Source organism: Urocitellus parryii, chromosome 4 (assembly GCF_045843805.1).
Source record: "Urocitellus parryii isolate mUroPar1 chromosome 4, mUroPar1.hap1, whole genome shotgun sequence".
In the NCBI taxonomy this organism is placed as follows: Eukaryota; Metazoa; Chordata; class Mammalia; order Rodentia; family Sciuridae; genus Urocitellus; species Urocitellus parryii.
In genome coordinates this window covers 10,641,407-10,711,835 of record NC_135534.1, presented here as the reverse complement: position 1 = coordinate 10,711,835, position 70,429 = coordinate 10,641,407, and the positions used below count along the sequence as shown (strand labels likewise).

The 70,429-nt window shown below is 47.3% G+C and overlaps 2 protein-coding genes across 6 annotated transcripts; both read right to left on the bottom strand.

The window, feature by feature from the left end:
- Positions 1-18,276: 18,276 nt before the first annotated feature.
- Slc22a6 (solute carrier family 22 member 6) lies at positions 18,277-25,251 on the bottom strand. 5 transcript variants are annotated; one of them, XM_026407597.2, is made up of 10 exons: positions 24,883-25,251; positions 24,185-24,288; positions 23,814-23,968; positions 22,433-22,601; positions 21,879-22,002; positions 21,613-21,728; positions 20,396-20,610; positions 20,150-20,258; positions 18,564-18,818; positions 18,277-18,361 (listed from the first exon to the last, which is right to left on the bottom strand). In XM_026407597.2, exons 1-10 carry the CDS (start codon positions 25,249-25,251, stop codon positions 18,277-18,279), a joined length of 1,701 nt encoding a protein of 566 aa, XP_026263382.1. The 5 variants fall into 5 exon arrangements, with proteins under 5 accessions (XP_026263382.1, XP_026263383.1, XP_026263384.1 ...); XM_026407598.2 differs by having other exon boundaries at positions 18,277-18,364; positions 18,615-18,818; XM_026407599.2 differs by having other exon boundaries at positions 18,615-18,818.
- Positions 25,252-33,886: 8,635 nt separating this feature from the next.
- On the bottom strand, positions 33,887-52,807 carry Slc22a8 (solute carrier family 22 member 8). Its single transcript, XM_026407588.2, has 10 exons — positions 52,475-52,807; positions 40,368-40,471; positions 39,663-39,817; positions 38,833-39,001; positions 36,650-36,773; positions 36,317-36,432; positions 35,174-35,388; positions 34,428-34,536; positions 34,076-34,279; positions 33,887-33,986 (listed from the first exon to the last, which is right to left on the bottom strand). Exons 1-10 carry the CDS (start codon positions 52,805-52,807, stop codon positions 33,887-33,889), a joined length of 1,629 nt encoding a protein of 542 aa, XP_026263373.1.
- Between the last annotated feature and the right edge of the window lie 17,622 nt (positions 52,808-70,429).

Below are 70,429 nucleotides of genomic sequence, written 5' to 3'. Positions count from 1 at the left end.
ATTGCAGATCATGGCCATCCTCCGTCCCTCTCACTCCATCTCTCTGATGCCACCAGTACCAGTTCCTACCAGCCCAGGATGGGGCAGGGCCTGAGGGATGGACGATGGAGAGGTCAGATCTCAGAGACTGTTTTCTGGAGCTTCACCACTGCCAGCCCAGAGGCACATTACTGGAGGCAGATTACAGAAGAACCTAGAAATGAAGCAGGAAAGCTTAGGTTATCTGGGGAGGTGGAACTTTCTGGACCATAGCCAAGATGTGAGGGGGCAAAGTGCTCTGGAGGGAGGGACTTCTGCCCTCTGTATTCTCTCCTTTCTTCTTTCTCCTCGTTTTCCAGATGTCTGCACCTGCCTCAGGGAGGGGGCAGAGGCTGAAAGCCTCCTGGCAGCTGACTTCATCTTAATTCCTTTTCCGCTTCCAGGAAAGACTGAACAGGGGAGGGAGAGGAGGATGGTGCATAAAGTTTTTCAGTGTGTTTGAGAAAAGCCTTGAAGGAGAACAGAAAATTGGTGAGGAAGGTGAGCATGAGCTCATGGGCATCCCTGAATCCTGTCAAGCCCACGACTGGGGTTCAGGTGTAACTCCACTATTTCTTATCTGTGTCTCTCATCTTTCTCACCTTGAGGATAATACTAGTACTTAAACTTACAGGGTATTGAGGGTATCAAATAATGACCGGCGTCTACCATAACAGTATCATGCAAAATAGTTTCACTGTCCTGAAACCAATTTGTCTATCCATCTTCCTCCTCCAAACCCATGACAATCACTGATCTTTTTTTTTTTTAATCTTTATTTTACATTTATGTGGTGCTGAGGATCGAACTGAATGCCTCGTGCATGCTAGGCGAGCACTCTACCACTGAGCCACAACAACCCCAGCCCCAATCACTGATCTTTTTACTGTCTCCATATATTTTGTATTTTATTTTATTTTATTTATTTTTTTTAAAGAGAGAGTGAGAGAGGAGAGAGAGGAGAGAGAGAGAGAATTTTAATATTTATGTTTTAGTTATTGGCGGACACAACATCTTTGTTGGTATGTGGTGCTGGGGATCGAACCCGGGCCGCACGCATGCCAGGCGAGCGCGCTACCGCTTGAGCCACATCCCCAGCCCTATTTTGTATTTTAGATGCTACTGTAATTGTCCTTTTAATTCCAATTTCTAGTTGCTTATTACTAGTATTTAGAGCTTCAGTTCTATTTTTTTTCCATTGATCTTATAACTGCAGCCTTGCTAAACTCATGTTTTAGTTGTAGTACCATTTTTTTTTTTGTTTTTGTTGATTCTATTGGATTTTTCTCCCCTGACGATCACGGCATGAGTTTTTGAACCAAGGGTTGATTAATGTGGTGTGACTACTGTGCATGGCCAGAGAGAACAGTGGGAGAAGTTGTGCATAGCTGCTTTTAATGAAGTGGTCTTGGTGAGTCTGGCCAGGAGTGAGGGGCCAGGGGAAGTGCTGCTGTGAGACCATAGGCTCACAGTCTCTCCTGCCCTCCCCTGGCTGCCATTTCTCCATTCCTCCTTTGGCATGGCTCTCTAGGAGATGCAGGGGATCCTTCCTTCCACCCTCTTCCCTTTCTGCATCCTCAAGACTTAGGCAGAACCATCTGCTTCTCCCACTGCTTCTGTTCCAGGTTCTCTTTTCACCTGTAGGAGAAGCAGGGTTTGGGAGTAGAGTTGGGGGATCCTTTTGAGGCGTCTGTGCTTAGTTTTCCTACTTTATATCCTAAATCACCCACTGTTTCCAAGAGCCGAGCATCCTAGGGAGGATTCCAGGAAACTCAGTCTATCTGTGAAACAGGACCCAGGAGACCCAGGAGGCAGGAAGCCTGGATGTCTGCCGTGATTCCACCAGGACCGCATTAAATGACCCTAGGTAAGTCTTTGCTCTTCCCTGGGTCTGGCATTTTTTGACAAAAGGGTTTGTTTCAAGGAACTGAGACTCTTATGGCCCTGAAGATTGGGTGTAGGGGAGGTACAATCCACCTTTTCTCTGGGTCCTGCACTGTGTTGGGCTGTGGATAGCCCAGGGTCTCTGGCAGGAGGACAGTGATGGGCTGTCAGCCACGGTGCTAGGGATAGAATCCAGAGCCTTGAAAATGCTAGGCCAGCACTCTACCGCTGAGCCTCATCCCTAGCACAGGTTAGCCACCCTGCCCACCCCATTTTTCTTAAGTCTTAAGAAACCTTCAAACCAGAAATGGTAGAGTATATCTGTAGTCTCAGTTACTCAGGAAGCTGAGATGGGAGATCACTTGAGCCAAGGGGTTCCCAAGCCTATCACAAAAAACAAACAAACAAACAACAAAAAAAACAACTTCCCTCTTTGGCATGAATTTATTTATTTATTTTTGTTCCAGGTTGAAAGATGGATTGCAGGCTGTTTACTTCCAATGTGGGCGAGCAGATGTCCCGGTGAGTACTGAGTCGTCTTTGTGAGCTGCGGCGCTTCCAAGGAAACCTTGTTTTCCAAGGTTTGTCCCTGTATAGGTCTGCTCTGGGCTTGGTATCCTTCTCCACTGGCCTGTTTTGTTTTTCCTGCCCCATTATCTGCTGCCTTAATTACTATAGTTTTATGAAAAGAATTTGTTTACTGTTTTACTGATTTATTTTTGTGGTTCTAGGGATTAAACCCAGGACATTGGGCATGCTAGGCAGGCACTCTACCACTAAGCTACATCCCCAGTCTTATATCAAGAGTTTATAAAATGTATTGATTTTTAAAAATGTTTACTTTTTTAGTTGTAGTTGGACACAATACCTTTATTTATTTATTTTTACATGGTGCTGAAGATCAAACCCAGCGCCTCGCACATGCTAGGTGAGTGCTCTACTGCTGAGCCACAACCCCAACCCCACATGTATTGATTTTTGATAGGGCAATCCTTTCACCTTGCTCTCTTCTTAAAACCATATCTTAATTATACTTGGCCCTTAGCACTTTAATATAAGTTTTAGAATTTGCTTAGTCAGTTCTTAAAAATATGTATTGGAATTTTTGTTCAGAATTGCATTGAATCTATAAGTCAGTATAGAATAATCAACATTTTAATACCATATTATGTCAATTATGAATTGGCATATTATGATATTTCCTATTCATGTATGTGGTATATTAAATATTTCCTGAACACCTTTCCATATACTTTTAAAATTTTCTTGATATAGAAATTTAAAAATTATACTTTTAAATTTTTAGTAAAGAGTATAATTAGGGGCTGGGGATGTGGCTCAAGCCATAGCGTGCTCTCCTAGCATGCGCAGGGCGCTGGGTTTGATCCTCAGCACCACATAAAAATAAAAAATAAAAGATGTTGTGTCCACCAAAAACTAAAAAATAAATATTAAAAAAGAGTATAATTAATATTGCATTTATTTGTTTATTTATTTATTTATTTATTTTTGGTCCTAGGGGTTGAATCCAGAGGCACTTAAGCCTGAACTACGTCCCTTTTTTATTTTATTTTTAAATTTTGAGACAGGGATTTGCCAAGTAAGTTGCTGAGGCTGGCTTTGTACTTGTTACTGGGAAAAGTGGTGTGCACCACCACTACCATCCTGACTTTGTAGATGGACATAATACCTTTATTTGGTTAATTAATTTATTTTTATATGGTGATTGAACCCAGTGCCACACACATGCCAGATGTGCAAGCTACCACTGATCCACAACCCCAGCCCTGAGACCTGTTTTTGATAGGTGCCTGCTGTTATTAACTGAATGCATGGGGAGGTAGTGTGTGGGCACACACATGTGTTTTCTCCCTAGGGTAAAAACTGATGAATGGTAAGAAGAAAACATTAATTTAGGGCAGGTGATGGGTACAGCACTTGCCTAGGAAGCAAGAGGCCCTGAGTTTAATCCCCAGTACCAAAAAAAAAAAAAATTAATTTATAGCAGGAGTTTTGTTTTTCTGAGTGATGTATGCAGTTTGTAGCTAGAGATGAATTCTTAGGACTTGGAAGAGGCTCGAGAGGTTATGTGAGGGAAGAGTCAGGAGATGGAGGGGAAGAATCAATGGCTGTTAGCCAAGGACAGATTTGAAGGAAACAGAAATGCCTGCTAAGCATTTTTTTGCTGTGCTATAAGCATCTCTTTTGTCTCCCCATGAAGTCTTGTAAAGTCAACAATGTTTGGTGACACGTGTGGGCAGTTTTGCACTTTTGCAATGTGATGAAGGGCTGTATCTTGCTTCAGAGTTGCAGTGGGGGGGCACAGTGAGAAGCTGTCTGCAAGTGCACAGTCTTGAATGAGCTACACTACTCTCCAGGAAAATAAGATTAGGCCAGAGTAAAAGACTAATCTTGTGTAAGAGACCCTGAACAACATCCAGTAGTCTTGCCTATTTAAATGAATAATTAAACAGAATGCTATTGGCCCTGGAATAGACAGAATAATTCACAGGACTGAATGTTTCAGAAACAATATGTAATAGGGTGGCATTTCATGCCAGCCAGGAAAGGTGGGCCTGTTCATTAAATAGGTTTGGGGCAATTAACTAATCTAGACCCTCAAAAAGAATCCTACTTCCTACCTTATGCTAAATTAAATTTCAGGCAGATCATGACAAAATATAAAAGGTCGAACAAGTATGAATGCATTTGAAAGAAGTCTAGGAGAATAATTTTATACTCAGAGGGAGGGGAAACCTTTCTAAATGTAACCTGAACATGGAAGCTGAATTAAAAAAAAAAAAAATGCGTTTGGGCTAAGGGAAGTAGCTCAATTGTGGAACACTTGCCTAGCATTTGTGAGGCCCTGGTTCCAACCCCAGCAATGCAAGAAAGAAAAAAAGAAAGAAAGAAAGAAAGAAGCAAAGATAGGATTAGCATTATTTTCCTTTCTTCCTTCCTTTCTTTTAGGTGGTGTCTGACTATGTTGTCCCGGCTGGTCTGGGACTCCTGGGCTCAACTGATCCTCCCACCTCAACCTCCTGAGTGCCACCACGTATGGCTCTTAGGTGTGATTATATAAAGCAATAAAAGGTCTCTATTTAAAAATATATATATATATTTAAAAGATGAGTTTTAAAACGCAGAAACCCTTTATTAAACAGGGTAATAGGTTAACGTCTTCAATGTAAAAGAGGATTCTTACAAGTGAGTGCAAAAGAAAAGTGGGTAAGGAAATTTTCAAAAAAAAATTTTAAATATTTTTTTTAGTTGTAGATTGACACAATACCCTTATTTTATTTGTTTATTTTTATGTGGTGCCAGGGATCAAACCCAGTGCCTCACACATGCTAGGCAAGCGCTCTACCACTGAGCCACAACCCCTGCCCCCCTCAATTTTTTTTTATCAAAATCATATGAAAATTGTTTAGCTCTTTCTAGAATCATATAAATGTAAATCAGAACAACAAGATATTATTTTTTGCTTCTCCAAGGAAGAGTACTTAGTGCTGATGAATGTATCTTATACATTTTTATAAAATTTTACATTTTTGGTAGTATCTGTGAAATGCCTGCATTTTCTTCTTAACCCAGTATTCACACTTTTAAGGTTTATCCTAAGAGTATAATTGGACAGATGCATGTTTATGGATATTTATGACAGCTTTGCTTATGATTGGGAAGAGCTGGAACGAGCCTATGTGTCCACTACTCGTGTTGGTAAAATAAACTGTAAAATTACATAATACAGTGTAGTCTTTAAAGATGGGATTCTGATCGGAGGTAGGAGAAAATTTATTGTAATAACACAGGGATAAATTATTAGAAAAAGTCATATGTATAGTAAATATTTGTAAGAGAATCTGTATGTGACCCTACACGTTTGGCAGTGTTTCACCTGTCGTGTGTCTTTGGTAGAAAGGGGATACCTTCAGTCAGTACTTGGTGGGAATTTTTGTTAAATCTTGCTTTTCTGGAGAGTAATTTGATTATATCTGGGAAAAGCTTCATCAACAATAGCGGTAAAAGTCTGGAGAACAAGGTGATTGGAGACAAAGAAGAATACACAATGCATACGTGTGTGCGTGTGTGTGTGTGTGTGTGTGTGTGTGTGTGTGTCTTGAAGAGAAAGGGAGAGAAGGGAAAGAGGTGGAATTTGAGAGTAATACAATAATATGGAGGAAGGCTTATGAGGTGGGTCAAGGAATATGCTCAACCTGTGTGCCCCAGAACTTCTACCATCTGCTTGTTATTTCTGCTGCTGGCAACGGGGGCAACCTGCACAAATAAACCACATGTCTGTGCATCACCCCCTGCACCCCACCTCTTCTGTCTGTCAGGACCACTGCATGGAGATGACCTGGATTGGAAGTAGATGGAGCTCAATTTCCTGATGGCTGTCAAGAGGTACCCTTTCCCAGCAGGGCTGAGGGTCTCTTTCTCATCATCTACCTCTGGAGAGAATTATTCGTGTTATTTTAAAATTTATAAAAGATGCTTTTCATGGTGCCTGCTCAGCCTTTTCTGAGCAGTTACCCCTCATTCTCCTTAGGGCTGTTCCGTGTGTCCCTCCAGCCTGTCCCTCCAGCCTGTCGCTTCTCTAATCCTGACTCTCGGACTTACTCAGTGAATTAGGTCCTTTTTATTATGAATTTGTAAAGACATCTAAAGTTCAGGTGGGAGGGCCAAGTTTGGGCCAATGTAAAAGAAAAGTTGAGAAAACTTGAGGTGGGGGGAGGGAGGGAGGGAGGGAGAGAGAGAGAGAGAGAGAGAGAGAGAGAGAGACAACCTGGCAGCAGCAGAGGAGGTAGAAGAGGAGGAGAGAGGAGAGAAGAATGAAGTACCTTGGGCTGGGGATGTGGCTCAAGCGGTAGCGCGCTCGCCTGGCATGCGTGGGGCCCAGGTTCGATCCTCAGCACCACATACAAACAAAGATGTTGTGTCCACCGAGAACTAAAAAATAAATATTAAAAATTCTCTCTCGGGGCTGGAGATGTGGCTCAGCGGTAGCGCGCTCGCCTCGCATGCGTGCGGCCCGGGTTCGATCCTCAGCACCACATACAAAGATGTTGTGTCCGCCGAGAACTAAAAAATAAATATTAAAAATCCTCTCTCTCTCTCTCTCTCTCTCTCCTTTCTCACTCTCTCTTTAAAAAAAAAAAAAATTCTCTCTCTCACTCTCTCACTCTCACTTTAAAAAAAAAAAAAAAAGAATGAAGTACCTTGATCCAGCCAGAGAGAAGCCAGGAAAATAGCTTAGTTAGCACCATAGAAGTAGAGAAGAGTCCAGCTACCTGACCTTGGGCCCTCCCAGGGCTGGACTCAAGTTCCCAGCCTTGGGCTCTGTAGAATACTCTTGTGTCCTTCTATTAACTTTCCATTTTAGCATACCCAGTTTGTGGTCATTTGCAACCTTGAAGTAAACAGCAATTAGTGTACCACCACTGATAATTTAAATGATGTTGTTCTTTTTTGTTTTAAAAATATGTATTTTATTATTTAGAACAGTTTCAGGTTTTCAGAAAAATTGAGCAGAAGGTATAGAGGTTTCCCAAGTATCTCCTGCACCGAAATACACACAGCTTCCTCCACCAAAATTCCACGATAGGCCGGTCCAGTGGACCATGGGTTATAACTAATGAATCAGCACTGACACATTGTTACCGCCCCAAGTCCATGATACCGCAAGTACACTAATTATCACCCCAAGTACATGAGTGCTCACTCCTGGTGTTTTACATTCTGTAGGTTTTGACAAATGTATAATGACATGTTCCCACCATCGTAGTATCATAAAGAAGTTTCACTGCCTAAAAGTCCTCTGTGCTCTGCCATTTGACCCTGCCTCCTCCCCAACCCCTGGTGACCTCTGGTACTTTTACTGTCTGCATAGTTTGGTCTTATTCAGAATATCATAAAGCTGGAATGGCACAGCATATATCCTTTTTAGATTGGTTTCTGTCATTTGGTAATACGCATTTGAGTTTCCTTCATGTCTTTTCACAGCTTGATAGCTCATTCCTTTTCATCACTGAATAATTTTGTTGTTTTTTTAAATTAAGATAAGAAAAGAATTCTCATTTTGAAAGTGCTTCCTGTCTAGGTGGAATAAAACAGCTTCACAGCCTACAGAAAATCATACTGTTGAAGGATGCACCATTAAAGTTCAGTTGAAATAATAAAGAGATGTGGCATTTCCATTAAAATTAAGAAACTTTAAGAAACTTTTTTTTTGTATATTTTTGAGTGGGTTGTAAATCTGTCATTTCTTTTATTATCAGAAAAAAAGGAAAAAGGGCTGGCATGACCAGAATGATTAGCGAATGCCCCTAAGATGTGTTAATGCATGTCCAAATGAGTTAGCCCTTCAAACATAGTTGCTTGATAATCTGGATTTGGTTGGAGGAACATCCTTCATTGTGAATTTTATTATTACTGTGGGATTTTTTTTTTTAGTAACTCTTGTATGCAAACACCATATGATGTAAAATTCAAGATATTGGCATTTGAACATTTTTTTCCAAGAGCAATGGAATTTCTCTTTTATTCAAATATCTGCTATAATTCTACACATTGTCTGATGTAGCTTCTATTTGAAATATATTGTGGGGCCATGCCAAAGAAGACTGGAAATTAATTTGAACAGCACTTTAATGGAAATAAATGAATGAAATATGACTGTGGAGCTACACATGGGACACCTGTGGTAACTGGGTTAAAGATATTTTGGACAGAAACCAAAGAACAGAAGGACAGGAAGCAAGAGGATGTAGAACAGAGGCGATGAGTCGGAGAAATGAAAAGAACAAAATCTATATGTAGTCTAGCGATGAAATCCACATATAGCCTAGATTAGAAATTGCTCAATGCTTATGAAATACTCCAACTCTCTGGGGTTTTGGTCTGCTCTCAGGTACCTGTTATCTGCAAGAGCAACAGTTGCAGGGGCCACCTTAGGGTTATTCTTGGCTTTTACCATTTGTATTCTCTATGTGTGCACCTGAAGCTCCCAGGGATCAAAATATTTATGTGTGCTTCTGTGCCTTCAGTATGGAGAATTACTTTATCACTAACAGGAACCAACACTTAGGAATAGACAGTGGCAGATTTGAGAAAGACTTAGAGATATTACTGCCTAATTGAACCTTGAACTAGTGACTTGATAAAGGCTGTGATAAATGACAGATGTGAGACTGGCCTTAGGGTATAGAGGAGAAAATGAGAAAACAAATGGCACTTGCTCCAGGAAGTCGAGAGTGAGGCGGTGGCTGGTATTCATCTGCAGGTCAGGTGTAAACAGTAGACTTGGTCCAGGTCATCTGTAATAACTCATTCCCCTGCCCTAAAGTCATTGGCTCTGTGGGTAGGGGTATGACTCAAGCCAGGAACTTAGTCCTTCATAAAAATTTTCAAAGCTGGAGCTTGAGGACAAAAATTCCTCTTCTTCCTGGTCATGGAATTAGTATGAAGGAGCCCAGAATGACAAGTGACCACCATGCAAAGCATCATGTGCACAGTAGCCACATCCAGGGTGCAAGACAAGCAGAGATGAGAACCAGCAAACGTTCTGGTGACATCCATAGTCCTGCTTTCCACCATCTCTAGAGTCAGGCCCACCTCTGCCCATCTTTTGCTTTGACATTTTATGATCACATTAGCTAGAGTTGAATTATAGCCACTTGCAAAGAAGAGTCCCAACTAACATAGGTTCAGACAGAAGCTACTATTTGTTGCCCAGTATACATATATATATTTTTAATATTTTTTCAAGTTGTAGATGGATACAAAACCTTTCTTTCTGTCTTTTTATGTGGTGCTGAGGATCGAGCCCAGTGCCTCCCATGTGCTAGGTGAGTGCTCTACCACTGAGCCACAACCTCAGCCCTGCTACCCAGAATATTTAATTCAGAAGAAAATAACAAGAGGAGTTGGGATAGGTTTTTGTCATAAATCATGATGGTCATTTTCTCTCGTGATGTTCATTATTTTTGCTTTGCACTCAAACTGGTGAAGTATCCCTTTGAGATATTGGGTCATTTGGGAGTTCTTCCCAATGGGTAGCTTGAACTTGTCTTTCTCTGATGACTTACCTGTGTCGTTGTGCTTACTAGATGCAGCCATGTGGGCTTGGGGTGGAGTGTCTTCATTATGATTAAACGTCTCTCTTAAGTAGTCCCTGTTGGCCTGTGAGCCATTTCATTTGCTTAATATCCCAGAAGGTCCAGATTCACAGTGGGTTATGCATGTAAGCTGCCTATTATCTTAATGAGATGTTCTCCTGAGGCAGCCACAGGATTTAACATTATTGGCCCAAGGAAGAAGTATCTTGGCTGTGCTTACAAAATAGGCCGTTTAGTGGCCTGTATCTATATATGGTGGTGGATGATAGTCCCATCTCCAGTGCCCATTGGAGATTATGTAATTTGTGGCATCTTCACACAGACATATTTGGAGTTGTCTCAGAAAATGGGGATAACTGTGTACATCTGACCTTGCCAGTCAGCAAAACAACAACAACAACAACAACAAAAATGGTTAGATTACTATTGAGTCTCCATTTAGAAGGAACTCCAAGATGCTCACCCTCTCATTCGGAGTCTTTGCTGTGGACAGCAAGAAATGTGAGCTTTTGGATCAAACTGTCTGCTATTTTGAACAGAAGAGCAATAGGTAGGTTGATAGTTCCTTTGGACAGTGGAGAAGGGAAAGTGGGGAGTAGAATGGGAGGATTGATGACATAAAAGTTAAGGTGAGTGGACAACGATTTCTTGGAACTTGGGTGAGGCTGGCATGTAATGAAGAGAGCTCCCCCAAACATCAGGGAGAGGCTGGCATATACCGCCTGTGAGTACCAGAGGGAGGACTGGTCGTACTTAGTTACCATCTGCTTCTGGGTCTTGGTTCTTCCTGCTGGGGATATGGCTCACCTTTTTACCACTTTCAGAAGGATACTGCATTAGGAAAGTTTGGGGGCTTTGCCTGACCACAACTCTTTCTCAGGGCATCTTCTCCTTGCCCAGCCCTGATTAACTGGCAGTGGGCCTTATAATTCCACTACACTCACCTTGGTACATTTATTAGATGGATTGTGGACACCTGAGCCAAGTGGGGAGGAGACCTAGTAATGTGTTGCATGAAGCCAATCAGCCTTTTCTAAGAATTCGAATCATGTTCTAACTGGTGATGGGCCTTTGGTCTGAGAGGTGAGGAACCTGAGCTGGGACTGGTGGTCATCTTGCACAGATAAAATGGGTCGAGAAGGGACAATGGAGTAAGTATACAGAAATGCTTCTGGCGCTCCATTTCCTGGTTCCAGTTTCCACGAGGCCTGAATGTGCTGTTTCCGGCTCGGGATTCCCCGAAATCTTTGTGTCCTCGTAGTCATGCTCCCTTCCCCCAAAGACCACTGGTGAGAGCAGATGTTAAGAACATGATCAATGTGACAGCTACAAAGCACAGAATTCAGCCTGATAAACCACTCAGCAGGCCAGGTTGACCACAGTTTGGTGTGTGTGTGTTTGGGGAGAGAGGTATTAATTTGCTAGAGATGAAAGGACCTTTCCCAACTCTGTTATCTCTCCCATTGTAGTTCATTGAGTGCTCTCCGTCTCCTAGCCCCAGCTACTGAGAGCTGTTTCCATTTCGGAGCCTAGAATGTTCTCAGGAATGTCCCTTTGTCCCCACCCCTTCTTTCTCCCTTCTTCTGTACCACCCAACCACCTTATGGGGTTGTCTAGTTCCCCAGGTCCTTGAGATTCTGAGAAACTGAAGTTGAACATTAAACTCCTGTGGCAGAGCCTCTCTGGTGGGGGCTGGGAGGGGGAGCGTAGCTTCCTTGCAGGGTTTTGACATCTCCTCCTCCATCAAGCCCCCTAACTCTAACAATTCTCTTCCCTGCATTTTGGTCAAGCTCTTTGTAATTCCAGAGTCTTCTCACATTCAGAAAACTCAAGTCAGGGTCACACAGTGTGTGTCCGTGTGTGGTGGGACATGAGGTTAGAAGGCAGCAGAGGACTGGATTTCCTCACGTTGGCTAAAATCCAGGAAATGTCCACCGCAATCCACTTCATTACTAATTAAACATTCTCACAATACTTCACAAAAGCAAACTTTATTGGGATTTACTATGTGCAGTAAACTGCATCAGTTAAGGGGGCACAATTTGACAAATTTTCGCAAATTTTTACACCTATCTAAGCACTGTATAGAACATTTCCATCACCCCTCCCCCACAGACTCACAGTCAATCTTCATCATCTGCCCACAGTGATAGATTAGTCTTTTCTAGAGTTTCAGATGAACAATATCATACATTACATATTCTTTTGTGTCTGGCTTCTTTTGCTCAGTAAAAATGTTTTTGAGGTTCATGGACATCAAGGTGTGTCAATAGTTCATTTTTATTACTGAGTAGCGTTCCATTGCATGTGTGACTGTGGTTGGTTTATTCATTCACTCGTCAGTAAAAATGGGTGTTGTTTCCAGTATTTTTTAAAAAATGCCTTTATTAGTGCATTCTAGTTACAATAATAGCTGGGTTCATTTTGCCGTAATCCTACAAGTATGGATTTAATTTGCTCCATGTCAGTCCCCAGTCCCCGTCTTTCCCTCCTCTTTTCCCTTCTCTTAGCCCTCTTCCTCTATTCTATTGGTGTTTCTAGTTTTTAACTATTATAATAAATCTTCCCTGAACATTTGTGGACAATGAGTGCACACAGTTTTACTTCTCTACAAGTGGAAATGTTGGGTCATATATGGTCCCTTCGTATCCATAGGGGATTGATACCAGGGTTCCCTTTAGACACCCAAATCTGTGGATACTCAAGTCCCTTACGTAAAATGGCACTGTGTTTGCATATGACCTATGAACAGTCTCCCATATACTTTTTATTGAGAAATATGCTATTTATTATGTATTTTTTCATTTATTTTATTCTCTTACATACTTTTAAGTCATCTCCAGATTACTTATAATGCCCAATACAAAGTAAATGCTATATAAATAATTGTCATACCATATTATTTAGGGACTAATGGCACAGAAAAAAGTCTATACTTGTTCAGTGTAGACACAATTGTTTTTCACAATTTTATTTGAATACTTTTGATTGGTGGCCGGTTGAATCTATGTGGCAGAACCCATGGATACAGAGGGCAGACTGTACTTAAGTTTATCAGAGACTGTCAAACTGCTTTCCAAAGTGTTTCCAAATTTTACGCTTCAATCAGCAAATATGAGTGTTCCCCTCACTCCACATTCTTGCCAATGCCTGTTCAGTCTTTTATTTTACTTTTTAGTTGGGGAATGAATTTATGACAGCCCATTGGGTAGTTGGGAGAATTATAGGGATGACTGGCAAACTTGGCTTTGAGTGGTGTGACCCACCAACTAGTCTGGTGAAGACCCTTGTCCACAGCTGGACTGTGGACCCACTGCCACAGGGATTTTCTGCTGTGCCTCATCTGTGAATCCCTGACTCCTGGGCGAAGTCCAGGATGGGTCTCTCACACTAGGTGAGCCTTGATCATGTGGCTGCATCTTGGTCACATGGAATTCTAGAGACTGGAAGTCAAAAGTCAAGGGTTACATCTGGTGAGATGTCTTTTTGCTGTTGGGGACTCTGCAGAGTCCCAAGGTGGCCCGGGGCATCTCATTGTGAGACAGAACTTGGTTTTTAAATTTTAGCCATTTGCCATTTGCATGGATGCGAGGTGGTATTTCATTGTGGTTAATTTGCATTTTTCTGATGACTAATGACTGAACATCTTTTCATATGCTTATTGGCTATTCATGTATCTTCTGCAGCGAAGCATGTGTTCATGCTCTTTGCCTAGCTTTGAATTGAGGTGTTTGACTTCTTCTTCTTCTTTTTTTTTTTTTTTTTTTGGTGCTGGGGATTGAACCCAGGGCCTTGTGCATGTGAGGCGAGCACTCTACCAACTGAGCTACATCCCCAGCCCACAGTTGACTTCTTTTTATTGAGTAATAGGGGTTCTTTTTACATTCTACAGACTCACTCGTGGACCCCTGTGCTTGCATTGATCTCTCCTTTTTAGAAAATTTTCAGAGCTCATTTTTGTTCTGTAAATTCTATTTGCCTTTGCCACCCTGAACTTCTGTTTTGTTCTCCTCAACTCCCGCTTTTCCACTGTGGGTTCCAAACAGAGCCAAGCTGCTCTCAGGAAGAGAGTCTGCGCAATGGTGGTTCACCTCATTTGTTTCTTTTTCCTCAGAAATTAGTCCTGTATTGTCAGTTGTCTGAAAGTTGTTCCCCACATTTCCTTCAGTTTTCTAGTTGTTTACAGGGGTGGGGGTGGGGGGTGGGGGTGGGGGGTGGGGGTGGGGGTGGGGTGGGTGTTTTGGACTCTGTTATTCCCTGACTGGAACTTTTTCTTTTCCATTCTTAATGCCTTTAAACAACCCGGCTCCTTCTGTAATGGAAAGTAGACAAATTGAATAGAAGGAGGTAGCTGTGAGATTGGTTAGATTAGTGGCTCAATGACCTCATCAAACCCAGGGGAAGCTCTCCCGTCTTCTCTTTTCTGTGTGTATTTGTAGCACTGGGGATGGAACCTAGGAGCATTCTACCGCTGAGCTACCTCCCAAGTCCTTTTAAATTAAAAAAAAAAAAAAATTGAAACATGACTACACTTAAACATGGTTTAAGTTGCCCAGACTGGCCTTGAATTTGTGATCCTCCTGCCTCAGGCTCTTGAGATGCTGGGATTACAGGTGTGCACTACCACGCCTAGCCACTCAGTCCACCCCACCTTTTTATTTAACAATATCAAACGTATTCATTTGGTTGCAAATGATCAGAAGTTATTTTAATTTGTGAACAATTAATTGAGGCTTATGGTATCCATCCCTACTTGAACTTATTAAAAATTATTTTGATTCCTTATGGCATTATTCCAACCTCTTGCTTCTGTTGCCACATCTCCAACTGCCTACTCTGATCTGTCTCTTTCTTAAAAGTACTTAGGGGGGCTGGGGTTGTGGCTCAGTGGCAGAGCGCTTGCCTCGAACATGTGAGGCACTGAGTTCGATCCTCAGCACCACATAAAAATGAATAAACGAAATAAAGATATTGCATCCATCTATAACTAAAAAATATTTTTAAAAAAGTACTTAGGGGTCTGGGGCTGTGGCTCAGTGGTAGAGCACTTGCCTGGCATTTGTGAGGCACTGGGTTCAATCCTAAACACCACATAAAATATAAATAAACAAAATCAAGTTTTTTTTTAAAGTCCTTAGAATCATGATCACATTGGCCTAACCCAGATAATCCAGAATAGTTTCCTCATCTCAAATTCTTTAATGTAACCATATTTGCAAAATCCCTTTTACCATGGAAGGTATCCTATTCACAGGTTCCAGGGGTTAGGCTGTGGACATCTTAAAGGGCTGTTGTTCAGTCTGCCACAGGATGTGGAAACCTACCTGGTAGGGCATCTGCTCTCTCAAGGGTCATGCCGATTCCTGAGAAGGGGGATAAAAGAACCAAGGGTGGGCTTTGGAATAGATTGAAGCCTGGGTTGTAGAGGTGGGACCTTGGGTGACAGGGTGGATTCTGGTGAGCACTCTACCAGGGCCAGGCACTTGAGGGTCCTCTCAAGCGCTTCCTTCTCGTTAAGAAACTGAGAGTGGCCACAAAGTCCCTGCCACCGTGGCCGAGGGTAAGACCCTGTGGTCTAGATTGGGGATAATATCTGAGGCCCTGGGGTTGGGGCAGGACAATGTCAGAACTCAGGTTCAAGGCTGAGGCTGGAGAACGGGATTTGAACCAGTATTTGGGGTGTGTGTGTGGGGACTTCTTAGGGAGGCAGGGTCAGAAGTCACTTCTTGGTAATCTAGAACTAGGAGGAAGATCAGGTCCTACTGTGCTTTGTATATAGCTTGAAGGTATTCCCCAAAAGTTCATAAGTTGAGATTTAATTCTCACTGTGCAGTCGTAGGAGGGTAGAAACTTAATTTGATGATACTGTTTAGAGGTGGAGCCTTGGGGAGGCAATTAGGACCAGGTAAGCTCATCAGGATTATCAATCAGACGGTCACTATGATTGAATACTGTCAGCTTTATAGGAAGAGAGAGGCCAGAGGAGACATGTATGCTCCCTTCTCTTGCCATGTGATGCCCAATCTTGTCAGTAAGAGGACCATCACCAGATATGGACCTTCAACCTTGGAATGAACTTGAGCCAAAATAAACTTCTTTTCTTTGTAAAGTTAGCCTGCCTCAAGTTTTGCATTACAGCAGTTAAAACCAGACTAATACAGGTTTTGTTTCCTCAGGGACACAGGATGAGTGTAGGTCAGGGGCTAGGGGAGTATATCGTGTATAGATGGTCTGAACTATCTTCTTCAGCATCCAGGACTTGTGCCAGTGGGGAAGCAGCTGGGCAGGCCAGGGGCTGGCTCTGGGCAGCCTCATTGAGGCCAACAAGTACCACCTGCAGTAGCAGGTGATCTGGGCACAGAGATGGGAGACTCATAGGAGGAATCAGAGCACGACAGAGTTGTTGACAGGATTTTGAGAGGTAGGCAAAATGACTAATCTGGAGAACCCCAGATCTGCAGAAGCGGGGCTAGATCCAGTGTCTGGTCAGGTGTCCACCTCCCAGTCTCGGTCCTGCCGTCCTGCTCCAAGCTGGTGAAGACTCCTGGTGCCCCATGGGGCTCAGTGCTGCCTAAGAAATGGCAGTCAGCATGGGGCCAGTGGTCCTCAGGCATACAGTAGGATCCCAGTGGCAAGAACTCCTAGGGGAGCCTGGGAGTGTCAGCACCATGGACCACATCAGGTCTCCAGAGTTCCAGGAGGAGGGATGGACGAGGAGGACTTCAGGTCTGCTGGATTTGTCAGGAGAGTCCTGCAGTCTGAGCTGCTGTGGGCTCTCCCAGGGCCTTGGGCTTTTCCAGGCTGTCTCCAGGCTGCCTGTCACCTCCAGATGGCCCTGAGTCCACCCGAGCCCTGGGGTCTCACCTGCAAAGCAGTGTGTACAGCCTGGCACATATGGACTTTTCCTGGGGGAGGAGGATCTGGGGGACTGGGTTGGCTTCTGGGGAAGGGGTCGGAGGCAGTGTGCCACCAGAAAGGGTGGCTGGGACATTTATGGCAGAGTGCTATAGTGCCCTCACTCCTGCCACCAGTAGGTGCCAAAAGGGCTGCCTTTTTCCACGCCACCCCAGGCTTTCCTGAAGTGAGGTCCCTGAATGACACAGATGTGGCACATCCTGGTATTTTCCGGACTGTAAATTGCTGTCCATGGCTCCTTTCACATGATTCCTTCCACAATCCCCTCCATTCTTCCCCCTTCCTTCTCTTTTTCTTTTCATCTCAGGAGGAAGGAGGAGAAACTAGGCCTTGGGTAATGGAGAAAGCTAAAGTCTCAGTGCCTCATGGCTCCAGGCAGTAGAGGGGTTAAGCAGACATATTCTGGTGCAATTGTCTGAATCCTAATCCTGATTCCATGATTAACTAGCTGTGGGAATTTAGCCAAGTTACTTGACCTCCCTGTGCCTTGATTTCCTTAGCTGTAAAGTGGGGAATATAATAGTACCTACCTCCTGGGAGGAGAAAATGAGGCAACATGAGCAAATTGATTAGGACAGTGCTTGGCACATAATTAACGATCAGTACTGGTTCTCCCTGCCCGAATTCTATACTCTTCCTCCCTCCTCTTTCGCATCCATTGGCCCAGGGCCCATAGGAAGCAGAGCAATAAAGAGAGACCAGCAAGTGCAGGGGGAAAATTTAGGTTAGCTAGGGGGCTGAACTTCCAGTCACGGAGCTGGAAGAGGCTAACTGGTTTTGAGTCTGGATACTGCAGTAACCTAGAGAATTCCAGCATCCGACCACGCTGCTGGAAGGCCCAGCAACCAGACATCACCAAGGTGTCCTCTTTGCTCCTCCTTCGCAGCTAGAGGTTCCTACCTGAGCTCACAGAGGGGGAGGAGCCTGAGACAAAGCCTCTGATTGGCTGCTTTCATGGCAGCCTCTGTCAACTTCCCGGAAGGGGTGGGGCATAAGCTGTTGGTCTACACCTCAGATTCTTGCCTAGGTTAGAGGAGGAGGGAGGTTTGTGGAGTCCTAGGGGTGGAGGGTGATGGGCCCGGAGGGCGCTGGGAGACCTCGGGGGCTGGAAGCTGACTCTTGTGGACTGGCGATTCCATTGAAGATGCTGCACACAGTCAGACCTTTTAATGATGGGGTCTTAGTGGGGTGTGCTCAGGGAGAGGGACCCGTGGGAAGTGCTTCCCTGAACCACAGCCCCCACACTTAGGCCGTCACCCTCTTCCCCTCCTTGTGTGGGGAGCTGGAGGGACCGTAGGACCCCCACTCCACTTCGGGCCGTGGGATGCCCTTTTGGTCCTCAGAGTCCGTTCTTCTGTGCTGAGGTCCGGAGTGGTACCATCTGCTTCTGCTGCTCTTGCCGCTGTTGCCTCCGTTTGCCTCTCCTCCTGGGGGCAGGAAGATGGATCTCTGTGTATTCAACCCCCAGGCCCGGACTGGTAGGTCAGAGGTGCCCTCCACGGGGTGTGCCCAGCCACCTTCTCTCCGCCCAGCATCTATTGCTCCTGGAGCTGGGAGCCCCAGGGATTCCAGGAGAATCTTAGCTGGTTGGAGACAAAGGGTCAAAGAGCCCTATGCCACCCCTACCTGGGTGTGTGACCTGGGTAAGTTCCTGCTCCTCTGTGAGAGAGGACCCACCTGCCCTCCAGGTCCTGCACAGTATCCGGCAGTGGCTGGCCCAGGGTCTCTGGCAGGAGCGCAGTGGCAGCACTGGCCACCACGGGGACAGCGCCGTAGATGAAGAGAGGAATGGTGGGGTAGAGCTCCGCGGTCATGCTCACCAGGGGACTCACGATGCTGCCCACTCGGGCCATCATGCTGCCCATTCCCAGGCCTGTCTGCCTGTGGGATCGGGGTGGGGCATTTGTTAGCATGACTGCTCAAGTTCTGGCCACTCTGGAGTAGAGCAGCTCAGCCCCAGCCCAGGGCCTGTTCCCCAACTGATTCGAAGATGAATTTGACAGTTCTTTTGGTGATTTTTTTTTTTAAAGGTAAATGGGGAGGCCTCTGGCCAGAGAATCAGGACACTTGCGATCGAATATTATCTCTGCTTTTAACCTTCTGTGTGACCTTGGGCAAGTCCCTGTTCCTCTGTGGGCCTCAGTTTCCTTATTTGTCAAATGAGACGGTTGCATTAGACCCAGGGTTCTCAGATTGCTTGAAGGATTTTCGAGTCACAGGTGCCTCAGCCCCTCCAGACCTATTGGATTAGGATCCCCAGGGAAGGGGCCTGGAATCTGCATGTTTGAGAATGTGCTAAGAAAATTCTCTATGAGAGAAGAGCTTAAAAACATTGATTCAGGGGGCTGGGATTGTGGCTCAGTGGGAGGGTGCTTGCCTAGCATGCATGAGGCACTGGGTTTGATCCTCAGAACCACATAAATGTAAAATAAAGATATTGTGTCCACCTAAAACTAAAAAATAAATATTAAAAAAACACATTGATTTAAAAGGCAGACTTCATGGGGCCTAAATTTAAATGAAAGCTCCATTTCTCTCTAGCTGTGTAATCTTGGAGAAATAACTTCTCTGGGTCTCAGTTTTCACTTCGTAAAATGGAAATAATGATACTACCTGCCTCAGTGACTGGCTATGAAGATGAAGTGAGTTAATATTTGTAAACAGTTTAAGATGGTGCCTGGCAGGCACATAGGATAGCTTTGTACTGTTATTCTTTCCACTGAAGTCCCATAAGGGCTCAGGAAGGTATCTGTGACCCCTCATCCCAAGGGGCCAAAGGAAGCCAGACACTTCTCTGACATCTCACGTGAATTTTGAATTCCATTCTGAACATAGACAGACGTTTCTCATTCCTTGAGGAAACAATACCCTTCTTGCCCAGTCTTGGCACTCAAGAAAATCAGAGCTTGTATATGTGTACTGCTGGCATATCATCAGGTGTGTCTACTGTGGTAGGAGATGACCTTCATGTTTGTGCCATTTTTGGTTTAAGGCTCCCTACCCTGCCCAAGTCGGTGACTCTTTTGAGATCTTCTGGGGTCAGATCAGGGCTGGGTAGCCACATTTGTGTTAGTGAGACTGAGAAGGGTGTATTGAGTGACTATTATGTGCCTTCAACTGGTGAGTGTTGGGAGGGGGACTGGACTAGACTGTGTTCTGGGGTCCAACCTGTGTGCAGGGGAGTCTTTCCCCAAGCACAGGCTCACACTCACCGTATCACTGTGGGGTACAGCTCGCTAGTGTACAAGAAGATGCAGTTGAAGGAAGCAGCCAGGCAGCCTTTCCCCAGCACAGCGAGGGAGGTACGGACAATTGTCTGGTCTGGAGAGAAAGGAAGGGGAACAGCGGGAGCTTGGAAGTGGGGGATTGGAGGCATTGGCCTCTCCGTCTTCTGAAAGTTGGGTCATGGCTGGGGATGGGGCTGAAGAGAAAGGGCCAAGGCGCTTATGGGTGCTCACCCTGGGGTATCACCCCATTCACCAGGATGCAGATGCCTGCCAGCAGCAGTGAGGCCATCTGTGCAGGCCGGCGACCCAGAGAGTTGATGATAAGGAAGCCCACAAATTTAGCAGGCAGGTCCACTGCTCCAAAGATCACCTGGATTAGGTAGATGCTGACCCCAAAGTTCTGCAAGTCCATGACCAGCCCGTAGTAGGCAAAGCTGGTGGCAAACCTAGGGGGAAGGGAGGAGGGGGAAGGAGTTCTTAAGGAAGCTTAAAGGAAGTGGCTCTTTTAAATAGTGGGGTGGGCTGCATTTGGTACCCTGCTTAAGGACCTGGAATTCCATCTTGGCATATTTAAACTGAAGTTTCAGTATGGGGGCAGTCCTCCAATACGCCACATTTTCCAGTCTTGTGATGGAGAGGTTCTCCAGCATGCTGGGGGAATTTTTATTTGTTGCTATGTAGGATTTATGTGATTTTAGCCTTTATCTTGTCTAATGATGCTGGGCTGAGGGAGGGCAGGTGATTATCCAAGCCACATCTTTAGGTCTGAGGTGCTGGGAGAAGCCAGAACAGCCTGGGACCTGTCCATGGTCCTGGGACAGATGTTGTGAAGATGTTAGGAGCCTACAAAATGAGGCTCAGGTTTTTTTTTGGATAGTACCTACAACTGAGAGGAAATCCAAAATTGGAAGCCAATAATTCTTTGGCAGGATTGATCCTTCTGACCACAGTCTTCTAACTGCTCTGGGATTGCCATGGTGTTGGGAAAGGGGGTAAGAAGAAGGAAAAGGGGGAATGTTGCAAAGGAAGATTTTTGGCTTATATCATCCATGACCCAAGTGTCCTTGTGGCGGTGGGTGTTAGCTCTCTTACTCTCTCACTGTCTCTCCCAGTGCCTGTGCTTTTGGAAGGCACTACCAGGCCAGTAAAGCCTCTGAGTGTTTTTGCAAACCACACTGGCCTCTGCCAGCATGATGTAATTCTTTTGACTCTGGAGGCCACTGGTCCTAGTGAGATGCTTTCGTCTTTGAACAGAGTTGGGGAGAGAAGAAGCTGGGGAGACCGAGATCCAGCTTGGGGACTAGGGCTCAGTTGAAGCTGGGGCCAGGTCCACTGACTTTCCCTCCCTCTCCTCTGTCTCTCTCATTCATAGCATCCACCCCCTCCCCAGCCTGCCTTTTGTCTCTTGATCAGTCTTTCTGACTGTCAATGTGTCCATCTGGGCCTACCACAACATGGAGAGGCAGAGGAAGAGGCGACGAAGGGTAGGGCAGCGCAGCAACTCCATGGCTGAAGCCTGGCTCTTGCCCATGGTCAGCTCTTTCTGCAGACTGGTCCGGAGCACCTGATAGGATGGGAAGGGCCCAGGGCCTGAGTTCCTCCCAGGGGATCCTCTCTCAGAGAATCCCTCTGGGTCCTGGGTCCTGAGTCTTGGGTTTGGGACTTGGGCTGGGTGCCCTGGTGGGGTGTTGTGGGAGGTCTCAGGGGCTCTCACCTCCATACTTAGCTTGGCCCCTTCTTCTTGCTTCCCATTGATCTGGGCCACTCTCTGCAGGGCCTTCAGGGTGAGGTCCAGTCTCCCAGAGGAGGAGTACCAGCGGGCAGACTCAATGAAGAACCTGGCAGTGGGGATGGGCTTGGGTGTTGGTGTGGCTTTGGTTGCAGTCAGCTGGGCTGGGCTTTCTAAGGATTTCCTTTAAGGTTGGGAGCCCAGGAGTCTTTCCAGATCCCTCTCTGTGATCATAAGGCAGTGCCCAGTTTTGCAATGATGCATCCCCAACCCAGAAGTTCAGCTCTTGGGTGCTAGGTAGTGGGTGCAGGGCAGGCAGTTGGAGGACTGGGGGAAGCCAGAGAACTGGATAACCCTGGGCAAAGCCTTCTCCCTACATCCTTGGTTTTAGTGTCTGTCACATGATACCATGGATTGGATTTGGCTTTCTGGCTTTGACCAACTCTGGGGTGGGGTGTGTGCCTAGCTCTGGGAGTGGTCCTGTCTCTTGGAACCCTCTGGGCTCTGTGGCGCGGCCTCCCACCCCAGGCTCCACGCACCAGGAGTAGATGAAGAAGGCAAAAAAAGGTGCAGAGACCAGCAGCTGCAGGTGGCGCCAGTGGGGCACAGCATAGGCCAGGCCGGCCAGGAGGAACTGGCCCAGGCTGTAGACATAGCCAATCAAGGTGCCCACGTAGGCACGTGTGTGGATGGGCATCCACTCCACATCTGCAAAAGAGGTTGGAACAGGAAGGTGTGACTAACGGGGCTGCTAGGTGGGAAAAGACCCACTCCTCCTCCCAACCTCAGTCTTTCCCAAGGCTCTGTGGATGATGCATCAAATGAGCTTGGGTGCCAGGGTAAGGGAGTGGGGGACTTTGGGTAGAGGAAGGGATGGGGATGTGGGCTCAGAATCCCCAGGAACTGCCTCCCACTTTCCCCTCCCCCACCTATGATCCCAGAGCCCCCTTTCCCTTCAGAGCATCTCTGCCCACTCAGTCTATCCCCAATAGCAACTCCTCTCCTCCTCCTCAGTCCTGGGCTAAGTTTCTCTTCGAGTGGCCAGAGCAGTGGGTTTTCTCCATCTTGGAGCATCAATTGAGACGGGAGTGGGATTCTCAAATGTCCTGTCCCAGTCCTAGCACAGTCTGCTAATTCTTTTATTCCAGAGAATTCCACATCCTTTTTTTTTTTTTTTTAGAATTTTTTTTAATGTTTATTTTTCAGTTTTCGGCAGACACAACATCTTTGTTTGTATGTGGTGCTGAGGATCGAACTCGGGCCACACGCATGCCAGGCGAGCACGCTACCGCTTGAGCCACATCCCCAGCCCAGAATTCCACATCCTTGAATTTCTTTCTGGGCTTGAGGAATGACCGTGGATAAGTCCCTTCCCTTCTTCCCAGCCTTGGGTTCCTCACTGAAAAAGCAATGTGTCTGATCTATCAGAGGAAGCACATTAATGTCCCATGAATGATCATTCTTAGTGCCATATGTGTTTGGTCTGAATGATATCGGCTTGTCTATGTTTAGAAATATTAGATCTAATGCAACATGAAAAATCTGGGATATTTTACATTAATCAAAAAGGAGGGGTAGGATCTGATGCCCCTAGGACCTCTTGGCTGGAGCAGTGTGTCTGTGGTGTCTCTGGATGGGATGTGCCTATTATTTGGAAATAATAAATCCCTCATGCCTCCTGTACCTGGCCTGCCTCAGTCACTTACATGACCTGCTGGCTTTAACAGTGGAGTCCCCAATCTCATTTCTAAATGAGGGGTGAGGACGGCCAAGCCTGAGAAGGAGGTTGTCATTACTGGCGGTTGGGGTAGACCCAAGGGAGAGGCTGGAGGGCAGACAGGGCTCTGGAGGGAGGGGTGGGCTGAGAGATGAGATGGAAGGGATCTGGACAGAGGGCAATGGGTGGGGAAGGATCCTCACTCAGTGTCATGCAGTTGAGGGAGATGCTAGCCAGAGACATGCCCGAGATGAGCCGGAAGGCACAGTAGACCGCGAAGTTGGGAGCATAGGCTGCACAGGTCCCCGACACGGCTGTTTGTAGGTAGTTCAAGATCAGCACCTTCCGCCTGCCCAGCCTGTCATGGGAGGGAAGACCTGTAGCAGAGGCCTGGAGAGGCATGTCTGCCCTGGGCTGAGGGCCTTTGAGGGCCTTCTGAAGTGTTGTGAGTCTACTGCTGCTGTAGGTCCTCAAACCAGCCCCAGTGGGAATGCAAGCCTCCCACCCAGGGACCTGAGTCCAGTCAAGGGGCTGTGAATTCCAGCCCAGCCCTTTGGCCCTACCCAGGACTGACCTGTCCGCCAGAGAGCCGAACACCATGGCTCCCAGCAGCACTCCCACCATGAACAAGGACTGGCCCAGCTGGCGTAAGGCCCTGTGAGAGCACACAAGGTTCCACTGCAGAGAGAGGGTGGCGAGATCAGGCAGAGATGAGCCCGGAGCCCTTACTGTCCTCTAGGCTGGTCCTCAGGGCCCACATCACCCTCCTCCCTAACAGTTCCCTCTCTTCTTTGCCTCTCTGGTCTTGGGAGCTGAGAGCATCTTTTTTTTTTTTTTTTTTTGCGGGGGTACTTACTGGGGATTAAACTCAGGGACACTTGAACACTGAGCCACATCTCCAGCACTATTTTGTATTTTATTTAGAGACAGAGTCTCACTGAGTTACTTAGTGCCTCACTTTTGCTGAGGCTGGCTTTGAACTCGCGATCCTCCTGTTTCAGCCTCCTGAGCTGCTGGGATTATAAGACATGGGCCACACTGCATGGCGAGAGCATTTTTTAAACAGAAGTTCTCACATCTGTTTTTGGTTTTAATTTTACAAAGTCTCCAGTCTTGAATCCCTTTTTCGTCTTCTAATTTTGGCCCCTGGAGAAGTTGAGAGAGGGTGTGTGTGTGTGTGTGTGTGTGTGTGTGTCTGTCTGTCTGTCTGTCTGTCTCGGAGGGGAAGGCAGAGTCTGGATGGTGTGTGGAAGGGGGAGTCCAGGTACTCACCTCACTTACGATGGTTGAAGGGAAGGTGCTGTTGTCATAGATCCAGCCGTCAGTGCAGGGCTCTGTGTCCTCCGTGCTGTTGGCTTCCGTGCCACTGGCAAAGGGCAGTCCTCGCTGCGGGGAGGTGAAGCGGAGGCAGGACTCAGGCCGCCCCTGCCCGTCCCGGGGCAGCCAGGCCTCCAGCGCCCCGTCCTCACTGAGGTTGGCGTGGGCAGGTGGGCGGCAGTGGTGGGGGGGGATGGCGGCAGTGAAGTTCTGCAGGGTGTTGTGGGAGGCCATCAGGATCAGAGGGAGGACCACCAGGGTGACCTGGATCAGCTGGAAGCGGCCGACACCCCCCACCTGCTTCAGGAGGTCATTGAAGGCCATGGGGCCAGGCCAGGCCAAGTGGCTGGAGGCTGAGGACTTCCAGTACCAACACTCCGTCCGTCTGTCTGTCTGCCTGCCTGTGGTTCTCTGCCTGAGAAGAGGCTGCTACTGCTTCCACAGCTGAGTGGCTCCTGGAGCTGAAACTGAGCTGGCTCTGTGGGGGGACTGCGGCCTGGGGGCTGCCCCTCCTTCTCTTCCCCTCTCCTTATTCTGTCCCTCCCTTTCTCTGGCAGCTTTTTCTCACTTTTAGGGGTCCGGATGGCTCAGCTTTCAGGGTCTGCTGGAGCCCTCATCCTTACACTGGCAGGTTTTAATCCTTGGCCTGGGGAGAATGAGTTAAAGTGTGACTTGGTATCAGAAGGATTAACCCTCTGAGTATTCCCTGTGTCCGTGGAATTTCTCCAAGTGAGTATAAAGGGCAGGAGAGGGTGGATGGAAGTGGGAGTGGAAAGAGGAGATGGGAGGGTCCAGCTGGGTGTCTGAGAGCAAAAGGGGACAAAGTGGGACGTCGTTGCCTTATTTATAGTGAAAAAACTGGGCTCTGGGAAACACAGTGGTCTCTTGAAGGGTTTTTGTCTTTTTTTAGTGGACAGAGTCCAAACAGTCAAACATCCAGGAGGCCCAGTTGTGTGAACTTCAGATCAATGAATAATTTTAAAAAGTATGAGTATATTCCTAATGTCGAGGGACATACTTATGCTAAATAATTATTCATTGATTTAAAACTCAAATTCAATTGGGCATCTTGTATTCTTATTTGGTAAATTGGGTTACTCCAGTCTGCTTTTCTAGGGACAGCTCGTCTCTATTCTTCTTCTTCTTCTTCTCTGGACAAGTCACATCTTAGAGGACCACAGCTTTGTTCACTTGGAGGAAACAACAGATGTCAAAGGTTGCTCTTGAAGGAGTGGGACCAAGACCAACGTCACACATCACGTGGGTTTGTTTTTCTGGAGTCTCAGCTTTCACCTTCCTCCTTCATATCTTTCCCTTTGTCAGGTCTTCTGCCTGTGGGATTTTCTTTTTTAAACAATGAACATGAATTTATTTTATTTTTAGTGACAATTCTAAGATATTGCTTGAATTCCGCCAACAGTTTTTGGCTCCCACGACCTGGTCACTCATGATCAGGGCAGTGCTGTGCTCTGATTGGTTGGGTTTCCACGGGCTCTGATTGGTTAGATCACGGATCAGGGATGCTGAGAGAGCAGGTTGCTGCGTTCTGTTTTTGATTTGCAGAGTGCATATTATGTAAAACATGGACTCTGGAATTAGTGGGCGTGGATCCAAGTCCTCACTTCACATTCGCTGGCTGTGTTACAAGGTGCAAGTTGGTAAACTCCTCTGTACTTCATTGCCTCACTGAATTGTGGAGGGTTAAATGAACTAATACAAGTAAAGAGCTTTAAGAACTTCTAGCCAGGTGTGTGGTGGTGCACACCTGTGGCTCCAGCTGTTTGGGAGACTGAGGCAGGAGGATCAGTTGAGCCCAGGAGCTAGAGACTTGCTTAGGCAACATGGTGAGAACCCATCTCAAAAAACAAAGAAAAACCAAGTGCTGTGGTGCCTGTAATCCCGGTGGCTTGGGAGGCTGAGGCAGGAAGATCATGAGTTCAAAGCCAGCCTCAGCAAAAAGTAAGGCGCTAAGCAACTCAGTGAGACCCTGTCTCTAAATAAAATAGAAAAAAGGGCTGGGGATGTGGCTCAGTAGTCAAGTGCCCCTGGGTTCAATCCCCAGTACTGAAAAACAAAACAAAGCAAACCAACCAAACAAAGAAAAACCAAACCCAAACAAATGAACAAAAAAAGAAGTTTCTGCCCCATAGCTTGGTGATTTTGAACCCTTTCTGTTTGTTTCTGGTAGAAAGGTGAGATTATCATATGGATTTTAGAAAAGAAAATAGGTTTAAGCATATCATTATAAACAGTAATTCTCCACTGGGGACCATTTTGCCTCCCTTCAAGGGACATTTGATCATGTCTGGAGACATTTTTGGTTGCCATGCCCGGGAAGTGGGTGCTATTGGCTTGTGGTGGGTAGAATCTGGGGGTGCTATGAGGCTTCCAACAATGCACAGGAGAGCCCCGCAGCCAAGAATTATCCTGATCTAAAATGTCAATGGTGCTGGGGTTGAGAACCCCATCCTAAACAATGTTTCTGAACTTTTCTGTACAGTGATCAATCTCATACCTGTTTGGCCAAGAAAATTCCAGTCATACAAATAACTCCTAACAAAATATTCTTAAGAACTTCTACACTCTCTGAAGGAACTTTGGATTGGGCAAAGGGGAAGTAGGGGAGGGGAGGGGGTATGGGGGTAGGAAAGATGGTGGAAGGAGACAGACATCATTACCTTAGCTAGGTTCATGTGTGATTGCACAAATGGTGTGTCCCTACTTCGTGTACAACCAGAGAAGTGAAAAATTGTGCTTCATTTGTGCACAATGAGTTGAAGAACATTCTGATGTCGTGTATAACTGATTAGAACAAATAAAAAAAAAGATTGTCTACACTCTGTTTTGAGTAGAGAAGATGTCTTACAAGGTGAGTAATAGAGAAATAGAAATTCTCTTTCCTGCTCTGCTTAAGTAGAGCAGAGTAGCTTCCACAGTACTGCAGTTCTGTCCCTGCCCAGGTCTACTCAGACATTTTCTCCACTGGGGTAGCTAAATCAAGACACTGATCTCTCTGGGTCCAGTCTAGTAGTCTTCTCTGGTGTGTGTGTGTGTGTGTACTGGGAATTGAACTCAGGGGCATTCAACCACTGAGCCACATCCCCAGCCCTATTTTGTATTTTATGTAGAGACAGGGTCTCACTGAGTTGCTTAGGCTGAGGCTGGCTTTGAACCCGTAATCCTTCTGTCTCAGCTTCCCAAACTGGTGGGATTACAGGCGTGTGCTACCACGCCCAATTCTGCTGTGTTTTAATTTGATTGTTGGTCATGGCCTACCATTCTAGACCTTTCTTTGCCCTGCATGGTGTCTTTCTGTTTTGGGTCTCTGGCTTTTCCTCTCCTGACTTTTGCTACACCATACTACATCAGCTATGTTGGCCTATGTCTAAACACAAGGGATATTAGGGTTCCATAGTTTAATAAGAGATAGTCCAGGCCCTATACAAATTAGCTGATGCAAAGGGTCTTGGGGGGAGGGTCTTTCTCAATTCTTCTAGGCAGAAATCTCCAAGTCTTGCTGTTGATGGGAAGTAGTGTAAATCAAGATGCTGTGTTTATGTAAATTGTACTTTTGTGTAGTTCCATTGTCCATTGAGACCCTGGGATACACAATGCTCAGATTAGTTCAAAACTTTTCTAACTCCAAAGCTGGGTTCTAAACTGCTGCTCCAGAGGCGTAGACTGCTCCACAGAAAGGGTTTTAGATTATCTGTCCTTGCATGTACAGAAGAGAATAGGGGAGAACCAAAGGGGGACGTGATTCAGCTAGCCTCCCCTTCCCACCCACTGTTGGTTCTGGACTGGGTCCAGTGAGTGTCCAGATGCCTGACAACATTCTCCAGGCCAAGGTATATAAGAGCCTGTGGCCTGGGGATGCGAGGACAGCTGGACAAACAGCTTGGGGGCTGCAGGGCCAATCTCCTGCCAGGACTTGGTACCCCTGAGGGGGAGTAGGTGGAGTACTGGGAGCAGCAGGGGTGATGGGCCCTTGCAAGCACCCTCCTTCTCCAAACCTGTGCCTAACCCTGCCTTGAAGAACTCCCTTCTCAGTCCCTGACCGGCTCCAAGCCTGGATGAGTCCAGAAAAGGTTCCACTGGAGGCTCCAGGGACTGAATTGTGGTTTGGATCATTGTGCTCAGCTCCCAGGATCATTAGAGTAACAGAGGGATTCCCCAGCAGCCTCCCAGTTCAAGGAGCGCTTCTGATGCAAACGCTCCCATGGCAAATGATTTGTAGAGCTGGGAGTTATCCCTTGGGGACCTTCTGAATCACTAAAAACTTAGAATTGGATTCCCCTGGGCTAACTGGCACGTGGACTTAGATTCTGGCTGTGTTCAGTCGGAAAGCATCAAACCTGGGAATTTCCTATTATTCCAGAGCCACAGAGTCACACACCATCAGAGCTGAAAGGTGTGATTCAGGTAAAAACAACTCACTATGTGGATAAGGAGACCAGAACCCAGAACAGGCAAGAAGTTTGTCTGTATAGAACCCAGCTCGCTCAACTCTGCTGTTCTTTCACTATGCTAGCCACCATCACGCTCTCTCATTTTCTGGGATAAGTATTGACTTTGTACAACTTTATTCTGTTCTGTGGATTTAAAGTATGAACTACATATGATTTTGATTACTTTGTGAGACTTTTCAAATAAATAATTTGCAGATCAAATAAAGCACTCTTGCTCAAACCCGCCCAGCACGAGTTTGAAATGACCCCAAGAGTTCAGCAGACTCCACGTGCTGCTGACCCCACAGCAACCTTCTGAGCAAGGAATTCTGACCAAACTGAGCTTTGCGCCTTGTGCCTAGGCTATCCTGGCTGGCAGACAGTGGAGGCATTATAAATCCATCTGAAGACTGCCACTTGACGTCTAGTATGAGACCAGTGACCCATGAGGACTCTGCCTCATGGGATTCACTGAGCCAGTTGGAGTCCCCGCTGTAGTACAGGGGAGGGAGAGGCAGAGGAGGAGCTGAGGTTGGAGGGGAACCAGCACTGGTGGAGAAAAGGAGAAATGAAGATTTGGTGGGGTATTCTGACCAGCAAGCCAATTGATTCTAAGTCTTGATCATGTAACTAGGAAGTTTCCTAGTCTCCTTGACTAGGTGCAATAAGCATCATGAAAAGCACCCTTTCCTGTGTGGCTGGGTGACAGGCTGGTCACCTGTCCCTTCCCTGACTTACTCCCCTACTTCCTGCTCCTTTGGATTGCCTGCCAAATAAGCAAATCACATTCAGATCCTTGTTGTGGTGGTCTGCTTCTGGGAAAACGCACACTAAGATACAGTTGCAATCACGATTCAGCGTGTGATAACTAGGGCACCTAACCCAGGCTCTGGGGAGCCACAGAAGGTTTTTTGGAACAAGCAATACAAGCTGAGGCCTTAAGGATGACTTGGGGTTAACCCAGTATAGAGGAGGTTGGATGGGGAGAAGTCCACTGCTGGTGGACTCGGAAATTTTGTTACAGCAACAGAAAACAGACTAATAAACTCTATTTTTCAGACCCTAGACCAAAGAAATTGGATGAGATTGAGTTTTAGGGTGCAAGGTAGAGGGTGTTAAAAACTGAAGTTGTTGAGGAGGGTTGGGTCTTGTAAGAGAGTTTAAACTTCATCCCAATGGGAAGTCACCAAAAGATTGAGGCAGGGATGCAATACAATCTTTTTTGCATTTATTAGGCTCTCTTTCAAATATCTAAATACAGATTTGAGAGTAGTCATTAGCTCTGTGGTTGACAATCAATCTCCGGAGTATGTTGAAGTTGTCCATTATGGTAGTCAAGAGCCACTACTGAGTGCTTGAATTGGGCTGGTCCAAATCAAGCTATGCTGTTGGTGTAAAATACATACCAGATTTTGAAGGCTTAGTATGAACTTAAAACTACAAACTATTTCATTAATAACTTTTATATCGATTGATGTTGCAATGGTAATATTTAGGTGTGTTAGGCTGAGTAAAATGTATTTTTCATATTTAGTATATTATTAAAATGATTTTCATCTTTTTCTTTTCATTTTAAAAAAATGGCTGCTAGGAAATTTCAATGAAAATTTATACAGATGGCTCATATTATATTTCCATTGGAATGTGAGAGGCAGAAGTCCTGGGGAAAGATTTCTGAGAGACGTCAGTGCTTAAGAAATGATAGAGGAAGAATTGCTGCTTTTGGAATTGTTTAGTAATGAGGAACAAAACTCCTTCAGCTTAAACAAGAAGAGAAATTTATTTGGAGAATTCAGGGCTTCTTAACAGAACTCAGTGACAGATAGTGCATCCAGGGCTGATAAGGAACAGGGACTTGGAATTCAGTAAAAACCATTATAAATAGTCTTGTCATTTTTTTTTAATGTCTGGGTCCATGGAGCCTCTTTTTCTCTGTGCATCTCTGTTCTGCTCTTTTTGCTACTGTCTTTCTGTGCTCTGAGCCAGCCCAAATTTATGCTAACCTGCCTTCCCAAAGCAAGCACTAAGAGATGGATGGAACCCTCTGCTATGGTTTGGATGTGATTTCTCCCCCAAAGTTGCATGTGTTGGAAGACTGGTCCTTAGTGGTGTTTGGAGGTGATGAAACCTTTAAGAGACTGGTGGTCACTGGGGTGTTGCCTTCAGAAGGAATTAATATAGTTTTTACAGGACCCCAGTTCCCACAGAAGCTGGTTTTTATAAAAACAACAACTCTGGCCCCTGAATCTCTGGTTTTCTGTCTTATCAAGAGATCTCATCTACATGTGTTCCCACTATTGTGTTGTCATCTGCCTTGGGGTCCTTACCAGAGGCTAAATGGATTGGGCTACCTCATCTGAGACTTTCAGCTTTCAAAGCTGTGAGATAAATAGGGCTCTTTTCTTTATGAGGTATCCAGCCTTGGGAATTTTGTTACAGCAACAGGAAACAGACTAATACATTCTACTTCAGATCTCAGACCAAGAGGGAGCATGTGATCAATGAGATTTGGATCTAGAGTGCCTTCTGGTCTAGTTAGTCACAACAAGAAGTAGAAGGTCATGAAACTGTTTGACTAGCAGACCTTTGAAGAAGGAGTGGGGGCAGGACAGACAAAGTGACCAACTGACTCTCATTTATCAGAAACTTTGAAGAACATAAGAAGGAGCAGCCAGTTCATGGGAGGGAGCTGCGAACACTCAGTGAGGTGTGGATGCAGCACAGGGAGATGATGAGTGTCCCTAATGAAAGCAGTGTCAGAGAAGAAGGGGGCGGGAGCTGGAGTGTATGGGGAGGTGAATGTAGTTAGAAAGGAGATGTGGAGGAGGCAATGTATAACTTATATTGTTACAAAGTACCCAGCCTCTCCCTTATGAGGTGTGGCTTTAGAGAGAAGAAAGAGACAGTGTGGCCCCTGGAAGGAGTTCTGGCTTCCAGGGAGGCTTTTGGATTTTGTTAAGATGGAAGAAGCCTGAGGCCTTTTGCTGTGATTAGAGAGAACCAGGGAATAGTGCGGCAGAAATAGCATTCTGCCATGGCTGCAATGGTCTCAGTTAAATAGGAGATAAAACTGATAGCACTGGGCCTGTGGTTGGGTCATGGATCAGGTATTGAGACACACAGGGGAGGACAGTCAAGACTGTAAGGGCCCCAGCTTCTGTTTGCAGCCACTCTGGGCTTGTTTGATCATCTGTTCCCACGTGTAAGAGGAACATGTAGAGACACACACTGTTTCCAAGCACAGGTCAGATGGGCACATACCTCAAAGCACTTGCACAATCATGCTGATACGGTCTGAATGTCCCCCAAACTCATGTTGAAACTTCATCCCTGTTGTGGTGGTATTAAGAGGCAGGACATTTTGGGAAGTGATGAAGTCATAGGAATCCTGTTATGGTTTAGATGGTAAATGTCCCCCAAGGACTCATGTGTTGAAGGCTTGGATGTAGCAAATGGCACTATTGGTAGGTGGCGGCACTATTGGTAGGTGGCGGCACTTTTAGGAGGTGGAGCCTAGTAGAAAGAAGTTGGGTCGGGGGGTGTGCCCCTGAGTCCCCTTCCTCTCTCTCTGCTTCCTGGTGTTCGTCAGGTGAGCTGTGTTCCACCACGTGTTTCCAGCTGAGATGTTCTGCCTTGGCCCCAAAGCAAGGGGGCCAAGTGACTATGGACTGAAACCTCTGAACTATGAGCCAAAATAAATTTTTCTTCCTTTTAAGCTTTCATCTCAAGTATTTGCTCATAGTGACGGAAAGCTGACAGACATAGCTCTGTTCCCAGATTTGGATTTCTGCCCTTGCATTATTCTGACACATGGGGAAGAAGCAAAAAGGGCCTCACTAGACACTGAATATTGGTGCATTGATCTTGGATTTCCCAGCCTTCAGAACTGTAAACAATAAACTAATATTGTTATAAAGTACCCAGCCTCTGGCAGTCTGTCATAACAGCACAGACTAGGACATTTGCACATGTTCACATCTACCCAACTTGCATATAACCAGGTGTCCATATCTGTATGTACATTCATGCACAGATGGACAGACGTGTGTGCTCTCATATTCACATGGTACGGGTCTCCTTCCTTACCTCCATTTCTGAGCGGCATGGTTTAAATTCTTTACTGCTGTTTATTGAAATTTCCCATTGAAGAAAAGAATTGGGGACAAGAAGGAGAAACTATTAGCAGTGATTCAGGGGATCTCAGGAGAGCAAGGCTGGGACACCAGGGGAAGGCTGGGACACAGTAGAAAAAGGATAGACAGAGAATGGCAGGGAGGATGAGTGCAGGGGTGTGGCCCGAACTTGGGACTGGCCAGGGATGGGATGGGGACTCTGGTGAAGGAGGTGGTGGTGGAGATGCCTTCACTGGCTTCTCCGAGGGCTTTTTCCTGGGAGCATGGACCCATCCTGGCCCTCCCCCCAACCTCCAGGGTACCCATGGAGCCCAGAGGCAGGCAGGATCCTGGCTGGGATCAGTCTCTGGAGGACTGGGAAAGGGGGGTCCCTTGTCCTCAGCTGGGGTCCTGGCCTGATTCACAAGGCTTCAGAGGGATCCTCTGGGATGCCTTTTCTGCTTCTGGCTCCTGCTTTCTCGCCTTTCCTTTATGGCGCCTAGAGACAGAAAGTTCAGGAAAAGACTTGAGCCCTTATCTGTTTTCCCCAGGAGGAGCCCTGGTGGGGGCCAGAAGCGGAGAGCTCACCAGTTTTGCACATCTTCGATGGTCTCTGGCAGGGGCCGATTGCGAGTCTCAGGCAGGAAGAAGGCAGCACTGCCTCCCAGTATGGCCATGGTCCCGTAGATGACATTGGGGATGAAGGGCTTCACCTCACCCGTGATTTTCACCAGTGGGGCTAGCATGCTTCCCACGCGGGCCCACAGGTTATTAATGCCCATACCTGTTTGCCTGGGGGGGTTTAGAGCAGGGTTGGCAGCCTGTGTGTGGGGTTCTTAAAGGATGGCCTTGGGACACCTGGGTTGGGGGGTAGGAGGATGCTACACTCCCATCTGGCCCTGTATCCTTTGGCTGGGCCTTTCCCAAATCCAGCACCTACCGGACAACTGTGGGGTAGAGTTCACTGGTGTAGAGGAAGAGGCAGCTGAAGGAGCCAGACAGGCATCCCTTTCCAAACACAGCCAGCGCTGTCCTCAGGATCTGCATGTCTGCAGAGGGAAGAAAATGTAGAGGGCCTTGGAGTTAAGGAGGACTCAAGTATTCTTATTATTTAGCAGACTTTGCCTCCTCTTTTGCTTTGGTGGCCAGTAAGCTCAGACCCCAACCTAAAGGTAGTAGCCCCTCTGTTATTCCTAATGCTTTGCATGCTTGACACATGTCCTGCTGTGTTTGTGTTTTCCCCTGGCCCCAATTCCTATTCCCACTTAAACTTGTTCTTGTTCTAAAATACCTCAAGTTCTTTTGGAAGGATGTACATGCATCAGTAAACATAAATACAATAAAAGTGATTTTTCCAAGTTTATACTGGGGTGTTTTTCATGGATTGACTCTCTTGTTTCCCCATTTCAGATCATTCTCTGCAGTGATGAACCCAGGACATGCTCTGTTCCTAAGCAATTCCTCACACTATTCAGACTCTACCATATTTTGCCCAGTCCTAGTGACATCTGGAAAAGAGATTTGATATCATTTAGTCTAACTGAATTATTTTCTAGAAGAGAGACCTGACCTCAAGGCAACATGGTGAATAAGAGGCAGAGCCAACAGAGTTGGAGTCTTGGTCACCCACTTTCTAGCCTGTGGCATCTTCTTCCAGAAGGTTCTGGGGTAGCCCCAGCCTCTTACCTGAAGGCACAAAGATGAGAGCCAAGATAGCCCCTCCTGCCAGGAGCAGCATAAAGGCCTGAGTGATGTGCCGGCCCAGATAACTTATGGAGAGGATGGTGATGAACTTGGCTGGAATGTCGACCCCGCCAAAGATGATCTGGAGGATGTAGAGATTGACACCAAATTCTTCCACCCCCATAGCCAAGCTGTAGTAGGCAAAACCAGTGGAAAACCTGAGGGACAGAGAGGGATTGGTTAACATCTGCAGCCAGGCTGAGGCCTCTTCCCATTCTGATCACTGGGTCACCAGAATGGTGAAGAGTTTCATTTCTTGTACCATTTGCAACTGATGGGTGGGAGTACTTGAGGCAATTTTGAGGTTTCTGAGATTGCGTCTACATTCAGTGCAAACGTGCTGGGATTGATTGGCATGTCTGACATGGGCATGATTGAGGGTGTCATGGCACAGGTGCCCTTATTATTCTCTAGAGAATAATGGGACTGGAGGGACTGTCAGAGACCAAAGGAGGCAATAAATAATCTTTCTTGGTAGGAAGCAGTTGAACATCTGGATTGAGGAGGTAAAAGTCGAGCTGTGCACAGGGTCAAGTGCTTCTCCTTCCCCTCTTGGAACTGTGGAATCCTTTCTGTAGGGTGCTGGACAAGTTCATTACTATTCATATGGAGATGGTCAGGATGGAGAGTGGTCTCACCACCAGGTCACAGAAAGGGTTTTGAGGAAGTTGTAAATGTCAGACAGAAGAGAAAACTTGGGAGACACATAATTTCTGTCTGCAAGTCTGAAGTCCAGAGGGCCAGCCTTGCTCTGTGGGGTTCCAGAGGGCAGAGCTGGGCCAGAGGGTGGCAATGCCAGAGTCAGTCTTGGGGAAACAGCCATTGCTGGGATGTACTAGTGCATTTACCCTGGGGGTGGAGGCCGTTTGTATGACCTTAGAGGGAAGCACACCCTGTTGGTTGAATGTGGCTGTGGGGCAGGGATGCAGCAGATATCTGGGACTGAGTCTGGACTGTGGTGCTCAGGGGAGGTACCCCCTTGACCTCTTTTGCAGATGCCCTAGGTATTGCCCTTATGTGAGACTACTGGAGGCCTATTCATCACCCCTTCCTTGGCAAGTATGGGAGAGAGCGATGGTACGTTACCAGGCCAGGGAAAGACAGAGGGTCATATGGCGCAGGATGGGTATCCGAAACAGGTCAGTTATGCCATACTTGATCTTGGCCAAGGAGATGTCCTTCTGCAGGTTGAACTTCAGCTCCTTGGGACAGAGGAGAGGCAGGGGTGCTATTAGTGGACTAGCTGGTGGGCAGAAGAAAGGAAGGGAGAGAAGCACAAACCTGGTCCCACTAGAAGAATTAATTTAGGGGATAAGATGGGATGTGGGCTGTGACCGTAGGAAACAGAAGTGAGTGGAGGGCAGCCCTAGAGCAGAGCACAGGGTCCTGCCCCTGACTAAAATCTCTCTCTGCCCCTACCTCCAAGCTGAGCTTTTCCCCCTCCTCCTTCTTGCCATTGAAGGCAGCCACGTGTTGGAGTGTCTTCAGGGCCTTGGAGAACTTTCCATTTAGGACCATCCAGCGTATAGACTCTGGTATCCACCTGGGGGCCAGAGTCAAGTCACAGTTGCTCCTCCCACTCCAGAGTGAGAGGCTGGAAGAACATCAGCAGCCAGGGCCAAAGGGTAGGAAGTCTAGAAACCTGAGCTGCCTGATGGCAAATTCCATGGAATTTAAACTTGGCCCAACTTTGCACCTGGGCTGCTTGTAGCCAGCACAAATTCCAGTATTCTCTTCTTTCCCTTCTGGAAGAGACTTTCCTCTGCCCCCCACCTGAGTGTCTTGTTGTTGTTGGGTGTCTTCCTTGGCTGAGAGCCCCAGGCCCTAGGCTAGGGCAGGTGGAGCCTGGGGAGGGGATGGCATGTTCAAGGCTGGACACATGGAGGGTCCTGCACGTGCACCTCTCCAGCTTTCCTTGGGCTGAATTTTCTATCTCTTTATTGCAGAAAGGTCAGGGTTGCAGTCTCGGGGAAGCTTGGGAAGGAGATTTTAGGCCAAGGTGAGGGCTGTGGCCTAGGGAATGGGCTGGAGGATTCTTTGTCTCTGCAAAGGACCAACAATATGTGTGTGTGTGTGTGTGTGTATAGTGTGCAGGGTGTGTGTGTGCGTGCTACTCAACTGTGTCCCAGTCCGGGCTTTTGGGGTTGACTTATGCTGAACAGTCACCTGAGGGACTAGGTGAAGAGAAATGGAGGACAAGGTAAGAGGAGAAAGGAGTGGTGTTTGGAAAAGGCTGGTCCAAAGTAGGGTGAGCTCCAGCTGTGACCTCCAAAGGTTCTCAGAGCCTAGCTCTGGTGAGGTCCTTGGAAATTGATATTGGTCTCCTGGTTTCAGCTGATGGTGGTGGCTTCCTGGGCCTATTGCTATCTACCTTCATGGTCTTGTGGTTTTGGTTTCTGCTCTGGCAATCTTCTGAGTCTGCTGTCCCCAAGGTTATCAAGAACCCACAGGCCATGGGCAGGACCTGAACTCTTCTTCTCTCCCTGAGAATAATGGTGGCAATGGCTTCCAATTAGTGAGGCTTCCTGTGGACCAGAATCACAAAACTCTGGCTAACAGTATTCCTATTTTATCTAAGAAATTTTGAGGTTCAGAGTAGGAAAACTTGCCCCAAGTCACACAGTGAAGTGGCTTGAGCCCTTGACTGTTCTCTGCTGACACCTGCTCCTATTTTCTCTCCTAACCTTGACTACTCCTACTCTGTTCCCATCTGAGGTTGTGGATGTGCCTCTGGGCTCCTCCCTGGGCCCTCTGACCATCTCTCTTGCTCTGTCATCCCCAGATCTCAACCCTCGAAGGGCTACATTTATTTCCAAGTTGAGATTCTATCTCAATTCTTCACCTTTCCAAGTAACCTTGGGAGATGCCATGAAAAACAGAGACAATGTGGGCTGATGTCTATGGTGAATAGGGCCTTATATGTGATAAATGTTCAATAAAAAAAACTGCTGCAAGATTTCATAACTTTTCCTGGGCTCATTTGTGATTTTCAGTACGTTGGCTTCAACAGTGAGCTATAGAGACTCATTTCTTGTCTCTCAGTGTGGGCTTAGGTTCTATATGCTGATAATGAGCTCTCTGATCACTCTGTGCCTTGTACCCACACACTCCTGTCCCCAGGCCAGAGTTTCTCTTTGGACATTCCTACTCTTTGTACTTCAAATCCGGAACATCCCAAATCCTGCAGATTCTTCCTTCAAAGTGTTTCTCATATTTATTCCCCAGAATCCTCCTGCCCGCATAGTTCCTTCCTTTCTGTTGCTTGTCCCCACCCACGTGGGACCATTCTTTCACAAACAGAACATTGGCTAGGCTTGAAAGCCCCACAGAAATCTTTCTGTCTCCCTCCACATGAAGTTGAAGCCTCCCTGGACTTCTGTGCTCTTCAGAGCTTGGCTCCATCCCATCCATCTCAACTCACCCCCTTCTTCATCTGCAGGCAGCCCCAAGAGCCCTCCCGTGCTCCTTCCTGCAGCATGCCTTGCTTAGGAACTACCCCACCCTCGGTGCTCTTCCTTGCCTCTAGGACTGGGGTGCTGGGGATAGACAGAGTTGAGCCAGGTTAAGCTGAGGAGGGAGGAGAAAAGGAGAGGACCACATACCAGGACAACAGGGAGAAGATGAAGTAGGGAACAGACACTGTTAACTGTAGCCAACGCCACTGGGGGATGGCATAGGCCAGGCCAGACAGAATGAACTGGCCAGTGGTGTAGCAGTACCCAAATGCTGTCGACGAGATGGCCCGCATCCAGGTGGGCACCCATTCCACATCTGTGGAAAGAGTCCAGGGATCAGATTAGCTCCTGTTAGGGCCCAGGCACCTCCCTGTGAAGGGGTACCAGCTCCTACTTTCCAATAGCTATTTGACCTGCTCCTGATCCTAAGGATTCACCATCCCTACTTTGCAAATGCTGCACCTGAGGTCCAAAGAGGTCAGACTCAAACCATGGTCTGTATACTCCCAGTTCGCACTCTTTTTTATTTTTATTTTTTAATTTTTTGCAGTGCTGGGAAGTGAATCCAGGGCCTTGCCTAAGGTGGGCAGGTGTTCAGTCACTGGGCTACATCTCCAGCCCCTCTGGGTCACTCTCTTGACCACTGCCTTTCCAGGGACAGGTGGCTTCCCTTGTTTTGCCTCAGTTTCTTCATCTTTATAATATAAATAACAGCATTACTCACTCCTGCCCATGGGCGAAACGTGACTGTACCTAGTGGAGTGCCAGGCTCAGGGTAAGTCCTCAGATGGATAGCTGCCATTATTATGCCTTAGGGCAGTTATGTTCAGAGCGGGCCTCTGCGGGCCTGAGAGGGGCAGCACCTTGACCAAGATCCCAGGGAGTCCTCTGGTTGAACCAGGCTCAGACCTGCTTTCTCAGCTTTTGGCTGGTGACCCCCACCCCCAAACCCAGTTCCATGGCCCCCTGTGGCTCACTCAAGATGACCGTGCTCAGGACAATGCCTGAGATGCTGAAGCCCGTCAGGAAGCGGAAGACTATGTAGAAGGGGAGGGTGGGGCTGAAGGCTGTGCCTGAGCCGCTGGCTGCCAGCAGTAGGTAGCTGCACGTCAGGATCGGCTTCCGGCCAAACCTGCAGCTCAAAGGAGAGGAAGGGCCAGGTTAGCCACCGTGTGCCTGCCAAGATGAGTGACTCTGCAGGCTTTGGGGCAAAGGGCTGGACCCCTCCTTTGCCTCCCCACTGCGGCTCAAGGACCAGGTAGAACACATAACTCCTTCCCTAGACAAATCCTTGCTGTAATTGCTGTTTTTCAACAAGTTTGAGGTTAAGGTGTTGAGTTAATGAGTTATCTCCTCCAACCCTAACTTAGCTGACTGAGCAGGGGTCAAAAGACCACTTATCTCTAAGTAGTCCATCTGTACTGCCTTTGTGCAATCATGATAATGTGTCCAGAAACTTGGAGGCCTCTGGGTGTGGGGAGGCCCCAAGACTTAAGTTGTAAGGCTCTGGGGCAGACAGGAGGCTGTGGCCTAGAAAGGAATGGAACTTGCCCAAGGCCCCCCAGAGAGGCCCATCTCTCCTATCTCTCCCAGATCTTTTCCTCTTTGAGAGGGCATGGGCCGAACAGAGTGGGGAGAGGCTGCTCCCCCCACCCCCACCGTGGGCTGTGCCCAGCTCTCACCTGTCAGACAGTTCTCCAAGCACGAGCCCTCCAATCAGGATGCCTGCCATGAAGATAGACTGGGCCATCTCCTTCAGTTTCCCGGAGCTGCACACCAGATTCCACTGCACGGGAACGAGGCAGGGCCAGGCTAGCTCAGCGCAGACCTGCCTCTGACCCACGCTCCCACTCCCACCACCGTGGCTTGGCTTCCCCGAACCTGGCTCCTACCTCCCAAGCACCAATTCCTCTTTCCACCTGGCTGGGAGGCTTATTGGGTCTGCCTGGGCTTGGGGGTCCCTGATCCATGATTGTGTCATGACAACATCTCTCAAGCATGTGTGGCGTGTCACATGGCTTCGAGTCTTCTCAGCTGCTCCATCCAGATCTGTCCCAGCCTCCTGCCTCCTTCCCTCGAAGCTTGCCCATATCCCTGTGACTATTTGCCTCTTCCCCTCCCCACTGACACCCAAGGCCAGTCCCACTGCCTGGACCCTTGGCCTCACCCTCTCTCCTCCATAGGTCGTGTGCCGTAGCCTCACCACTTCCCTCCATCCCCCTTCCTCAGTCTCCCTGTCTCCTACTCCTCCCCAACATTCGTGTGTCTTCAAATCTCTGCAATTTAAAGCCTCTTTCCTTTCCACATCCACTTTATTTCTCTTCTCCCTTGCATCTCCCTGTTCTTATCTCTACTTGGTTCTCAATTCTGTCCCCACCAGCCCCTGAAGCTGCACTCCCCAAAGCCCCTGTGATTCCCTTTTCACTAACAAAATGGGATCTTCTGTATCTTGAACTGGCTTGGCCTTCGGCACCATGGGCACTGCTGACCTCTCCCTCTGCCCCCCACCCCCCTGCTCTTCACCAGTCCTCCTTTCCCTCCCCAGCACCTTTTTCTCTTCCCAGCCCTTACAGCCCTCCCAGGGCACCTCCTGGATCCTCTTCTCTGTCCGCTTTCCCCACATATGCTCTCTGTTCTGATGGCTTCCATTTTTATTTACACAGAAGATCCCAAATCCGTCTTTGCAGCCCAACCTCTCTTCCGGCCTCCAGACCAGGAGATTCTGCTGCCTACTTGAAAACACCCCAGGACCATGTCACACCCACATCTCAGACTCGGGGGGACTTGTGCATGTGAGGCAAGAACTCTTAACAACTGAGCTACATCCCCAGCCCAGTTGACTTTTTTTTATGTGATGAGATATTTGAAATTTCATCTTAGTTATTTTGAACTATACAGAGTGTTATTATTGGCTGTTGTCACCCTGCTGTGCAATAGATCTTAAAACCTACTCTCTGTCCAGCTGAAACTTGGTGCTGTCTGTATCTCTCGACCAATAACCCCATCTACTCACTCCCTCCACCTCCCCCAAGGCCTTTGACCACCATCACTCTAGTCTCACTTCTAGCAATTTAACTTTCTTTCTTTTTTTTTTTTTTAAATACTGGGATTGAACTACATCCCTAGTCCTTTTAATTTTTTCTTTCTTTCTTTTTGAGACAGGGTCTTACTAATTTGCCTAGCTGGCCTCGAACTTGCTATCCTCCTGCTTCAGCCTCCCAAGTAGATGGAGTTATAAGAATGCACCACCAAATCTGGCTAGGAATTCAACTTTCTTTAGATTTCACATATAAGGGAAATGATGATGGTAACCCTCTCTCAACTCCACCTCCTCTCTCCCAACCCCACAATTGTCTGACTCTCAAGTTTCTTATTTTAAAAATAATATATTTCCTGAATCTGGATTCTTCTCTTTCTACTACAGCTGCCTTAGTGTGGGGCTCACCTTCTTTCCTTGGATTAATAATGACAGCTGATGCTTACTGAGGGCTCACTAGGTACCTTATTATGTAGGAGCTAATATCATCCCTATTTTATAGACAAGAAGACTGAGGCCCAGAGAGAATTACTGTGCCACCTTCTCGCCTCTCCTTTATTCTCATCCCCACTTTTCCATTCCTTCTCTGAGAACCTGAGTGGCTTTCTACAACACCAGTTCCAACCAGGTTTCTGTCTTGCCAGAACCACTTGCTGGCTTCCTCTTGCCCTTTGAGTAAAGCTCTATTGGCAGGTTTCTAAGCCCTAGCCTACCTGTCTGCTCTAATCTCCTGCTAATCCCCAACACACACCCTTTGCCCCAGCCATCCTGAATTATTTGTATAATGAAGTGGAGAATTTTATTCATTAGCAATGCCTCCCTAGAATGTTTTGGAAATAGAATAGTGTGGGGGAGAACCACATATCCCAGGGAACTCTTGTCTACTTTCCTCTGCTGGAAGTGAGGGAGGATGGGGCTGGATGAAGATTCCAGGTCTTTCAGCTGTCCCAGAGTGGCCCAGCATGGCCAGCAAGCCTGGTGTCCCTTCTAACAGAGAAGGAGTCTGATGGTGTGTGTGTTGTGTGTGTGGGGGAAGGTAAATCAGGAAGTGAGGGTGCATGGGAAGGAGCAGGCCCGTGGATGTCTAGACAGACATTAATTTGTGGCATGTGCTGTATAAAACCCTTTTAGGAAAATCTAGAGGAAAGGCTTACTATCCACATAAGTTCATCCATCCCTTCTTCCATAGTATATAGCACATTTCCCAGGTGACCCTGTAGCTGCACGTGGTACTTGATAATGACATGTGAGTGGAAGGTACATGTTTCTTCTACCTCATTCACTTAACAGGAATCCCTGGCATGGACTTCTATGCTTTCTCTCCTTGACAACAACTGGAACAACTTTGGGAGTGTGGAGTTGAAAATGTCAGAACTGCTGTTAGTCCGGGTTCCTAAATGACCCTTCAGAGCATACCCACCATCATCAGCCTGAAATACAACTCTTAACACGAGAAAAAGAGAAGTGCTTCTGTATTTTTTTAAGCCATGAATTGTCATTGACGCTTTTGTAATAGCAGCACAGCCTTTCCTCATACAGCCCACAAGAAGTTGCAAATGAAAATTAGATTTTTATCTAACCTTGACAGTATTTAGTGTCTTAAGAAATCGAGGGTCTGTTTGGATCATGAGAGGGTCAATGTCAGATCTGCTTGTGTTAGTTTGAGGCTGCCACCTGCTCCACTGTCTGAGACCATATCTGCTGGGTCTAGGCTTCTACTATGGGACTTGTGATCTTGTGGGCTTTAGAATAATTGTCATGAGCTAGTTTCTACCAGAACATTGAGAAATTTACAAGAAATATTATTCCAGAATGAACTCGGAGTCATGTTTGGAACAGGTTAGAAACCTGAAAGGCCTACGGGGCCCTGTGAGATCTGCTCCCACCACAGCCCTGTTGTCTCTCTGCTCTCATCTCCTACTTCCTGCTCCCTTTCAGACTCTGCTCTGGATGAATTGGTCACCTCGCTGTCCCATACACCTGTCAGCCGTGCTCCTGCTTCCAGGACTTGGCATACGTCTTTCTCTTTACCTGGAATGCTCTTTCCTTGGATCTTGGCTTCCTCCAACACCTCCTTCAGATCTAAGCTCAAATGTTATCTCCTCAATGAGATCTTCCTTTACCCTCCTATTTAAAATTATCCCCCCCTCCAAAAACTCTTTCTCTCTACCTAACTTCATTTTCTCTATGGTTTTGATACCATCAGGCATACTGCCTCTCTTTCTTTGTTTTAAAAATTTATTGTCTATTTCTTCCCCAAGAAGTCAGCTTGATGAGGGGAAGACTTTTAGTCTGTTTAGTTCACTACTGTACTTTAATTGCCTGGAACAGTGCCTGACACATAGTGGACCCTCAATAAATACTTGTAGAATGGAACAAGTGAAAATTCCACAGAAAGAACAGAGGGATGATGAGAGGTTTGCTGAGGTCTAAAGAAGGGGTCATATGGTCTACACTCCACTTTCCACGAGAACTGACCAACATTGCCAGAATGAGTACATACCGGGATGGATTATATCTAGTACAAATTACACAGCCACATGGCAGTGAGGAGAGAAGGGTTCTTTCACAATCAGACTGGAAAAACTTCTATGGAAAAATTGTGTACTGGAGGGTTATCACTCTTTGGTGAAATCTTGAAGCTAAGGAGGAGGAGTGCTGCATAGTTAAAGATTAAAAAATCTGGACTTCAATGCACTCTAAATTGCTCCCGGAGATTTCCAGAGATTTCATGGTTAATGAAGCTCATCAGAACTGATAGAAAGAAAAATGTGGTTATGGCTTCCATGTAGAGCTGCACAGACCCTGGGGCTCAGATCTGAGATGTGAAACTGTTGTGGGTTGAATCATGTCCCTCCGAAAGACACATTGAAGTTCTACCCTCTATTGCTTCAGAATGGGACCTCATCTGCAAAGAGGGTTGCAGAATATAATCAGCTGAGTTAAAGTGGGGTCATACTGGAGTAGGTTGTGCCCTTAGTCTGCCATGACTAGTGTCCTTTTAAGAGGAGAAGAGACACACAGGAGAATGTTAGGAGGGAGTAGAGGTGGGCATGATGCATCTAGAAGGTGAGGAATGCCAAGGATCACCAGCAGCCACCTGAAACCAGCAGAGGCAAGGAAGCAGACTTCCTTTGAGTCTTTATAGAAAGCACAGCTGCACCTTGATTTGAACTTCTAGTCTCCAGATCTGTGAGACAATGTGATTTCTGTTGTTTTAAGCCCCCAATTGGTAGTACTTTGTTCTGACAGCCCGAGGAAACAAGGATGCTGCCTGATTCCTGCATGTCTGAAGTATCTGCCAGCCTGATAGGCACTAATGGGGAAGGGGTTAGGAATAGAAGAGCATCGTAATGAGGGAACCAGATACAGAGCGAGTGGAAAAGGTTTTTAAAGACATCCTGGGATGTGGGGGAGAGGAAGATATTTAGAGAGACTTTTGGCATGCTTTCTGTGTAGTTAGCTGTGCAAAGCCCCTCAGAAGGCCCTGTTAAGAAAACCTGAGGCAGAAAATTCGATTAAAGACAGTGATTTGTATTTCCTTTGACTGTGACTCCATGCATGGCTGGTGGAGTCCTTGGATTTAATCAGGTCACACTGTGATTCAACAAAAGCTCCAATGCCAATGGGTTCCCCTTTGCTTTTACACTTGCTACAATCCCCTTACTCTGGTCATGTTGCCAATCCTTTGAAATTCACGTCAAGATCATCCTTTCTGAGTGCCAGGAACTTCTTTTCTGGATGTCTGGCACAAGAAGGTGGCCAATAAATAGGTATGAAGTGGATAAATGCCCGAGAAGCATGTCCAGACTCTCAGTAGAGGTGAGGTGGCCCTGGTCTCTCCTTAAGCTCCCTGCAGCCCCATTTTTACCTCCAGCAGGTGCATATCACGCAGCATTCTACACGCTTATTTACTTGTTTTCCTCTCCTGTAGTTCGCAACCTCTTTGAGGACAGAGAACATCTCATTTGACTTTTTATCCCTGGCAGCTATTAGAGTAGTTAGTAATAGTAAATGTTAGTATTTGTTTAATGAATAATGATAACCCTGGGTTATCATGCATATTTTCTGATGAGGCCAGAGAGGGAGAGGTAACTTGCTGGTTGGAGGGATCTAGTTACTAGCTTCCTGGTGCTTCTAGCCAGTCCTCGGCATGGCCTTGGTTCATTCTTCTCATAAACTTTGGACAATTGTACATCGCACCCTTGCTCTCAGCATCCTAGTCTAATGTTATTTATTTTTTCTTTTCTTGGAGTTTTATCTTAGCCCCAAGGGAATGGGCTTTTGGAAGCAATGGATAGGAAGCTCACTTCCCTATCTTCCGGCATGGTCTGATGCACCAGGAAGGTGGTAGGGAAGAGAGATAAGGACTACTATGGCTCAGGAGAAAGCTTTGTGAGTAATGTCATAATAATGTTATGAAATAGGCACCATTTTTATCTCCATTTTTAGAAGAACCAGAGGCTCAGAAGATAAATGATGTGTGCAAGCATTGCTTGGTTTATTTTAGGGCAGAGACTCAAACTCAGGTCTGATGAACCCCCAGCTGATGTCCTATTGCTACAGCTCCCCAGTGGCCCACTGTGGGCTGCGCCCTGAGACTGAACTGCCAGAAGAAAGGCTTAAGACGTGGCATCTGTTGTTTGGAGCCACCACAAAACAGCATGGCCCAGGATGGAATCATGGTTGGAGGGGGTGGTCAAGGTAGGAGCCGGTGATCTGGTCAAGGTCCAAAGTATGAAGTGAGAAGAGGTTTAGAAGCTGAGGCAGCAGCAAGAAGAGTGGCCAGGAGACCCCTTCTGAGGGTAAGGCAGAAGGTAGGCTACAAAGGTCAGGACAAGCCATTCACCATGATCAGCAGGAGGAGTGGAAAACTGACTGCAAGGACCTCACACACCCTCTCTTCTTCCTAGAGCTAGGGCAAGGAAACAGCCTGTCTTAACATTGGGGCTTTTAGGAATAGGCCAGACCTTGGGGAGAATAGCTGCTTTCCCGTGCCTTATTAGATCCCAGATGAAACTGGGACTAGGGCCAAAGGGCCAAAGAGGATGAGCCAGGGTTTTTTTTTTTTTTTTTGTACCAGGGATTGAACCCAGGAGCACTTAACCACTAAGCCACATCCCCAGCCCTTTTTTGTATTTTTGTTTAGAGATAGGATCTCATTGAGTTGCTTAGGGCCTTGCTAAGTTGCTGAGGCTGGTTTTGAACTCATGATCCTCCTGTCTCAGTCTCCTGATCCGCTGGGATTACAGGCATGTACCACCACATGGCTGAACCAGGTATCTTGGGGAGCATCAAAAAGACTTGAGCTCCATCTCTGCCACTTAAGAGCTATGTGTTCCTCAGACAGCTACTTAACTTCTCTGTGGTTCAGCATCCTCTTCTGTACCTGTAGGTACGTGGTACCTGCTTCTCAGGATTGTAAATGACGTACTCAGTGAAGAGCACTCAGCACTATACCTGGAAAACAGTGGACCTTCCATTCACAACCCTTTTTAAAAAAATATGTATTTTTTTTTAGTTGTAGGTGGACGCAGTACCTTTATTTTATTTCTATGTGGTGCTGAGGATCGAACCCAGTGCCTCAGGTGTGTCAGGTGAGTTCTCTACCACTGAGCCCCAGCCCCAGCCTTTATAATATCCTTTTTTATTATTATTGTCTCATGTCATTGTACACCTGTACTGCAGGAGGTAGGGTATGGATTCTGGGCCAGAACCATCATGTCTGAAAAGTCTCCCTTCTGGACCTAGCCCAGTGTGTTACTCTATAAAGTGGGGACAGTGGTGCCTGGTTTGCAGGGTCATGAGAGAAGGAATGCTCAGTAGCTTTGAGGGAGTTCTTGACCCTGGAGATCTGACTCCTGTGCATGGGATCAGGGACTTTCTAGATCAGGGAGTCATGCTGCCAGGAAGGTGGTCAGGGTGAGGCTCCCAGTCCTCACCCAGGATTCAGACGGGAGGTTAGGAAAGAGGTGAAAGGGCTGAGGGCCACCAGAAGGGACTGAAGCTGGAATGGGGCTGGAGATGAGATGGATCAGTGCCCTGGAGCTGGGCAGCCTGGGGATTTGGTGATGGGGATGGAGAGAAGTCAGAAGTGGCTGACTGGGGACTCTGTGAGGGAACCTCCAGGGTACAGACCTACTTCTAAGAGACCTCTTAAGCAGGCTCCTTCCTTCTCTAGCAGCTGACCGGGCCTCCAGTGACTCACTGATATGCTGGGGATGGGCTTCTTGTGGCCCTGGAGGTAGGATGGGGAAGCTCAAGGCCCAGAAAGGAATCTTGGGGGCTTTAAAGGACTGCATCTTACTCACGCAAATCCAGGCCCAGGCCCACAGGGTCATAGGAGCTGAGGTTCCAATGGGGTGGGGCTGTGGGCTACACTCTGCTCCAGGGAACCCAGGGCCCAGCATCTAGGCTTCCATGCTTTCCAGACATAATAGAAAGGGCTTTGTTTCCTCTTAATGTCCCAGTAAAGCTCCTTCTGAAAAATCCTGACCTCGTCTCTGGTCTCTGCAGCACCAAGAGAAAGGAATTCGTGGTCACCCCTGCCAGGAAAGCTTAGGGGATCAGAAGGGGGAGGGAGACCACCTCCATTCCCCTGTCCAGACCCCGTGCTGGGCCCGCCCTCTCCACCACCTCAGTCCTCTCACCCCATTCTACAGATGAGGGGACTGAAGTGAGGGGAGGTGACCCACCAGGTCCACCTGAGGAGCTCTAGGGGGGTCATCAAGATTGGCCAAATCTGGGAACCTGGGTGAGCCAAGAAGTGCTGAGACAGCAGACTCCCCTTTTTACCGGAAGATCTCCCTACCATCTGTGGGGATTAATCCTCTCGTTTTCAGACATCTCCGCTATCAACATCCACAGAGCAGCAACAGCCGCTGACATTGATGGAATGCTTTGCAGAACCAGGCCCTGTGCTGAGTGCTGTTCTTGGTTATTTCCTTTAATCTCCACACTTGCTTTCTTGTTTCTTTTCATGGATGAGGAAACCAAGACTTCTTGGAATTGTGACATTCCTCATAGGCAGTAGAGTCAGGTGATTTCTGGTTGCCTGACTTTACTCGACAATCCCAAGCTCATCGGGTCACCTGAACCAAGCTCTCTCATTATCAAATAACTCTGCCTTCTTCATTACCCTCCGCATCCAGTCCCCTGCCTCCTAGCTAGGATCCAGCCACTGCTCTACCTCTATCGCATGGGGGCCTGAACTGCATTTTGCCCCACCCCAAGCAGATGGAACCCCATTCATGTTTGTGGCTGAATGAACAGAAAAATTAGAGGGCTCTGGCCTTGCTGTGTAGATACCAGCAGCTGGCTGGGTCTGGACATTTGGACTTGTCCAGTGGGATCTCATAGAGAGTCCCTAGGGAGTTAGATTCTGATACAGAGCTAAATGAGATCTGAGCTGGAGAAAGATGCAGTACCCTGAGGACTGGGACCTCTGCATCTCTTTGGGATGTAGATCTACACTGGTCCAGTCACTGGAACGGTGACTGGGAACTTGGCTGGCACAGAATGAATTGACACTTGACTGAGTACAAGGTCTTCAACCTCTGTTCTTCGTGAGGCTTCCCCACCAAGGAACCTGCCAGGGGCATGACCTGGAAAGGAAGCCACTTCCCAACAGTGTCTGCATCCCGCTATGCGAGGGAGCAGGTCCTTCATTGAGCACTGACTGAGCACTATTTATACATCCAGAACTGCGATGACAGAGATGGGCGGCAAAGACTCCGTGACCTGGAGGAGCCGCTGCAAAGTGTGGTGGGGAGCTGATCTTTGGGTAGACCTGTTCACCCAGCACCCTCTGGGGGTACAGTGAGCGTGGTTGGTCTCACAGATTGTGGGCTGGGGACCATGCATCCTGTGTGGCACTGGGTGAGCACGCAGGAAATGTTAGTGATGGTGCTACTTAACTGTTCCTTGTAGGTTTTTTGTTTCTTTGCTAGGTCATGTTTTGTGAGGACAGGGATGGTGACTACTCCTTCTCTTTGTCTTCCCAGATGCACAGCAAGTCATCCAGGGAAACTTATGGCAAGTCACATAGGAAACTTACAGGCATATCTTCAGCTCCTTCCTGCTCCTCACCCTCACATCCATTCAGTGATCAGGTCCCACTGATTCCAACTCCCAACCTCTCTCGCTTCAGTCTCAACCATTCCTTCTGTCACCTCTTTCCTGAATTCCTGTGCAACTTGCTAATGTGTCACCCTGCTGCTTGACTAAAATGGACTACAAATCACTCTGTGATGTGTAGTCAAAGTGACAATTCTTAGAAGGAGGTTTGGGCATGCCACTCTCCTACTTAGCAACACCACTCTCAGTGGCCCCATATTGCCTTGTGACATACAGAGATCCTTTCTACAGCCCTTCCGGGTCCTATGTCCAGGGGCCTCCCTATTCCCACCACTTGCTCCCAGCACTTGCAATCCTGACTGTGTTGCATTCTTCATGCATCTGTGACTTTGCATATGACCCCCGACATGGTGCCTTGTTCTTAGCATGTACTTGCCCACTTCAGCCTGCCCCCTAACTCTGTCCTCTCCTCAGGGCAGGCACTGCTGACGCCAGCAAGCCCTCTGAAATCCCCCTTCTGGGCTGGATAGAAACCTCTCCTCTGGGCTTCCAGAGCCCTCTGAGTTTACAAAGCACATATTCATTCATTCCACAAATATTTATTCCACAGAGCACCTCCTCTGTGCCAGGCATTATTCCAGGTGTTAGAGATACAGCGGTGAGCGAAGCAGCTGAAAGTCCCTGCCATGGAAGTGTGCATGTCCCACAAAACTACCCATAAGGGGTGAGAACCTGTCCCCACTGGAGGTGGGCTCCTGGAGAGCAGGGGGGGCTTCCTCAGTATTCAGCACTAGGTGTTGTTCCTAAGTGTTTTTGGATATTTGGTGCATTTCAGGAGCTATGCTTGATGCTGGGGAGGAAAAGTGAACATAGCAGGAATAAATATAATCTAGGGGCTCTGAGAGCAGCTAACGCAATGGTCAGAAGCACCGCTCTGGGCCCAGGTGCCGGAGTGCAGGACCTCAGTCTGCCACTTACTGGCAATGCAACCTTGAGCAAGCTACTTAACCTCTCCATGCCTCAGTTTCCCCATCTGAAAAATGGGTTAGAATACTAACTATCCTATAGTGTTGTCAAGAAGATTAAAAGTATCAATATTTGTAAAGTGCTTAGAATAGTGTCTGGCACACAGTAAGTACTTTATAAATAAGTAAATATTTAGCTGGGCATGGTGGTGCATGCCTATAATCCCAGTGGCTCGGGAGGCTGAGGCAGGAGGATCTCAAGTTCAAAACCAGCCTCAGCAACTTAGCAAGGCCCTAAGCAACTTAGTCAGACCCTCTCTCAAAGTAAAAAGAGGTTTGAGGGTATGACTCAGTGTTTATGCACCCCTGCTTTCAATACATGGTACCAAAATTTTTTTTATTAAACAAAGGAATTATAATACAGAGACTCTGAATGTAAAGAGTATTGGATTCAAATCTAGTACTTCCCTCTGCCAGCAAAGGCAAGTCAGGGAGTCAGGCTGAACCTGTTTTCTCATCTGTGAACTGGAGATAATAATATTTCCCTCTAAGAGGCTACATCTCCTGGGATTCTAAGAGTCCACATCTGTAGGGTAGAACCAGGCTTTTGCAAGGTACTTCTTCTACAGAGGCAAAAATCTGGATCCTGCCTTTGAGGGCCTTGTACTCAGATGCCACCCGCTCCATGAAGCATCCCTTGAATCCTGTGGTTTTGCCCTCACTGAACTCTCATGAACCCCTGGACCTCTTATGGGCTTTTGCTTTAAATTCCAGTTCTGAAACAAGCTGGTTGTGTGGCATTGAACAATCACTTTCCTTCTCTGAATCTGTGTGTGTGTGTGTGTGTGTGTGTGTGTGTTAAATCTGTTAAGGGAGATAGAAATCACACTTAACAGAGGATCATTGCTGGAATCAAATGAGACAATGTCTGCAAAGCACCAAAAATGCGCCTGGAGTTAGTAGATGTTCAGTAAATGGCAACTCCCTTTCCTCATCTTCATCTTATCACGATCCCCTGACTGGCCTGCCAGTTCATTGAAGAATCTGATTTAACTCTGTAGTTCCTGGACATGGCAGATGAGAAAGTCAGCAAAACCCATGGAGGAATGAGTGCCGGGAGGCAAACCCATGGGTGCCTGTGCGGGTGGACGGGATGTTTCTTGGGTCTGCTCAGGAGCATTCCAACCCTTTGCTCCGTGAGATCCTCTTCCACACCCCTCCCACCTTGGGACCTCTGCACAGATGGAATCTTCCTCCTTTCCCTCAGGGTCTGGTCAACCATTCCTGTCTCAGCTCCAGGATCACTTCCTCCAATGCCCATCCCCACCTGCCCCCACACACAGCCCAGAGCCAGGTCACCGTCTAAGGTCAGAGCCAAAGTACTTTGAAGAAGTACTAATTGTTTCTACCCCCACTGGGATATAGACCCCTCGGGAGCAGGGAGAGTGCATTTATGTATCCCAAGAGCTCAGCACTGTGCCGTCCAAAGAACAGGCTCTCAACATCTGTTGAAGAAAAGTTGGCCTCTGGGTGAAGAAACCAGCCCTCTTGGTTGGCTGCATCTATACCAGCTCCTTGCTCTTTGCCAGCCCAGCATCCTGTCCTGGAACCCTAAGCAAGCTAGGCCCCCCGCTTTCTCTCCTGTCCATGAGCAGTAAGGGTGCATGGGGGTCCCTGAGGTAAGTTGAGGGAGAGGGGGTGCCAGGCATACCTCTGTCACAATGGTGTCCCTGGTGGCGTTGTAGACCCAGCCGTCCAGGCACGGCTCGGTGGCCCCCTGGGTGTCATTGGGCAGGCTGGTGTTGGGCAGATGTACGAAACGGAGGCACTTCTCAGGCTCCCCATTCGGGCCCATGGGGAGTACCCAGGGCCCTGCAGAGGTGTTGGGAGGCGGGCGACAGTGGTGGGCAGGGGTGGTGGCTGTGAAGATCTGCAGCAGGTTGTGGTTGGCCATGCCGAGGATTGGGAGGGCGAGCAAGGTCACATGCAGGTACTGGAAGGGGCCCATGCTGCCCACTCGGTCCAGAATCTCGGGGAAGGTCATGGTTCCAGGCAAGACGAGCCAGAACTGTAGGCAAGGCAACAGGTGGGGGGGAGGTGTGTGTGGATGTGTGCATGTGAGCCCGGGGAAGACTGCAGAAGCATGTGGATGAGGACGTGCCCAGATGTGTGTGTGAGCATGAGTGTGTGGTGCTGTTTGTATGTGTAAGATGTGGGGGCTCAGGTGTGTGCATAGATTCATGTATGGATGTACAAGGATGAGCCAGGTGCATGGAGAGATGGGGGATATCAGGTGTGGGCGTGTGCCCAGGTGTGTGGGCGTAGAGGTGTCTACAGGTACAGGTACATTGAGGCTGGAGCATAAAACGCTCAGCCGGGTGACTCTGCGCGCGTGTGTTGTATGTGTGCACTTGTGGGTGAATGTGTGTGCTCAGCTAGACTGGTCACACAGGCTGCATATATGGGACAGTGCAGGCCACACAGAAAGTACCAAGAGGACCGGCGTTGGATGTTGGCTATGCAGGATGGATAGTGGGGTTGGGTGGGGACGTCCTGATTGTTTCAGGCAGACACACAAGGCTAGAGGACCCAGGCTGCCTGTTAAGAAGGGCCTCCCCAAGCCTAAACTCTAAGCCTCCTGACTTTTGGTTGTTCCCTGGGGCTAGGACCCTCCATGCTGGAATATCAGAAAGAACCCAAGTAGGTCCCAGAGGGCACTAGAGACTCTCCCAGAAATGGTGGAAAAGTAGGGTCTGGCCTTGCGGGGTAGGTAGGGAGGGGTCCTGGGTGTTGGGCTTGAGGGCCCTCCATCCCTTCTCACCTGGTGGCTGGGTCTGGCTTTGGAGGAGCTGGAGGTAGATGGAGACGAGGTCCCTGCTCTGTCCTAGGGTCCGGCAGCTGCTGAGGTTGGACAGCTCAGCTCTAACAAGCGGTGTTTGTGCCTCCCTCAGGGGGGCCTTATATAAGGCATAAGCTGTTTCTGGGCTAATGTTTGACTTTCTTGGGAGGATTAACATCACTGGCAGGGAGAGTGCTGTGGACCCACCAAGCCCAGCTCTCCAGAAAGGGCTGCCTCAGCAAAGGCTGATGGGAGTGGGGGGTAGGGGTGGTGGAGGGGGACTGTGTGGCTGAGCGTAGCAGGGGTGCCGGCTGGAAGAGGGCTGGGCAACCCAGGCAGACTCACCTAATAGAGTGTCTGGGAAGGGGTCTGGCCTGAGCCCTGATAGTCCAGGGTCCAGGGTTCCTTGACTCTGATGTTCTGAGAAAGACCAATGGGAGAGCAGCTATTGCCAGTGGGCAGATAGCATTCTCTACCAGATCACCTATTTCTGCCTCCCAGGTAGGTGCAGGGGGGTTGCCTCCCAGGAAGTATCAGGACATATCCAGATAGAAAATGTCCCTGACATCTGTCCTTAGGCCCAGGGCTGCCGTACATTGGCCCCCTGGAACAACTAGGGTCTCCCCTGCCTGAGACTCTGCCACAGGCCACCCCTTGCATCCTACTCTCAATGGACACAAGTGGATGCTTCCTTCTGAGGACCAACTATAGTCTCTATACTTTTTGTTTCTCTGAATATAATTTTAATTATATAATAACATGTTTCTTGCACAAAATGTAGGGTATACAGACAAGCCAAATCAAACCAAACTAAATATACACGGTTTACTGGAGAGTCAACCAGGAAGAGTTTAGGTATGTTCTTCTAGCCCTTTCTTCTGCAAATATTTTCATTTAAGACAAGAAACCAATTATAGGGTCCATGAACCCTCACAATAGCCATGTTACTCTTTGGCATAATCAATTAGGAAACAGAGAGGTTAAGTAACTTGCCCAGGGTCCCCCAGTCAGGAAAAGTGGCCGGGCAGGGGCAGCATGGCTCTAAGCCCATTTCTGATCCTCAGGGCCAATGTTCTCTGTGTCTATGGGGCACTGTGCTATGTTGCTTCTCCCTTAGCAAAGTCACCTCGCCTGGTCTCCTTCATCACCCCTGCCTGACTTGTCTTTTCCTATGTCCAGGGACCCCTGGGTGCTGCCCATCCTGCTGGCTCTGGGGCTAGGAAGGGGCACACTTAGGGCTCACCTTCCTGGCTCTCCTTCTCCTCTTCCTGGCCCCCTTGTCCACCAAGGAGGCATCCGGCCCCAGCGCTCAGCCTGGGTTCCTCCTGCTGAAGTGCCCCCAGCTCTTGCCCCCTACTGCAGGGCAGGCTCAGCGGCTAAGCCGGTCCCGGTCCTGCCCCTCCTCTCCACTTACCACCTGGGCTCAGCAGTTATTGATGTTCTCCCAGTGGCCTGAGGCAGGGCAAGATCCGGAGTCATCAAAGGAAGATTAAATTATGCTCCAAGGCAGCCAAGGGGTTGTTTTAGGAAGGTTTTTGACTGTGAGGCTTGCAGGGAGTTGGGCTGCAGCTCCCAGCCCCCCCTGTTCTGGGTATTGGCCCTCTTAGAGATTTTCTGGTTCTTAATTGGCCTGGGTTATCCGTCTGTTCCTGACCTAGTGGAATGTTGTTTAAAGGCGCCTGGAGACTTCCCTGAGGCTGCTGGGGTTGAGCCAGAGTATACATATCCCAACTGCCCAGTCAGGGGTGGTCCCATCCGGGCAGCGCCCCCAGGCCCCAACGGATATGATTTGGTTCCTGATACCTGGATCAAGGCTACTGGGAATTGTGTGATGCACTTGTGTGACCTTGGGGGAAAAAAAAATCACCTCTCCCTTGGCCTCTTGCTTCTCATCATTAGTTAAATGGCTTTTTCAAAAAAGCATCAGAAACCTTTTATTCAAACAATATATCGGGTTCATAAAATCAATATATAAAGCAGACAATAGGGGAGGTGCTCTGGATGAGGTGGGGGAGAAGGTGGCCAGAAGGGTAACCCTTCTTCACCTCACTCCCCCGCATACTCTTAAATCCTCTGCCCTAGGCTGCCCCTGCCAGATGCATCTCCACTATATTAGGGGACACATCACTTCTTCCATGCTGTGATCCTGAATTGAATATGTTCAAATTGACTTTTGTTTTAAAAAGAATTTATGTATTTGGGAAATCTTACATGCTAAATGCATTTTAATTAGAGATATAGAAATAGATTTTTTCTCTTTTTCTTCTCTCCCTCTCTCTCTTCCTCTACCTTTCTTTCTTTTTCTTTTCATCTTTGTCTAAACTCTTCCAGGATCTCCTTTAAGCTTAGCTAGGTCCAGGCATTTTCCCCTGGTTTCTGCCAGATCCCAAGAGGGATGTGTGTTTTGAGCTGGATGGGTCCAAGAAATCATCAAGGCCAGTGTCTTCATCTTCCCCATGGGAGATTGAGGTCCATTGAGAAGGGGCACAGGTCTGATTCCCAGTGGCCTTGGCACCTCCACAATAGACAGCCTTTCTTAGTCTTAAAATCTTGCAGGCAGAGGAATCTTGTTCCCCAGGAGCAGTGGGGGAGCAGGAAGCCTCACTGAACTTTCTGTGGGCCATCTTCTCTCTCTCTCTCTCTTTTTTTAAAAATCATTTTTTTTTGTTGTCGATGGGGACTTCACTTATTTATTTGTATGTGGTGCTGAGAATTGAACTAGTGCCTCACATATGCGAGGCAAGCGCTCTACCGCTGAGCCCCAGCCCCAGCCCTGGCCATCTACTCTTCTACCATGTATTCTTCTATCCATCCATCTCTTCCTTTCCATCCAATATAGATCATGAGGCCCTGTGCTGGCAGTTATGATGCCTGCCCTCCTCCCCTCTGGTCTGCTTGTTAGTGCTGACAGCAACCCAGAAGCAAAGGAGCACGCAGAGACTGACCTCAACACCACAGGAACGCCCAGCTTTGAGAAACTGGATTGGAGTAGTCTGGAGAAAGTGTCTTTGACACCAGCCTTTGATGACAGTGGGTGGACTGGGGTCAACAGGTAGAATTGGAGAAGGGTGTGAGTATAGGATGGACTGGGGAAACGAGAGACAAGATGGATGAATTAGTTTCGGTAGAATCTCTCCTCTCTCCGAGCTTGGTGGCCTTGGTCTCAGGGGCTGGGCATCTCTGTGACAGCCTGAGGGGTCATGATTTACTGGACTTCTCTGTACCCCTGGGAATAGAAGAGGGAAAGCTCTTAAGGTGTGTGAGACAAATGAGGCACCAGGAATTGACTGGGTCATACTCAGTGGTGCCCAAGTTCACTGGGCAGAGACTGGGTCTCTCTCTCCTTAGGACGATTCCACCTGGCAGGTGGCCTGCTGCTGCCTGCCTGCTCTCCACTTCCTCAAGGGTTCAAGGCAGGCGCTGTATACCTGTGACTCCTGTCCTGCTGTTCAGAATGGCCCCAGGTGGGGATGGTGAAGCATTCAGTAAATTCCAAAGGGCCAGGAGCGATTCTTCCCTGGTAGCTGAGCAGGGGCCTCTCAGCTCTGGAATCAGTCTCGGCCTTATTAGAGACCACAGACTCAGCCCCAGTCCTTGGGCAGCTCCAACAGTATAGGTGGCCTGTGTGGGGAGGCTTCAGGCTGGATCCGGGCAAGAGGAGTCCTCTGCCCTCAAAGTCAAATCCCTCCCTCCTCTCCATGGGCTGATTCTAAAATTGCCTTCATAGGATCCAGGTCATTCAGGGAAGGGGATTCCACAGAGCTGGATGTGAACCTTGACTCCCCTTCCACGAGCTAGCCTTGGGCTGGTGATAACTTCCTTTCAAGTCTCATTTTTACCAGTAAAAATGGGCATATAGGATGGTGGAGATTTTATATATAAAGTACATAAAGCCTGAGCAGAGAGCCAAGCACATAGTATTTAATCTGAGGGTCTGCTCCGAGGGAAGAGGCCTCAGAAAGGCTGGGCGCTCCTGGAAAAAGAGGAGGAAGAAAAGGCTGCTGGAAGAAGGCAGGAGGGTACCCTTTGGTCCCTAGGGTACTGGCTGGATGGACTTTGAGGAGGCTGGACCTCTTGGTACCTCTCTGGGTACCTGGAACATGCTGTGGTCCAGCCGAACCTGCAGGAGTCCATCACTTTCCAGGCAGGCTGTGCCTCAGCTGTCATGGCAGGTGGCAAAGGGCAGGGACACAGGACACTTCCTCGACCCAGAAGGACAGAGGGGCTGTGGTACTGGGACCTTGCAGCTGGGCAAGGCTAGAAATGGCTCTCTGAAGGAATGGCAGGGAGAGTCGCCCCCTTCTGGTTTGTATCGCGAATTGCACGTCTTTCCTCAACATGGCGTGGCTGTTTTGGAGCCCCCTCACCACGCTCAGGAGCCCAGCACAGGGAACAGATTTATGTGGATCTGGAAGCCCCCGCACACTGGAAAACTGCCCTAAGAACTGGAAGTGGGGGGGAACCCGGGCTGCCGCTCCTTAGCTGCAGGCTGATGGGACAGATGCCACAGTCCCTCTGTCCTCAGCACGGTTTTCTGCTCATCAACTCTCTTAAGGCCAGGGGGTAGACCTCAAAGCCCAGGGAACAGGTGATGTGATGAGTAGGGTGGGCCAGATGTCGCAACAGCAGGTGGCGGGTCTGCAGAGAACCGCAGAGCGCAGGTCCAGTCTGAAGGGGGCAGGGGCCGCTCAGCGCCAGCTGGTGTTGCCATGGGGATATGCAGGCTCCGGGTTGCCAGATCTTCAGATATTTTAAAAATAGCTTGAAATCTGGACTTTTGTGTGAAAATTTTCCAATTGTGTAGGCGACCCCTCCTCCCACCTTCTGGAATCCCTTTGTCTTCTCTCTTCTTCCACCCATAGGGGACACAGGCTCCATCAAGGGGTTCCTTGTGGAGGAAGGTAGGATTGCCTTGGATTTCTCCTCACACCTCCTTCTCGCTGGCCCTCAGGAATTTACTGATTCTGCAGACATTTATCCCATACCTGCCCTGGGCTGGGCCTTGTGCAGAAACGGCCGAGGGAGCTGGTGAAGCTGGGAGGAAATGGAGAAGACAGCCTTGCTCTGGGGCTTCACAGACCCAGGGAGGGAGCACAGAGCAGATAGGAACCCAGGGAACCCATGCCACATGTCAGGCACCTGGGGACACCTTCCCACATACTTCTTTCCTCCCTCTATGAGGACACACTTTAGAGCTGTGTGGTTCCCTCCCTGTGATGCCACCCACAGTGGGGCTGAATGGACTAGTACCACCCTGAGCTTATTCCCCCTCAGCATCTCTATACTCGTCCCCTCGAATGTCCCCTCCTCAGAGAGGCCTTCCAAGACCCCATGAGCTCCAGCAGCACCCCAACTCCAGGAATGCTTTCTCCTCTTCACAGCGGTTACCACTGCCTGAAGTTATGTGCCCTTTTATCACCTGTCCCCTTGCCGCTGACTGAGAGGTTGTGAAGGGAGAACCTGGTTCTCACATATTGACTGCTACTGGGGCTCATGGTCAGAGCTTGGTTTCACGTTTAGCAGATGTGGAGGTTTTCTTTTTTGGTTTTGGTACTGGAGATAGAACCCAAGGGTGCTTTACCACCGAGCTACACTCCTAGCCCTTTTTATTTTTTAAGACAGGGACTCACTAAGTTGCTTAGGGCCTCTGTAAATTTGCTGAGGCTGACCTTGAACTTGTGATCCTTCTGTCTCAGCCTCCTAAGTCACTGGGATTACAGGTGTTGCCACCATGCCTGGGTAAACTGGAGGTTTCAAACAATGTCCCGAGGTCTTAAGACTCTGGAATCATCTCCCTCAGGTACAATCCTTTTACCTCTGCTGGGCGTGTCTGTGGCAGAACCCTCCTTTCTGCCATCCTTCTGGGGCCCTGAACGCCCCGATCCACTTTCAGGAAGCAGTCTTAGCAGAGGTGGTGTTCAGTCCTTGACCCTACTTTCTGGAGCTTGGTATTCTCAGTTACGAAATGGGAACAATGATAATAGTTCTAATCTTATAAGGCTGTGGTGGGGGTGGGTGCCTGTTGTGTTGGGATGTGGTAAACTCAAAGCCTGTCATGGGACATGGCGTCCCTGCATCTCTGGCTCCTGGCTGGGAGCTCAGAGCCCATTTGACACTCTCCTCCCCCACAGACTGGTGCAGTTTTTCTGCCTTCTTTGTTTTCTGTCAGGGCCATTGCACAGACCTGCTCTGTGGTTGGCCCCCTCAGCATAGAAGAGCCGAGGGATGAAGATGGGCTGAGCTGCCAGCAAAAGACAGTATGGAGGAGAAGAGGCCACAGGTGCAGGGGAAGATGCTCGGAGCCTGTGGGAGCCCAGCTCAACTGCCCTGTCCTTGTCCTTCCTTGGGCTTTAAGTTTCCCTCCTGGAGAGCGGGACTGGCAGAAGCAGCTTTACCTTGGTGGTACTGGCACGGTGGGGCTCCTGCTGTGGAGGACTTGGCAGTGGGAACCAGTTTGATGCTAAAGATGCCAACAACTAGATAAATGGCTGCTCTAGTTGGGGGAGGAGCCTGGTCTGGGGCTGATAGTGGGAGAAGAGTCAGTTGGTTTGTGCCCAGGTGCCTTCCAACTGACAGGATGCAGAATTATAGATGAGGTGGGGGTGGACGCTGCCCACCTCAGGGTTCTGGCCTCATCTTAGTTTCATCATCTCTGTTGATGAAATTTAGAGAAGTAAAATTTATCAGGTTTGCAGAGAACCCAAAGCTGGGATAGAGGCATCTAAGTAGGAGGACAGAATCAGGATCCACAGCAGTTAGAGCTTTTCATGTCGAACCTGCTACTTTGTAGCAATGCCACTTCCCTTAAGTCACATAAACTAGCCCCCCCCCCACCACTTGGGGGGTTGTTGGGAATGGAACCGGGCCTCAGTCATGCAAAGCCATTGTTCTGCCACTGAGCTGCACCCCAGTCTCAGTCACATCAACTTTTTGAATCTTAGTTTCCCCAGCTGCGAAACTGTTGTGAGGGCTAATGATACAACATATGGCGCAACACCCAGATGGCACCTGACACCTGGTCAGCCTTTACTAACTGGTGGCTACTGCTGTGATTAGTGCCAGTGTTCACTTCTTAAGGACAGGGGATTTGTCTTTCATTTCGGTATCCCCAGTGCCTGGTACTGCGTGGGCACTGAACAAATGTTTGTCAGATGAATGAACAAGATGAATTTGACAGGGATAAATGTCAGTTCCTGGACGTGGATCCAAAGACCCAGCTGCACAAGGCTGCAGTGGGGGAGAGCTTGCTTAGCACCAGCTCATGTGAGAAAAGCTGAGGAACTTACACTGGTGGAAATTCTGGGCAACACGGGGTGGCTGCCAAAAGCAGCCAGGGCAAGCTTGGGAGGCCTCCGTGGTTAGATCAGCCTCAAAAACCACATTTCATTCTGTATTTCCCCTGTGGGGAGGCCAAACAAGACAAAGCTACGGGGTGAGGACCGCATATCATGAGATGCGGTGGAAGAAATCGGGGGCTAGAGAAGAGGAATTCACAACAGCCGCCAGGTGACAATCAGATTTTGCCCCTTCCACTTGGTCTGTAGAATCAATGAACAACTCCAAGCCTCGGTTTTCTCATCTGTAAAATTTGCAAGCCACCACTGGAGGTCACCCAGCTGCTGGACCCCGAGGCCGAGCCTCACTGGACTCAGTCCCTCACCCTTCTCACTGAGCTCCCCGTAGGCGAGCGTTTCGCGCTGGAGCACAGCTGGCAGGAAAGCTGGGGGTGGCCGCTGGAGTCTGTTTCAGTTTTGGGGGTTGCACTGGAATTTCAGGGTGGCCTTCCCTCTCGCTGACTTCCCCGCTTTCCTCCACGTGCGGCCGATCCTATAATCCAGGGCCTTTCCCTGGGTCAGCTTCCCTCTCATTTTCTGCGTCGGATGAAGTGTGCAAATGGCTGGGCTCAGGGTAGCTCGTCCTCCCTCAAACCGCCCTTGCTTGCAGCGCGCCCCCTGGTGGTTCCTCTTCGCCCTCTGGTGGCCGCAGGAGGCACTGCACTGGTTCGGTGGGCGGTCTTGGAACAGCCCTAACCAGGGCAAGGTTAGAATCAGACTTTTTGGTAAAATCCTGGACCTCCATCAACAGATGCATGGAAACAGCAGTATGGTACATACATAGATGGAATGCTATTCAGCCTTGCTGACACAGGCTACCATACGGAGGAGCCTTGAAGACAAAGGCAAATGTTGTATACTTTTATTTAAAGGAGGTACCTAGAAAAGGAAAATTCAAATACTCAGAAGTTAGAATGAAGGTTGTCACAGGCTTGGGTTGGAGCGGGGGAGAAGTTATTGACTAGTGGATATAGAATTTGTTTGAGGTCATGAATGTTCAGGAAGTAGTGGTAATGGCTGTCCAGCACTGTGGTAACAACAGTACACATAAACATCATTAAAATGCTAAACTTTTATGTTGTGTGTATTTTATTACAGTGAAAAAGTACAAAAAAAATCCTGGGTCTGCCACTTAAAAGCTATATGACCTTGGTGGAAGTAACAACTTCTCTGAACCTCTGTTTCCTCATCTGTAAAATGAAGGGCAATAGTGCCTACCTCACCACCACCATCCAACACAAACCACCATTCTCCCTCCCCAGAGGATTGCAGACAACATCCTTGATGGTCTCCCAGCTTTACTTTGTCCTCCCCACGAAGACTTTTTCTTTTTAATTTTTAAATGAATTTATTTATTTATTGTAATTAGGCATATATGACAGCAGAATGCATTTTGATTAATTGTACATATTTGCACCATGACTTTTCATTGCATTGGTTCCACGAAGACTTTTTCAATTAAGCATCCAGAGTATCTAAAAAGCTAAGTCAGATCAAATTATTCTCCTGCTTAAAATTCTCCCCACACTCCTCCCCTTGGCTGTGAGATCTCCTCTCCCAGGACTTTCTGCCATCCCTCACCCATCAAGCTATTGCTCCATGCTCCTTTCTGCTTCCAAGTCTTTGGCCTTGACAGTTCCTCTTCCTTGAACATGGTTCTCTGGGTTCTCCTCATTTCTGAGCTCAAATGTCACCTCCTCTTGCAGGGGACATCACTCCTTACCATCCACTCCAGTGTCGACTCACCTCCTGGTCTCCTCACTTTTGCCCTTAAGTTTTAGTTTCTTCAGAGCACCTGGCCTTACCTGAAATTATCTTCCTGAAACTGTTTTATTCAATTGGCTGGACTTTGTAGGACACAGAACAGGAAGTAGTTTTATTTTCTCCCACTTGTACTTGCTTTATCTGCTTCTCTTTTCCTTTTCCTCAAAAATGTTTCAGATAGGGTAGCTTTACCCATTTCTTTCAGGTATTAGAGCAATTTTGATTTCAGGCATTAAAACCCCTGATTTTTAAAAAGATGCACATCAAAGGATTTAGGAGTGATGTGTCATGATATCTTAAGCTTGTTTTCAAGTGTTTCAGCAAGACCTTCTATGTGCCTGGGTTCCACATCCTAGGATTCAAGTAACCTCACACTGAAAACCTTAAAAAAGAATGCACTTACACTGCACATGGGTAGACTTTTTCCTTGTCCCTCTTTCCTAAACAATATAGTATAGCAACTACCTGCATAGCATTTATATTAGATGAGATGACTTAAAGTATCTGAAAGGGTTGCACTGGTTACGAATAGATACTATGCCATTTTACATAAAGGACCTGAAGATCCATGGATTTTAGTATGTGCAGGGGGTCATGAAGCCAATCCCTTATGGATACCAAGGGACAACTGTATACATATATATACACACATGCCCAACACTGGTTGTTGATAATCTTTGACTCTATTGTACTATTCTTTTACATTTTCTGATTGTTTGAAAATTCTTATAAATTGTTGGGCAAAAAAGGAAACTTTTTGTCAAGTTGAAAAATATAACCAATTTCTACTAAATAAAAATATTTGTCTCCCATCCAATATAAAGCTTCTAATGGAGTGGGCCGGGGGCCTGGCTTTCTGTGTGGTGGTGGGGCAGTGGGTGTGGATCCTTACTGTCTTGGATTCACCTCTTCTTCCACTTGCTGGTAGCTTCTTCCAGCTCCTCAGGGTCTGGGAGGGGAGGAGAGGTGTAAGGAAAAGGGGAGGTCTCTGCAAGGATATGTTGTTGTGGGTGTATTAGGACGAATACAAATTAAAGCTAAGGAGGAAAAGTGTTTAATTGGAAGCGATTTCCCTCACTCCCTTAGAGTATTAGCTTTAGAACCCTTGTAATTACAAGCTTTCGCTTGTGAAATGCACACCAGTCTTTTCAAAAGCTAAATAAGCCTCTCTCCAGCAGCTTCCCATCCCAGGAAGGTTTCCTGTAAGGCATCTCTTTGAAATGCAACCATCAAGGAAGTTAGTGCCCTATGGCCTAATTTCTCTGGGAGGTAGGAGTCTAACTTCAGCTGGTGCCTGGCCTCAAGTTGCAACTTATATCCTGTCATAAAGATAGGAGAAAGGCATTTTCCCTTTGCATGAAGGCAATTGGCAAACACAGGTGGCGGCTCTAATTACCAGTGCATTTTGGAAGAACCATGTGTGACCGTTGGTGCTGTCAAGTCCTCATCGTTATCTATTTGTTTTATAACGTGTATGCAGTAGGCAGTTTTCTACCTTGGCTGTATGGAAGGGTGAGAGTTCTTTCTGTGTTTGAGAGTTCTTTCTTAGGGGATTATCTGCCATGCACATCACATTCTGGCTTAATGTTTATTTCCTACTAAAATGGCCATTTCTTTCACTTTTGCAGCAAGAGTTTTCAGGGTTGGCAGAAGATTTTGTCTAATTTATATTTCCCTGCCAGATGCCCTCTTTTCTATACAGAGAGAGGAGGCAGCAGGTCTCCTTCCTTCCGATCCAAGATGGTCGCGGGCCTCTCAGACCCTGGAGTCCTTCTCGGGAAGGGCCAGCGGTTCTGCAGCCTCTCCAAGGATGAGGCGGGGGCAGGGAAAGGGTGAGTGATTGGGGAGGGAAGGACAATGGTTAGGAACTTGGGAGCCTCGGAGCCTGGCGGGGCTGGGCCTCCCCAGTCAGGAGCCCTATGTGAGTCCCAGCAGCACATTGGTGGGGTGCTGCAGCCCCGGGGCGACGCTGGCCCTGGGGTGGGCGAGGGCGCCGGCCTGGCTCGACAGCGACGTCGTGTGGCAGCGCGGGGCAGCAGCTGCAGGACTATGGCTACTTTCTCTGCAGCCAGACTGACTGCCGCCCTGGGCTCCTGACCGCAGCCGCCTCTGGGGGAAAGAGGGATCGATGCGGCTTCTGGAGGCTGGATCGGCCGCCTGGGGAGGGGGAAGAAAAATAGGAGCTGTCATGTGGCATCTCCTGACCCCCCAAGGGTGGTGCTACGGACATTCCTGAGCTCTGCTTCATCCTTGGAGTGTGAGGGTGAGGACTAGGACTAGGGGTCCATGGGGCTCACTCCTGGATATTGGAGGGGACAATCAGTTCTTTGCCTCTTCCAGCTTGGGGTGGCTCTTGGCGGCTCTTGACCTGTGGCCACATCACCCCGATCTCTGCCTCAGTGGTCACATGGGCTCTTCTCTGTCAATGCAATCACCCTCGTCTCACGTTTATTAAAGACACTTGCCATTGGATTTAGGGCCAACTCAGATATCCAGGATAAGCTCCTCCTTTCAAATCCCTTAATCACATCTGTCACCACCCCTGGTAACGTTGGTGGGCATAGGGAAGGAGGATTTAGATTCAGGGACTTTCTTGAATGGAGCAAAGTACACAGACCTAAATGTGTGATTCATCCTTTTGTTGAAATTAGCCCTGAGCCTTCATCCATTCTCTGAATTTCCATATCAATCGAGGAAAATCCAAACTCTAGTCTCTGAAACACACATTCCAGATCCTTCCATAAACTCAGATTGCTCTGGAACATTTATTAGTTGATTATTACTGTGCAACACATATCCCTAAACGTGAGATACTTACAACACCCCACTTTTATTTGCTCAGTTTCTTTGGATTAGGAGTCCAGCCAGACTTAGCTGAGTGCCTTGGGCTCCAGGTGTCTCTCTTTTGAGGTTAAAGTCTGGCCAGAGGCTCTGACTGAGTCTTATTTGAAGGCTCTGTTGCAGGCAGCCAATTTTCCTTGTGGCTGTGGTCAGACTTCAGTCTCTCCCCACTGGGCCTCCTCCTGGCTCCTCCAAAGCCCAGATCCTTGGCCCATTTATTGATTGGGTTATTTGTTTTTTTTTTGGTGTTAATATTTTTGATTTCTTTATATATACTAGATATTAGTACTCTATCTGATATGCATGTGGTAAAATTTTTTCTCCCATTCTGTAGGCTCTCTATTCACCTCTCTGATTGTTTCTTTTGCTGAGAAGAAGCTTTTTATTTGTAATCCATTCTATTTATTGATTCTTGATTTTATTTCTTGTGCTATAGGAGTCTTACTAAGGAAGTTGGGGCCTAACATGACATGATGAAGATTTGGGCCTACTTTTTCTTCTATTAGGCACAGGGTCTCTGGTTTAATTCCTAGGTCCTTGATCCACTTTGAGTTGAGTTTTGTATATGGTGAGAGATAGGGGCTTAATTTCATTTTGTTGCATATGGATTTCCACTTTTTCCCAGCACAATTTGTTGAAGAGGCTGTATCCTCTCTACAATATATGTTTTTGGTGCCTTTGTCTCAGAAGATGATATACATTCAATCAACAAATGTATGAAAAAATGTTCAACATCTCTAGCAATTAGAGAAATGCAAATCAAAATTACTCTAAGATTTCATCTCATTCCAGTCAGAATGGCAGCTATTAAGAATACAAACAACAATAAGTGTTGGTGAGGATGTGGGGAGAAAGGTACACTCATACACTTCTGGTGGGACTGCAAATTGGTACAACTAATATGCAAAGCAGTATGGAGATTCCTTGCAAAACTTGAAATTTGTCCCAGCTATTCTTTTGACCAGCTATCCCACTCCTTGGTTTACACTTAAAGGACTTAAAAACAGCATACTATAGTGATGCAGCCACATCAATGTTTATAGCAGCACAATTCATAATAGTTAAATTGTGGAACCAACCTAGATGCCCTGCAGTAGATGAATGGATAAAGAAACTGTGATTACACACACACACACACACACACACACACACACACACTGGAATATTACTCAGCATTAAAAGAGAATAGAATTATGGCATTTTCAAATAAATTGATGGAGTTGGAGAATATTATGCTAAGTGAAGTGAGCCAATCTCCCAAAAGCAAATGCTGAATGTTTTCTCTGATATGTGGATGCTGATCCATAATGGGGCTGAGAGGGGAGTTTGGGAGGAATGGAGAAACTTTAGATAGGGCAAAGGGGAGGGAAGGGAAGAGAGGGGGCAGAGGATAGGAAAGACAGTGAAATTAGATGGACACCATTATCCCAAGTACATGTATAAAGACACAAATGGTGTGACTCTACTTTGTGTACAACCAGAGACCTGAAAACTTGTGCTATATATGTGTAATATGAATTGCAATGCATCCTGTTGTCACATATAACAAATCCGAATAAATAGATAAATTAAAAAAAAAAAGCTCAGCAGCAGGCTTCCTGCAGAGTGAGTGATGGAGAGAACTGGGAGGTGAGAGAGACTCAAGATGGAAACCAAACTAATCTTGGAAGTGCTTGCTTAGCACTTTGGATGCTTTCATTTGTTGGACACACATCAATCAGTGCAGCCCACACTTCAGAGGAGAGATTACACGAGAGTTCCAATATCAGGAGGTGGGGATCATCAGAGGATCTTCAAGGCTGCCTACCACAGTTTCCAAAATCTAATAGACACAAGACACAGGATGCATCAAATTAACTTTAAGGTTAATAGTGGATTTGTTTCCTAATTTATGATAATCAACCCAAATATCTTAAAACTAATGTTTGTGTTCCTGAATCAATAACTAAACCACCATCAAATGCCTCAGCAGGATTTTGAGTTGGATTGAAGTATCCCCTCCTCCCTTTGTTTTTCTAGAGGGCTTAGAGAAGGTAATAATGTTTCCGGGTAAATATAGCAGTAAGACAACACTGAAACCCAGTTCCACATCTCAGAGGTGCCCTTTCTGCTGGCCACACTGCTTTCTGAGGGCAGAGTCAATTTAACAGGGAATTCTTGCTATGGTTTGAATTTGTCTTCCAAGGGTTCATGTGTGGGAACTTGGTCCCCAGGGTGGTGATGTTGGGAGATGGCACCGAAACTTTAAGATTTGGGGCCTAGTGGAAGGTCTTTAGGTTAATTGGGGACATGACCTCAGAAGGGACTCAGGGACCCCAGTGGCACTCAGGCTCACTGTTTGGAGTTGTGAACTCTTTCTCCCACACACATGCCTGCTGTTGTGATGCCATCTGCCAAGAGGGTTGAATCAATGCCTGTGCCGGGCCCCTGAAATCTCTAGAACTGTGAGCTAAATAAACCTCTTTTCCTTATAAAGTCTTCCAGTCTCAGGTATTTCCTTATATTACCGCAAAATGGATGAATACAACCTTCGATTGCATGCTAGCTCTCAGCTTCTCCACTCAGTTGACTGTGTATTTGTTTCCTAGTACTGTGGCAACCAAGTATCCCAAACCATGTGGCTTAAAGTATCAGAAAATTATTGTTTTACAGTTTGGGAGGTTAGAAATCCAAAATCATGGAGTCAGTAGGGTTGGTTCCTTCTGAGGGTTGTGAGGGAGAATCAGTTCCATGCCTCTCTCCCAGCTGCTAGGGCATTCTTTGGCTTGTCATATATCACTTCAATTGTCCGTCTCCAGGACATTCCTCATGTGTGTCTGTGTCTCCTGGGAGGACACCAGTCATCTTGGGCTAGGGGCCCACTATGTCCCAATATGACCTTATTTCAACTAATCACACCTGCAATACCCCTGTTTCTAACTATGTTCCCATCTGAGGTAAGGTTAGGACTTCATTGTATCTTTTTTTGGGGGGGGAGGGGGTATTCAACCCATATAAGAACCCCAATGAGCTCACAAGAGTAGGACTTAGAACATTACCTTTGAACTGAGGTTCAAAGAAAGTTAGGAAAAAACTACTCTTCTTTACCTAATAAAGAAGGCATTTGAAGTGATTCCTTCAGCTTGATGTTTAAAAAAATACTTTTGATGCTAAGGTTTCCTGGACAGGTTAAAGGATGCCCCAGTTTTAGCCACAGGAGGTATTTAACTGGGCTGCTACACGGAGCGAGCAAGCGTTTCATCTGCACCCTGGTGTGGAACAAAGACTTTGAGACTGCAGGGGTATTTCCTTTACTAAGTACATCTGTGACAGAATACTGAGCTGTTGACAGACGAGCAAAAGGGGATGTCCCTGGGACTCCAGGGGAGGGCTTTTCCAGATATCCTTTATTTATTTTTGTGTGGCCTAAAAAATTTTAATGTTGAACCAGGGGCAGTGGTGCATGCCAGTAATCCCAGCAACTTCGGAGGCTGAGGCAGGAGGATCACAAGTTTGAGGCCACCCTCAGCAACTCAGAGAAACACTGCTTCAAAATAAAAAAATAAAAAGGACTGGGGATGTAACCCAGTGGTAAAGTGCCCCTGGGTTAAATAAACAAACAATATATAAGTAAAAAATTTTAATGTTGATACAGTGTTATGAGGGAGAGGAAAACAAATACTATTATATGCTATTGGTACCTGATGCAGTTTTTTTCTTAAAAAGGAAATGTAGCCATATTTAAAACAAACATTTTCTTCATTGATGTATTATAATTATACATAATGGTGGGAATTACTAGTGTCATTCCCCAGGACCTTCCCTTCCTTCCCTTCTCCCTCCTCACTGCTCTGCTTGCTCTGCTGATCTCCCTTCTGTTATTATTTCAAGTACTGCATTATAATTATATTTATGAGTGGGATTTCTTCTGGTATACTCATACTTGGACTTTCCAAAGCATCTTGAAGTTGTACTCAGGTTCTGGGGTTGGGGATGAAAGACTGGCAGCCCCACATGCTTGCAGGGTGCTGGAGAACTGGCTCATCTCATTTTGTTCCAGGCCAGGAACCTATGAACTCCACTGGTGCTTGCAAAGTAACACCACTCCAGTGTTAGAAGAAGGCTTCTCACATGGTTCTGCCCATTCTTGAATCAAGAATCATCTTGGGCCAGATATGGGGGTGCACATCTTTAGTGACTCAGAAGATCGAGGCAGGAGGATTACAAATTCAAAACCAGCCTTAGCCACTTAGTGAGACTCAGCAACTTAGGGAGACCCTATTTCAAAATAAAAGAATAAAAACAACCAGGGACATAGTCAGTGGAAAAGCAATCCTCGCTTCAATTCTCAGTACCAGAAAAAAAAAATCATCTGGGTGTTTGGTGGAATTCATCCAGACCAGTCACCTAGATGGTTCCTTACTTTGGGATTCTATTAAGGAAAAAAAGAGGACCCATCGAGAATGGCGAAATGTCTGGTCTGAAATGAGAGCTATACATAAATTCTGAATTTTTCTTTTTCTTCAACTCCCCTACAATGAACTAGAGGCTTATGTGTCCTCCAAAATTCATATGTTGAAATCCCAACCCCTAGTGGAATGGCATTAGGAGGTGGGGGGCCTTTGCAAGGTGATTAAGTCAAGAGGGTGAAGCCCTCATGAGTGGAAACATTCTTACAAAAGAAACCTGCAGAAAACTTTCTAGACTATTTCCTACCATATGAAAAATCTGCACTCTTCAACCCCACAAGAAAGTTTACCAGAGCCCAACCATGTGGCACCTGATCTTGGACGTCTAGGCTCTAGAATTATGAGAATAAATCTTTTTTTTTTTTGTTTATAAGCCATCCAGTCTAGGCAATTTGTTACAGCAGCAGAAATGGACTGAGACATCCTTCTCCCTGGTCTAA

Bases quoted from the DNA above. Each gene is read 5' to 3' on its own strand.
- Slc22a6 (XM_026407597.2), bottom strand. From the start codon at position 25,251: ATGGCCTTCAATGACCTCCTGAAGCAGGTGGGGGGTGTCGGCCGCTTC. The intron at 22,602-23,813 runs GTGAGGATCCTT...CCTCTTTTGCAG, and splicing joins CCTCAACTGCATGACACTGA to ATGTGGAGTGGATGCCCATC. The intron at 18,819-20,149 runs GTGAGTGTGAGC...CCGATCCCACAG, and splicing joins CTGTACCCCACAGTGATACG to GCAGACAGGCCTGGGAATGG.
- Slc22a8 (XM_026407588.2), bottom strand. From the start codon at position 52,807: ATGACCTTCCCCGAGATTCTGGACCGAGTGGGCAGCATGGGCCCCTTC. The intron at 34,537-35,173 runs GTAAGAGGCTGG...TTCCCTCTGCAG, and splicing joins TCTCATCTTTGTGCCTTCAG to ACATGCAGATCCTGAGGACA. The intron at 33,987-34,075 runs GTGAGCTCTCCG...TTCTGTCTCTAG, and splicing joins ATCGAAGATGTGCAAAACTG to GCGCCATAAAGGAAAGGCGA.